Source organism: Molossus molossus, unplaced genomic scaffold, assembly GCF_014108415.1.
Source record: "Molossus molossus isolate mMolMol1 unplaced genomic scaffold, mMolMol1.p scaffold_m16_p_8, whole genome shotgun sequence".
NCBI classification, from domain to species: domain Eukaryota; kingdom Metazoa; phylum Chordata; class Mammalia; order Chiroptera; family Molossidae; genus Molossus; species Molossus molossus.
Genome location: NW_023425402.1, coordinates 90,695,600 through 90,767,688, shown reverse-complemented (window position 1 = coordinate 90,767,688; position 72,089 = coordinate 90,695,600). Strand labels below are relative to the sequence as shown.

General features: G+C 40.7%; 1 protein-coding gene across 1 annotated transcript; it reads left to right on the top strand.

The window, feature by feature from the left end:
* Window positions 1–23,879: 23,879 nt before the first annotated feature.
* Window positions 23,880–67,564, top strand: TXLNB (taxilin beta). Its single transcript, XM_036249443.1, has 10 exons — window positions 23,880–23,989; window positions 26,530–26,981; window positions 35,535–35,626; window positions 42,141–42,311; window positions 49,407–49,601; window positions 51,356–51,475; window positions 55,153–55,227; window positions 61,814–61,906; window positions 65,024–65,119; window positions 66,328–67,564. Exons 2-10 carry the CDS (start codon window positions 26,543–26,545, stop codon window positions 67,105–67,107), a joined length of 2,061 nt encoding a protein of 686 aa, XP_036105336.1. The 5' UTR covers window positions 23,880–23,989; window positions 26,530–26,542; the 3' UTR covers window positions 67,108–67,564.
* Window positions 67,565–72,089: the final 4,525 nt, after the last annotated feature.

The window sequence follows — 72,089 nt, the reverse complement described above, 5'->3', positions numbered from 1 at the left end:
CTGGACCGCAGGCCGACGCTCTAACCCTGATCGGCCAGGGTGGCACTTAAATTCTTACAGCACATTGAAAGTATCATTCCATTATCATCTAGCATTTATTATTTTGTTTTGTCCTCTGCATGCTTTTAAGAGTTTTATTTGTCTTTGATTTTAAGCAATTTCACTAGTATGTGCCCAGATATGTCTTGGGTTTTATAGACTCTTGAATCTTTGGCTTCATGTCTTGAATCAGCTTTAGAAAATTCTCAGCCAGTAACACTTCAATTATTGGTTATCCCCCATTCTCTCCCTCTTCTTCTTCTGGGGCTTCAATTTCACAGATGCAAAAACTTCTTACCATTTGTCACATATATCTTGTTCTCTTTAGTGTTTCTCATGTTTTTAATTTCATACTTTCTACTCAGCAATTTAGCACCTGTTTCTTCTGCTCTGTCTAATCTGCTGTTAACACATTTAATGAGATCTTAATATTTGTGTTCATCAACTCTAAAATTTCCATTGGACCATTTAAAAAAACTTTTTCTTTATTGATTTTAGAGAGAGAGGAAGGGAGAGGGAGAGAGATATAAAAACAGCAATGAGCCCTGGCCAGTTTGGCTCAGTGGTTAGAGCGTTGTCCTGCGGTCCAGAGAGACCCGGGTTTGGTTCCTGCTAAGGGCACATATCTCTGTTGCAGTTTGTCCCCGGCCCTGGTTGGGTCGTGCAGGTGGCAACCACTCAATGTGTTTCTTTCACATCAATGTTTCTCTCTCTCTCTCTCTCCCTCCCTCCCACTCCATCTGAACAAAATATGGAAAAAATGTCCTCAGGTGAGGATTAAAAAAATAAAATAAACATTGATGAGAGAGATCATCAATTGGCCACCTACTGCATGCCCCCCATTGGGGATTTGGCCCACAACCTGGGCATGTGCCCTGACAAATCAGTGACCTCTTGGTGCATGGGTCAATGCTCAACCACTGAGCCACACCGGCTGGGCAATGATGGACCATTTTTTATAGGTTCCAATCCTCTAGTAAAATTCTCTATCATTTTATCTATTTTCTTTTTTGTTTTGTTTTGTTTTATTTTGTTTTGTTTTTTTGTGGTATGTGCCCCTAGCAGGAACCAAACCCGGGACTCTCTGGTCAGCAGGCCAGCACTCAACCACTAAGCCAAACTGGCCAGGGCCATTTTATCTATTTTCTTAAATCTATTAATCATAATTATTTAAAAGCCTCTGTCTGATAACTCCAATATCAAAATCATTCAAGGGTCTGTTTTCATTGCTTTTGCTTTTGCTTTTGTTTTGGGCCCTTTATCCCTGTCCCCTGAAATGCCTGTTGATTTTTTATTAAATGCCAGTTATTGTACATGATGAATTAAAAGGGCTTTTGAAGATACCTTCCTTTAGAGAGGACTTTTCTTTCTTCCCTAAGACAGAGAAGTTTTAGATCACCTTGATCCAATCAAAGATGGAGATGATTAAGATCCAAGAGGTCTTTGGAAATGTCTGAATCTAGTTTTTGTATTTCTCAAACACTGTGAAACTGCCTAAAGTTCTGTTTAGCATCTTAGCTTCTACTTTCTGCCTTGCTGCTTATGTTTCACCCTGTACAGCTTATCAAATACCCCTAGGGAATAAAAAAGTTGAAGGCTACCAGGCTGAGTTTTCTGCAGTTCCCTTTCTGCAGGGTCTTGTTCATGGATGCCTTGGCTACCTCAGTTAGGCCGAACGCCAGTTTTGCCTCCCCAGCTCTGTGAGCCTACCAAACGCTGTGAGCCTCTCACTGTGCCCCTGGCGGATTAGAAAATGGCTTGAGAAGACAATCATTAAAGAATGTCAGGTTTACACTCGCGCGTTGCTATTGTCCAGGATCTTATCCCATTAATCCTACCAGCCTTAGTTCTCTGATACCTCCAAAATCTGCTTTTTTTTTATTATTATTATTACATTTTGCTATCCTTTTTCATTGTTCTTTTCAGAGGAAGGGAATTGATCTGATCCAAGCCAAAACTAGAAATATTCTGTTAAGATTTTTGCACTCTCCTCTATATAGTCTTCCCAAATTTATTTTCTCCCTGCCATTTTCACTTCCTATTTCAGCTGAAAGAGATTTTACTGTTTTCATTACATTATATAATTTGGTTTTCCAACTATTTATTTTGAATTTATTTAAACTTATACCATTTATACACTGTTTCTTTCCATCTCTAACCTTAATCTTATAATTCAAATTCTCTCTGTAAAATTACTGTGTCCAAAATAGCATCCATTGTAATTCTCTTGATTGTTTATTTCTAAAGTTACAAGAAAGGAGCTGTGATTTTATAAAAACTGTCCCACATTTGATTCTGATTCATGTCAGTATAAATTTTTTTCTTTAATCACTTATTTTATTCTCATAAAGAATTTCAAATCCCTGGCTACCAGCTCCATCCTTGCTTTTCACGGTTTTCATAATGTATTCTGCTTAAGGAGAACATGAAACTTGGAATTTTCCTGGGATGCTATAAATATTCTATCTGTATAAAATTTGTATTAAATTGTTGTTTATTATGTCATTCATATGAGTAATAATCTCAACGAGAGGTATGACAAATAATTATATGGAAGCAGATATCATCCAAAGAATACAAAACTCATGAATTTTACTCATAATTTTCTCTCTTTCATGCCAGTAACAAATTCTAAAATAACTATTTAGTATTGTTCCAGACAAAAATATTGTAAAGTTTGCCTTGGCCTGTTGGCGCAGCAGTTAGAGCATCGGCCCATGGATTATAGAGTCTCAGGTTCGGTTCTGGGTCAAGGGCACATACCTCAGTTGCAGGTTTGATCTCCAGTCCCAGTCGGGGTCATGCAGGTGGCAACCAATCTGTGTCTCTCTTACATCGGTATTTCTCCCCCCATCTAACAATCAGTGGAAAAATATCCTCGAGTGAGGATTAAAACACACACACACACACACACACACACACACACACACAGTGAAGTCTGAAATCCCATTATGTGTGGGGAAAATCTAATAAATGAATACTAGAGCTGTCTTAGAAAATAAGGTTGTGGCTCTGTTGATATCCAAAATCTACTTTCCCAGCATGAGCTTTCCCACATCAAACTGCCTGAGTTGTTTCTGGAAGCATCACTGAGCTCTTTCTCACATGTGCTTAACAACAGATCCTGCATGTGGTTCTAGCACAACATCTTGGTCAAAGCATTCTTTCTTTCCCTTTCTTTTCTGCTGATACGTGTTCAGAGATCACCATGATACACGAGCAGCTACATTCCATAAATAGTGGCCATTGCTCGCCGTCAACCAACTAGGGACAGACCTTTTCCTTAACTCTCCATGATGCAGCTAATTTAGGCTGCAGCATTTAACAAAACTATACTCTAGTTTCTCTTATGCAAGGTATCCAGTGGAAAAGTATCTTATAAATGCTACTAGATAGAGGTGGCTAGCTACCCTCACAGTTTAGGCTCAAACTGCCTTCAGGGTCGTTAAAGGGTGCCCCAAGCCAACTTGAACAAAGTAAGGGTCAGGTTATTCCAAGCTTAGGAATGGTCTGAATATAACTGTGCCTAAAAGTCCAGATGACTTAACACACATTGAGAGAGAAAGAGTTTTACTTTCTGCAAGTCTAAGGTCTTAAGATTGTGTCCTCTTGCTCAAAGATGACTGAAGAAGAAACAGCTCCTTCACAGGATAGTCTGGGCCCCGATCACAGGAGTGTGCCCTTGCATCAGACTCCCCCAAAACATAAGGGTGCAGTGTTAGTAAACCTGGATTATGTCTGGATTCATGTGACATATAGGACACAAACAGTCCAGTCCAGATGGAGCTACAACAAACCCAGTCCTGTTCTCTTTGACTGTCTTTCCTCCAGTGTGAAGTCAAGATTCTTTCTGGATGTCCTTCAGTTTATTCCAGCTCAGTGCATCCCACGTAAGAACACAACTAACCACCACAAACTACTTGAGGAGGAGTATTTGCAGCTTCACAAGGTTGTGCAAATGGCATTTCAGCAACAGACTTTAATAACACTAGGCACACCCCAAAATATCACAAAGCAGAGTCTCAAAAGCATGGCCTGGGCTTGAGGACATGGTACAGTGTGCATCACCAGCTGCATTCTGCAACATTGTCCACCTGCTTGCAGATCTGCCCACAGATGCTTGACTTATGTTTATATAACTCAGTTAGTCATTCAAGAGGTGATATGCAAAATTAAAAACACACACACACACACAAGAAAAAACACAGTATGGCTCAAAGATAAGCTGAGCCTCTATTTAAGCAAGCAGAAATTCTTGCTGCCTTTTACAATGCTTCTCCAGCTTCTACTGATGAAGATATCAAAAATGACTAGGACCATATCGTCCACCAGGAGCAAAAGAAATCGCCATTTAATGTGCATCTACAAAGCCCTGTGATGTACACTTCGTGTGATGTACGCTTCAGAAATCTTGTTGCATACAATGGAAACAGATTCTGACATAGTTAAAAAGAGAGGAACTTTATAGCTAGCCTACTGAATCCAAGAAACATGGAGAACCAGGCTTCAGAAATGGAAAGGAATCAAGGAAAGAATCTTGTCTCAGAAATACTCAGAGTAAGATTACGCCGCTGAAACCTCTTGCAGTAATAGTGGAACCGCAGGAAACTTTCCACCTCACTGGACACTTAACCACCACCCAAATAATCTTTGTTCCCTGCATCACCGCATAACTCCCCAGATGCAAAATTTCAGTTAGGAGTGTGTTTGAACAAGGCTAGGTCACGTGCTCCTAGCTGATGAGTAAGAAATGGAATGCATGTCTCCTTTAACTGAACAGGGATAGGAAGAACCCTGCCCCCCAACAAGACTGATTCATTGGTGAATGTGGTTTAAAATAGGAAGAAGATTCAAATGCTGGGCAGCCAACAAAGTGGCAAGTATTCACTGATACTTATGACTTTGCTTCCTAACGTCTATATGCACCCCTTGTTTTTTATGTTAAAATAAACATTTACATGTTAAAATAAATGTTCCTGCCTTATAGAGTAGGAAATGTACTCATTTTTTAAAAAGAAAATGACCCAATGTCTCAATGGTTTCTGCATTCAGCTCAGAATCGAAGCTCTCTTGGCAATATTTATTCTTCCTCCAGTGATAATATAATTCTATCTTTATATAATATCACTATGGACTAAACTGTCAAGTAAACCAACATAATTCACACACAAAAGGGTGGTGGGAAAGAGAGACAGAAAAAACTTACTTGAACTACATGACAAAAACAAAGTAAATACAAGTAGAGGCTATGGTAGTCACATTTGTAACTTTTCACAAGATATTTATGAGATGTGGTCTGCATGACTTCCTCTTCCACTTCCTACTGCATTTTCTCTTTGCTTTCAGACAGCATATTGGTTGATCAGAGTTGGCTTTGGGTGTCCTTCCAATATAGCAACACAATAGTCTTCGTTAATTTTTGCAGCTGTGTAGGTGTATCATTTAGGTTCCATCCATACTTCTTCCTGACCCATTTTATAGTGACAAACTTACATGCCCCTCATAGCCAGAATCCGTGACTCAAAACTACTTCTTAACAACTACCAGTCCCCTGCCCCTGACTGTTTTCCTCTTGGTTCAATGGCATCTAGAGCTCCAAGTAGCCAAGTATCAGCCTCAGCTTTAATTTTCATGGAATCATTACAGCCTGCGGTAGCATAGTTTATTGGGATTCTAAGACCTTGAATGCAACACAGCCCAGAGGTCAATGGGTACCCCCACTTTTACCCTTGGTTCTCAGACCTAAGTGTCATGTTTAATTGGGATCAAGTTTGTCTTAAAGCAAATGTCTGGACAAAATCAATCTATCAAAAACATTTTTAAGACATTTATATAGATAAAATGATATCATTATTTCTTAGGCTTTAATAATTTCTATATTTGAAAAATTGAAAAATTTTAGATGAACTCAATGTTGCCTTTAAAAAGCCCCTTGTTCAGATTCCCGGAGAATAAAAGAATACAGAATCCATTTTATTTAAACTTCTGTGAATAGAGCATTGGGCACAGCAGGGTGAACATTTTGAAATATTCATCATTAAGGCAGTAAGCTAATGGAAAATATTCTTCAAATATTAGCAGATCCTATAAATTCTTCTTAAGCTGGAAATTTAAAATTTTTTTATACTTACCCAATATCCACTTATTGTTCATAAAAGTTCCCTCATAATACTTACTAAGTAAAGTTTTCTAGCAACAGAGATTCTCACTAAAGCTAATTACAAGAAAATATAAATTACAAGGCATGATATACTAAATTCTAAAAGTGTTACAGATCGTTGTGCTTGTGGTCATTGTTACATTAATGTCCCCCCAATAAATCTCACTTCCTGGCATCCATCCTTGGGTCTATCTTTTCTTCACTGACTCTTGGTGTGGTCATGTGACTTGTTTTGACCAATGGGACATCAGCAAACATGATGCAAACAGAGGTTCAATTCATACTTACACATAGGGCTTTCTCCTTCTGAAATGCCACCACTTCCATGTGAAGAAGCTTGAATTTGCCTCCCTGAAGATGAAAGACCACATGGAGGGAGAAACCCAACCATTCAAGGTGTCCTAGCTGAGTCTAGATCCCTGATGATCCATCAGCTGCATGCAAACCTATGAGTGAGTACAGGTGACCCCGGCAGAAGTCTACCCTACAAACAGAACTGTGATAAATACATTGTTGTTGTTTTAGATCCCAAAGTTTTGGGGTGGTTTCTTGTGTTGCATTAGATATCTAATATAGTATGCTACAAATATAATGTGCTATTAATATTGAATCCTCATTCATATTGTTATTAATATTGCACAAGAATAAATGAAAAGGGAAGAGAATGAATAGGAATAATAAGATTGTCCTAGAAACTTTTAGAAAAGTAAGAAAACTATTCCTTGGAAAAGTATGTTTCACTCTTTTATGAGAATAATTGGAAGGGTATAATCTGTCCTGAATATGATTATTCAGGAGAATAGCCATTAGGATTAGAGACAATAACTATATTCAACTCCTTTTCCCTCTGTCAAATTCATGATCTAATTCACATATATTTGTTAAACAGCAGTGTTGTGCTATGGGCTCTTCCCTCAACCTGTACTAGTCAAAACTTGTATCAGTGACTTGGATGAAGATGTGACAGTAGGTTTATCAAAAGTATAGATGGCAAAAGCGTGAAATTTAAAACATTCAATGGTAGAATCATCATTCCAAAATGTCTAAATTAGTAGGAATGAGCCAAGCCTATTCATTTAATAGAGATTCAAGTTAAAGCCTTAGATTCAAAATAGCAACTTAGTTCAAAATACACAAGTACAGTATTGGAGAATCATATTTAAAACATTTTACATTAAAAAAACAACAACAACAACATAAAACAAAACACAGAGACTTGAGTGGGCTGCAAGTATGGTGAGTCAAGAACATGATAAAGCTGCCAAGAAGATGATGGTTGGGCTACAACAGCTGCGTAGTACCCAGAAGGAGAGTAGCCATGGTCCCTGCTCTCTGCTTTGGTCAGGCTACAACCTGTACATTGAGCTCATGTCTGGACTTAAAGACAATAAGTAGGAGAAATGTAGAGAATGAGAAGAGGAAAACCTGGTGGAGGAAAGGTCTGGAGACTGTGTCATAAGAGGAACAACTGAAGAAAGCAGGAATCATTAGAAGAGATACGGTTTTCAAACATTTCAAGGGTTGTCACAGGAAGCGGTTTGAAATTTATTATCTATCTCTCCTGATAACAAATGCTTAGTTGGAGTCTGAAAGGAAAATTGTCTCCATGCTTCAGCCCTGTGACATTTATGTGTAGTTTTTAGCAGTGATATCTTTGTACCGCAAATCTTTTCACAGAGAATGTCAAGGGCTGGGTCCCCAGAGCATCCCTGAAGTTTGACCCTTTTCATCTGTAAACATTCCCTGGACCAAACATCAGAAGAGCCCTGGCCCATGTGGCTCAGTTAGTTGAGCATCATCCCATGCATCACAAGGTCACCAGTTTGATTCCTGGTCAGGGCACATACCTAGGTTTTAGGTTCCATCCTCAGTCAAAGTGTATATGGGAGGCAGCCGATTGATGTCTCTTTCACATTGATATTTCTCTCTCTCTCTCGTCCTTCCTCCCTCTCTAAAAAATCAATAAAAACATATTAAAAAAACAAACAAACAAAAAAACCCAAAGACTTACACCATACACAGGAATAAACTCAAAATGGATAAAAGACTTAAATGTGACTCATGAATCCATAAAAATTCCAGAAGCAACTGTAGGCAACAACATTTCATACGCAGAAGAATTTTCACTGATACATCACCTAAGGCAACAGAAACAAAGGGGAAAATGAACACATGGGACTATATCAAACTAAAAAGCTTCTGCACAGCAAAAGAAACAACCATCAAAATGGAAAGGCAACTCACTATATAGGAGAGTATCATTGCCAATGATACATCAGATAAGGGGTCAATTTCCAATATATATATAGAGTGCTCATACAGCTCTACAAAAGGAAGACAAAGAACCCAATTTAAAAATGGGCGGAGGAGCTAAATAGACACACACCTCTCCAAACAGGACATACAAATGGCCAAGAGACATATGAAGAAATGCTCAACATCACTAACCATCAGAGAGATGCAAATTAAAACAACAATGAGGTATCACCTCACACCTGCCAGAATGGCTGCCATCAACATATCATCAAACAACAAGTGTTGGCCAGGGTGTAGAGAAAAGGGTAATCTATTATACTGCTGGTGGGAATGCAGACTGGTGCAGCCACTATGGAAAACAATATGGTGTCACCTCAAAAAATTAAAAATTGAACTTCCATTTGACCCAGTGATCCCACTTCTAGGAATATACCCTAAGAAGCCTGAAACACCAATCAGAAACAATTTATGTATCCCCATGTTTGTAGCGGCTTTATTTACAATAGCTAAAATCTGGAAACAGCCCAAATGTCCATCAGTAGACGAATGGATCAAAAAGCAGTGGTACATATACCCAATGGAGTACTATGCAGCTGTAAGAAAGAAAGAAAGATCTATTATCCTTTGAGACGACATGGAGGGACCTGGAAAGTATCATCCTAAGCTAAACAAGCCAGACAGAGAAAGGCAAGTATCATATGATCTCACTTATTTGTGGAATATAATGAACATAAGAGTCTGAGGAATGGGGTAGTCCCAGAGACGTGGAAGTGGGGTACAGACTGACAATCCCCAGAAGAGGGGGTGGGGGTGGGTAAACCACAGAACTTATATGCATGTGTGCATGAACAATGGACATGGACAACAAAGCTGGGGACAGGGCAGGGAGGGAGGGGGAGGTGGGTATCAGGAGGGAAAAAGAAGAAACATCTGTAACAAAAATAAATTAATTAATTAAAAAAAAAAATCAGAGGAATCCTTTTCTCTATTTCTACTACATTCTGAATTGCTGTAGGAGGGAGCGTTCAAAATGGCAGCTCACAGTCCTGGAACGAGACAGGCTTTCCCTGGTCTCTTTGGGAGAGATACTGCCGGGAACCGAATCTCACTCCAGCCTTCAGGACCTCATTTATCCATCCATAAAAATTCACTGAGTACTGACTCTGGGCCAGGTGCTGTGTTGAGAGTCCTGAGATAAAAGACATCACCTTTCTCCCAAGGAACTCACTGCCTAGTGGGAATATAGGCAAATAGATCATTGTAATACAACTTGATGAAATGCTGCAATCATGCTATTTTCCTAAGTAGATATTATAGTTTCCTATTTGACACTAATATTAATAAATCATTTTTTTTTAAGGAAAGGTAGTTCCCTTTCTAATTAATTGAGGTTATTTACTGTTAGAGACAGATGGAGGACCTGGATCTTACCAAGACCTGAGGATGCATGCAGAACTCTACTTATAGTGACTTTGTTAATAATTCCACAAATCTGATAGAAGTTCTCATCCAGCCCACTTTCCTGGATTTACATTATACGTAAGATCTAATTCTTCCATATACATATAGAAATATATATCTCCCATCCAAGTTAATCCATGTGATGTGTTTGGGATTTTAAAACTATGTAAATATCTCTTTTACTCTAAAGACTCAAACTGATAATATCAGAAAATATATAGATGCCTTTTCATTTAATTTTTTCAAAATTGAAATTTTTGTTTCATAATCAGTCCATAGATGTCATGAAACTTTGCAAACAATTCTTAATACAAATACTAAACATTTAAAAATGCATGAGTCATAATCCATAGCAATTTTCCAGTGATTTTCTATCATAAAATTTGTAGGCAAATTGTTCTTTAATAGAGGATCTCAAATACCAGTCTTATTAAATATTGATAAGCTGTCAGACCTAATTTCTTTCCAATTTGTAATTTGGTACATACACATCACATGCTGAGATATTTCCAATTTTCGCAGCACATTAACAATATAATCAGGAAAACTGGACTACCACTACCAAAGATGTCACAGTTATAATGGAAGAACTAAGAACAGGGAGCAAGTATTTGGGGGGGAAATTCTACTTTAAAAAAATAGGTTTAAGCCCAGCCAGTGTGGCTCAGTGGTTGAGCATCGACCCATGCACCAAGAGGTCACCGGTTCGATTCCCAGTCAGGGCACATGCCCAGGTTGTAGACCCAATCCCCACTGCGGGGCATGCAGGAGGTGCTTACTCTCATTGATGTTTGTATCTCTCTCTCCCTCTCCCTTCCTCTTTCTCTAAAATCAATAAAGAAAAAATATTTTTTTTAAAAAAATGGCTTAAAAATGTTAGTGATTTAAAATATTTGTCATGCGGAATGCATGATTATTACTTCAAGTTTGTAGGCTATTAGAACTGCCCTTCAGCAGCCCATGGTAGGTTACCCTGACACACAAGACCGTCTTCACTTTTTAAAAAAACATTTGCACTGAAGGAAAAAGGCACCCACCTAAACACGTAAAAAAAAAAAAAAAAAAAAAAACAGAATGAAGAGTAGGGTTATTTCCTTTATTTTTTTTTTTTATCCTCACCCGAGGATATTTTTCCATTTTTTGTACAGATAGAGTGGGAGGGAGAGAGAGGAAGGGAGAGAGAGAGAGAAACATCGATGTGAAGGGACACATCGAGTGGCTGCCACCCACACGACCAACCAGGGCCGGGGACAAACTGCAACCGAAGTACGTGCCCTTAGCGGGAACCGAACCCGGGTCTCTCCGGACCGCAGGCCGATGCTCTAACCGCTGAGCCAAACCGGCCAGGGCAGGGTTATTTCCTTTAAAATGTTCCCCTGGAGCTACCAACAATTTGCATTTATAAAAGAATTGGCACCAATACCTCCGAGTTAGCTAGAAGAGGCATGGGGGGACCACTCATGAGACTTGGTCGGAACCCTAACTGAACTTGACTTCTTTCTCACTTGCTTCATCAGAGGCTGGACTCTCTTCAGCTTTGGTTTCTCTCATTCTTCTAGTTTCTTAGTTAGCTCCTTGGTCTTCGCTCTTTTGTTTGCACTTCTTTTGGTCTGAAGATGTCCTCTCCTGCGGCCTTTTGTGGCTTTGCTTCAATATGCACGAGTGGGCTTGACTGACAGCCTGCCATCACCTCTTGAACTCTTGTTTTCCGTCACTTGAGTTGGCCTCCTTCTGTGCCTTGTCATCGTGTTTCCCCTTTTCATTTACCTTTAAGGACATTTGTACGTGATGCGTGTTTCCCCATTCTTGGCATCATTTAAAACTGATACAGATGAACTTTGGATACTTCCCTTGACTTGTGTCTGACTTGTAGTCACACGTTATGGAGTTTTTCTACTGACATTCCCACCTTGTGTCAGAAAATGCCTTCTAACTGATATATTTCGCATTACCTAATTTCTGTATTCTTTATAGGCACAATAAATGAGCCAGTAATGCCAAATAAATAACAAGGCTCAGCAGTAATAAATTCTAGTCCCTTCATCTTCTTTTCAAATACTTCATGTAATTTATTTTTTGTTCATCTTTAGGGAATCATGGCTTTTTTAAAAATTTGAATTTATTGGGGTGACGTTGGTTAATAAAATTATATAGGTTTCAGGTGTACAGTTCCATAATACATCATCTGTATATTGTATTGCGTGTTCACCACCCCAGGCCAAGTCTCCTCCCATCATCATTTGTCCCCCTTTACCCTCTCCCACCTCTCGCCACCCCCTTCCCTCTGTTGATCACCATATTGTTATCTGTCTATGAGGTTTGTTTTTTTGTTTTTCTTAATCCCTTCACCCTTTTTAATAGATTAAATGCATTTCAGTTAACTGGAGGATTTATTATAATTTTTAATGTCACAACTTTGGCCAGTGGTATCTTTTTAAATGCAGGTTCCTATGTCTTTTTCTCATAGGATTTTATTAATCTTTGAAAGCTTTCTTACTTTCAGGCACAAAATGATCCAAGCTATCATATATATTTCTGGGCCAAGAATAGACTGAGATGTTTCTCCAAGAATCCAAGTTTCTTTTAGTGTAAAAACAGAGAGAACAAGAACTGGGTAACAGGGTGTCACATGGGGTAACATTGTTCTTAGGTTATTTCAGTATCAAATTCATAAAGGTTTTCTTTCAAAGTTTACACTGATATTTCTAATTCTGTTCTAAAATCACAATGTTCCCACTTAATTTGAGAAATTCTAGAAGTGCAGCACTTGTCTCTTACACAAGCAAGAATAATCTCTTATTTTCTGTATTTGACTCGGAGTTCCAAAATGCCCACCCTAATATCACCATGTGCAACAAAGGACAGAATGAAACTCAATCTTTCCTGCGTAGCTGCTTTTGTTTAGGAAGGGATCCTAGAAAAGGATGTGGATTCCAGCTACTTGGTTCCGGGTTCGATCTTCAGCCTCATCCTTTGTGACTGTGCTGGTGATCGTTTAACAGATGGTTTGTTTCACGATTTTTACTGGTTTTGAGTCTGAGGACTTGGTCACAGCTGCCAGTGCTGCATTCTCAGAAGTGGAAGCTTTGGGCCACTCCCCCTTCCTTGGTGCTAATCTTCAGTTTTGGAAGAGAGGCCAAGGGCTAGGCAAGTCCACGCTTAAGGGGATGGAAAGAGTTTCAGTTCGTGTCTACGAAGGCTCACTACACAATGCAAAGTACAAATTCATTTATCCAGCTGGATGCTGGTCAAATTGATTCTGCCCACTCCTCTTTCATTTCTCTATCACACATTCCATTTAATGTTAGTGCTCCTAAATTTTGACCTTATCTTAAAACTCTTTAAATGTCTCTCCCTTTCCTGACCCACAAGCACTGTCTTGTAAATACCATTCAACATTTCCTTAGCAACCTAATATATCATGAAATGTTTTATTTGCATTTTATAAACCCAAGTGGTTGCCCAGTTAGTATCACTTCCATCCAAGCACCAGTCCAGTTCAAAGTGTTTCATTTTCTACAGAAAGATCAAAGAAAAACTTTGTATGCAAATAACATATAGGCAAATTCAGGCTTTTGAGATTTGGACTAAAAGTCTCTCCTTTGACCCATGATTGAAAATTCAGCCCTGGCCAGGTGGCTCAGTCAGTTAGAGCATTTTACCATGCACCAAAAGGTCATGGGTTCGATTCTGGTCAGGACACATACCTAGGTTGCAGGTTGGTTCCCCGGTTGGGGCTTGTACAGGAAGCAACTGATTGATGTTTCTCTCTCTCTCCCTCTCCCTCCTCTCTCTCTAAAATATCAATTTAAAAAAATCCTTGGGTGAGGATTAATATAAACAAAACAGTAAAGAGGATATTGAATGCATATTTCATAGATTTTGCCCTGGTCAATTTGTCTTAGTGGTTAGGGCATTGGCCCGTGGACCAAAGAGTCCTGGGTTTGATTCTGGCCAAGGGCACGGCATGTACCTTGGTTGTGGTTTGTCCCCAGTCCTGGTCAGGTTCACGTGGGAGGCAATCAATTAATGTGTCTCTCTCATATCAATGTTTCTCTCTCTCTCTCTCTCTCTCTCTCTCTCTCTCTCTCTCTCTCTTTCTCTTCCTCCTGCTCTATCTGAGGATAAATGAAAACATCCTCAGGTGAGGATTAAAAATAAATTAATTAAAGAAATAAAAATTTATATATTTTGATTATATCATGACAAATGCTCATTTTTCAAGATACATATGTCTTTAATTTAATTACAGATAACACCAGTATAGGACTCCAATTTCTCAGGGGTCTTGGACAAATAAAAATATCCATTACTTAATACTTTATGAATTCATCATTTCAGAAAATAAGCAGAATGTATCAAAATAAGATAGACCAGTATAAATATTATGTACAGTTACATAAGATAATTGCATATTTTCATGTTTGTTTTTATGCAGAAATCTAAACTTGTCACTTATCCTTACAGAGAAAAACACAAAATTACATGAAAGTTCCCAGTTTCATTGTACAATAGAGGTGTGGTTAGTTTCTCTTTGAAATTTAATAAGTTTTTAATACAAAATTAGTTAATTAAAAAAAATATATTATTGAAAATCCACCGAAGTAATTTGGTTGCTGCTGTCGTTCAGCTGCTGTCTTTCCAGCCCTGGGTTTGTTACTGGGACAGATTTCACGTGGCCACTTCTTATCCTGTGTGACTTTTACTCAGGCCCTCGCTTACTCTCTCTTCCTTGGTCTTACTTTTTTTTCTTATTAACACAAAGTTAAATTTCTCTTTTCGAGCTCAAATATTTCATCTAAAAATACTCATTTAAAACAGCTTAATTCATATATTTAACTCTATACAGACATTTGTATTGACATCCTATTATTTTAGCTACATATACATCAATCCTTTCCAGCAAACTATTCAAAGACAAATTTTTCACATATGCTTTTAACCAATTAAACTTTATGGTATCAACCGAGTGTGTTATTTTGTAATTGTTTGCTTGTTGTTACCTCCCCTCAAAAAGACCCGTATTCTTTAGCTTCTAAGATCTCTGATTTTCAATATGTTAGAAACTGCCAAGGGCTTTTCTGTTTTGCTTTGCTTCTTTGATTGTTTTAAGGGATAGGACAACGTGTTTGTGTTAATGCACACAGAGTTTCTGTGATTATACATATGTATTTAAATACGTACTCTGCGGGAAACCAGTTCATCATCCAAAGACTTGAAAGCAAAGTTCAGACGGTGGAAGCACCGATTTCTGTGAACAGGCTTCTGGTGAGGGCCCTTCTCCCCATTCCGTGTGGGACGCTGCAGGACCGCGCATCCCGGAGTGAGAGCCCCGCGCATCCCGGAGTGAGAGCCCAGGCCTATCACTCCTCGGCTGCGTCTTCTAGTCCGTAGAGATGCAGCGATCACGTCTCATGGGCTTAACCATACTTCCAGACAAACTATAGAAGATGTCTTGGCATCACTAGAGAAGGAATGGATGGTAGTCTGTGGGGACCTCTTAGGACGGTGGATTTGGGGTTAACAGCAACAGCAGAGGTGCAGGGGTGTGTTGGGCACTCATGTCCCCCACAGCCAGGCTACCATTACTTTTTAATAACAGTTACATTTTCTCACAACCAAGTCCTTGAGGTTTCATCTTTTGCACTTGGCACTGTACAGATACCTGAGAGGATTTTTCTGTATTTTTCCTTCATGTTTTTAATGATTTTGAAACTTCTCTTGTGTATCTTTGACGAAGGCAATCAGACATTTGTCCTCCTCACAGATATCATAATTCCACAGTTACAGGTGGAGTCCAAGACAACGTAGGCAACACAGTATCTCCGTCAAGATTCAACTACAATTTGGGATCATAACCGATTAACAAGATGGACTAGAAAGATACATTTGGTACAATTACAAATTGATACAAAATGGGGTCCATTCAATGGTCTAAAGATGAATAGAATTGATGAGGTGCTTCTTTCCCAGTTCTTGAACTTAAATTACGGAGCACACGTGGTAAATTAATCTAGTCTAGAGACAACCAGTCACATAAGAGACATTCAGAGCAGGAAAAGCTCTTAGAGCCTAGACAGCCAGATAGACAAATTCAGTGAGTGGTTTCTCTCCAAAACAACAAGGCCCAGGCATCTGTGCACCGCAGAAGAGAGGTGAGGAGGGAACAGAAGGAGAGTTTAAAAAATAAAGTATCAGACGTCCAACCATTTACTCACTAAGTCCTCACCTGCTGACCACCTCAGCCATTCTCAGGGTCTGTCTTGTTCCAGATCCTAGCAAACTCACATCAAACTACTGTGGGGGGAAAGGCCACACACTTAGAATTTAAAAATAGGTCTACACTCCGATAAGAACTCATCACAAAGAGGAAGGAGAAGAGTATTCATCAGATTGTAACTAGGTGACCACCACAGCCCTGTTTTTTAACACATCAAAATGACAGGCTTTCTTTTAAACATAAATTCAACCTTTGACCCCTTCTGAGAACTGTTTTGTGATCAGCAGGGAAATGGGTTTCACGACACTCAGGCAGGGGATAGACGAACCCATGACCCTTAGGGAGGAGAACTTATAATAATAATCAGAAAAGGGAAAGATGATTCTTGTAGTCATTGTTTAGCAAACCTCAGAAAGCCTCTTGAAAAAAAGTGCCTTTGTCAAAACTTTGAAAGGAGGCACAGTGTTTGTGTAGGAAAACAATGGATCTATCATTTTGGTAGACAATTTTTTTTTTATTTCACTCTTAGCAAGTAGTGCTAGCTTATTAGGAAGCGCTGATGATTTGTGCTTCCAATGTCATCTACTTGAAGACAGGTCAGGGTGGGTCTGGACAGGACCTCTGAGTGCAAGGAGGTCCTTCCCTCACCAAGATTCTTCTAATCTCACTGTATCCATCAAGCAAGGAGGAATGAGAAGAGAAGAAGGAGGAAAAAATATATATATCCGGCAGGGGGTCCCGGTCCAAAGCTTTGGGTGGCCTGACAATCTTAAAGTTGGGAACATCAGCAAGTGACATTTTAGTCATTGTCTTGTTTGTCATTAATTTTGGTATCTTGTGATCAGATTTCTTTCAAATGAGACATATTTCCCAAGTTTTCTGTAGGGAACATGAGCCAGAGGAAGTGGGACACCACAAAGTGACTGTACCCCTGCAGTTGAGGAGCTTCTGCCCCAAGGTTATGTTATGATTATTCAAATGCCAGCAGGGTTTTCCTGCCCATCTGCAGTGACAAGCAGACCCTTACCAGAAACAACACCCTGGAACTCCACTGGGTAAACCACCGATGACGCAAGTTTTAGACAGGACCGAGGGGAGAAACACCTCCATGCTTCAACTGTGGCCGTCAAGCCCGCTTGCTGGCACTCAGAGGTGGAACCGTGAAACCTGTTCCCGGGGAATGTCCTTGCTGAAGGCCTTGTCATCCATTAGAACTCAGCTCTATCCTCAGTGGACACGTTCTAGATAAACAAGGCAGCACAATCCCATGGTTGTGGATCTCAACGACATTCAGCAATGCAGTACGAAGGGGGTTTTCCAAGATAAGGGGTCCAATGTTATATAATATGATGGACTTCATTCTGCTCTTCCTTAAACAAAATATTGCCATGAACTAAATCTCCCTTGTAGAATGCGTGTGGCCAGATCTCATTAATTCAGATGAAACAGAGAATCGGTGTAAAGGAGCACACCCTAAAATCTATCTGCGTTATTCATAAGAAGAAATTCATGATTCTGCTGGGATCACGCACAGTGTATTTATGTGTAATTAAATAAGGCCACTTCAGAAGAGAAGACCTTTTCGCCCTGGCCGGTTTGGCTCAGCGGTTAGAGTGTCGGCCTGAGGTCCAGGGAGACCCGGGTTCGGTTCCCGCTAAGGGCATGTATCTTGGTTGCAGTTTGTCCCTGGCCCTGGTTGGTCGTGCGGGTGGCGACCACTCGATGTGTCCCTTTCACGTCGATATTTCTCTCTCTCTCTCTCTTCCTGTCTCTCCCTCCCACTCTATCTGTACAAAAAACGAAAAAATGTCCTCGGGTGAGGATAAAAACAAAAACGAAGTGAAGACCTTTTCAAGCTCAAGTGTAGCACCCAATATTTGTGTAAATTTCAAGCGATTTTGTGACAGAAAGCTGGTTCATGTTGCCCTTTCCTGGAGACCATCTTTGTTCGCCTAATTCTTGCTTAAAAGGAATAAAACCAAATTCTTTTCATAGCATCGTACTTTTCACTCTGGAGACCAACTGCACGCAACTGGGAGACATTAAAGAGATGCCAGTTAGGAATCAACCAGTGTAACGTACTGCCTGGTTTTGTCTTTAGACTGATTGAAAATAATCCCTGCCTGGCCACAAACCCACATTTTCCTCTATTCTAGAAACACAGAGGTGATTGCTGAGTAGAAACAGAGTGTGCAAAGATTTCCTCCTCGCCCCAAGCCAGATCTATCTAACTCAGATCAAGTGTATGTATACCACAAGCAGATGCTACAACAGATTCTCAGACTTGAACTTGTTTCTAGACAACAATAATTTCAAAATGTTATTGGTGTAAAAAACATTAATTCCTATTTCACAGGCTTCACACAAACACATTATTGGAGTTGTAACATAGATTATGTGTCCATTATTGAGACCATATTTACTGTCTTAGTCTCATAACAACCATGTGAAACAGGTAGTTCCCATTTTACAGAGTAGGAAATCGAGGCTGATGAAATTAAAATATAGTGTAAGTAAAAGACAGATCTGGAATTCATATGGAAGCTGCCTGATTTTTCAGGCATATCATCTTAATTATGATATGATTTCTGTTTCCATCCACGGGCAGTATAAGGCCCATGATATCTATAAGCTAACATCACACACCTTACCAAATTAGCCTGACAAATATAGCACGCTCATTTTTAAGTTGTAATTTTGTATGGACCTTGAATGATGTTATAAATACCCAAAGGGCCCTTGTCAGAAAAAAGTTTCCCTACACCCCGCCCCCCCCCTCCACCCCCATTGCATGAGTAAACCCACAGTAGAAAAGTGTAGAATTTGTAAATGTTTGCATTTGAAAGAGATCTTAAGTGAGTCACTTAATCTGGTTCTCCCCACCCCAACCCCACCATGCAGAAATTTCTTCTTCATATCTCTACCAGAAAGAGCAACAGGCTCTATTTAGCATTTCTTATTTGGGGAACAGTTCCTTTCAGCACTGGACTGCTATGGTGGTTAAATAGAACTTCCTGACTCCAAGACAGCATAGTAAAGACCCTTCTGACCTCGTTTCCCTCTAAAATTCACTAGCAAACAAGAGAATGAGAAACAGAAATAGAAACTCTAAAATCAGTGAAACCATAAGATTTGAATCCATAAACCCCAAACCACAGTGAATGAGGACGAGAACACAAGATGTAATAAAAACGATCCAACAGAAAAAGTGTGCTTGACAGAAACAGGGCTGGGTAGCGGCAGGAAATTGAGAAGCTGACTAATTTGCCTGGTAGATTCTGAAAAGACTAAGAAATTTGAGGTTAGCACTCAGCAAGTGGAGATAATATCAAAAGTAGCAGGAAGGCTGGGGACTATAGTAGGATCATTTGAGGGCTAGTTTTTTGGTTCCTAATTAGGAGAACGAACAGTTAGTCCCAAAGTTCCCAAATTCTACTCCCAAAGTTAAGTAACTTTTCCCTCTTTCAGGATACCTGGGATTGTTCTCTGGAGAAGCTGAACCAGAAAGGCTCTGGACTCAGAGATGTGAGGTCCAAAAGCGGGCAAGGGTAAGAAACAATGATAAAGGGAGAAGGAAGTTCACGACTTGAATCTCCAGATTAAAAGCCCATTAAGCATCCAACAAAACAAATGAAAAAAAATGTACATCAAAGTTTGTCATTGTGAAACTTCATAATATCGGGGATAAAAAGAAGATCCTAAAAGGTTCCAGAGAAGAGGAAAGAAATATAGATCATATGGAGGATCAGGATTATGAATGATCTTGCACTTTTAAGGAGAAAAAGGTGAAAACTAAAAGACAAGGGAATAATGTCTTAACATTTTTGATAGAAATGTTAAAAAGTTTTATTGAAAAAAAATATTTTTTTACATTTTGTAAAAGTTTCCATTGAGCCAAACTATTAACCAAGTAAATACAAGAGCGGCAAAAAGGCATTTGAGACATACAGAGTGTTCCATGAATGCTCTTTCAGGAAGCCAGAGGACAATATGTTTCCCTAAATGAGGAAGTAAACAGAAAAAGGGGAAGAATGGGAACCAGGAAACAGGAGAGAGAAAGGGAATTCCCAGGATGACAGCTGGGAAGGGCTAGGAGCACAACTGTGCAACAGGCTGAGAAAGTTACCGGGTCAGACTGCACCAGGAAGGTGCTGAGAATAATTATATGTGAGGTGCTACCACCAGGAAAATACCATAATGTGTAAATTGTCTAATAGATTTGATCTTGGAGAAAATTGCATGGAGAGGCATTTTATAGAGCTCTTATAGCTAGGGAAGATAAAGTATTCTTAATAATTAGCAAGTTAAAAAAAAAAAAGGTAATTATTAACTCCAAGAAAAAACAAAAAGTTTTAAAAGAAGGGAACTATAGTTACAGTGTTCTACCTGATTTAGCAGTAAAACTTTTTTTTTTTTTATTCTCACCCGAGGACATTTTTCCATTTTTTGTTCAGATAGAGTGGGAGGGAGAGAGGAAGAGAAAGAGAGAGAGAGAAACATCGATGTGAAAGGGACACATCGAGTGGCTGCCACCCGCACGACCAACCAGGGCCGGGGACAAACTGAAACCAAGGTACGCGTCCTTAGCGGGAACCGAACCCGGGTCTCTCTGGACCGCAAGCCAACACTCTAACCACTGAACCAAATCGGCCAGGGCGTAGCAGTAAACTTTATTTCAATCATAAAAACAGAGAATATGAATAAAAAAATAATATATCATTTTATTGAGAAATGAGGAGAAAAAATGGGTGTCAATATTTTAAATCTTTATCTATCGTTATGGGAAGGCAATAGGTAATGTTAAAATTGATGAGTTGGCAGACAGCAAGATAGGTGTTTTATTTATAAATGAGAAAGTAAATCACAGAAGAAACATCTACAACAGTTTAATATATTATTTCTGGGGAGCATGACAAGGGGAGGACAGGGATTATTATTCCCTGTGGTGAGCTTTTTAGCATCATTTGATTTTTAAACTAATTTTTGTAATATTTGCATAAAAATTAAAATGCTATTGTAAAAAATATGTATCCCTTACTGTAATTTAAAGATTGACTTTATAATAAGCACTGAGCTCTATTCATTTATCTTTTTAATTTCTTTACTCCAGATCTTTAGGCCTCTAGCAGACTATAGATGGATTCATGGGAGCCACAGTTCGTGTGTTAGTATTAATTTCATTTATAATTAAAAATGTATAAGCCCACTCTGGAGCATCTGGGTAGCTGTCATTTGGTGTCACTATGTATAATCTGTCATGTTGGTGCCTTCACTGTCATGTATATTATATAATCAAGTTAGCAAGCACCAAGTGACACTATTTTAATACTTGCAGGAAAATGAGAAAGAGCAGTAAATAATTCATTAGTATCAAAGGGAGTCCAATTCAAATTATAGCAGGTCATATAAATGAAACTTATGTAATAATCTGAATGGACCGAGTGCTAAAGGAACTGAATCATTTCACGAAAAACATTGAAGAAGAGGCCCATAAACTCAGAAGGACCAACAGTCAGCACCATATTTGTGTTTTAACTTGTAGTTGGAGTTCAGCAAAATACTCTGTCACATAAGAGTATTGTTGTAATTTGAATTGAATCTATGGATTTTTAGTATTTTGTTTTTAAATATTTTTTCTTTTTTTTGAGAGAGAGAGGAAGGGGAAGGGAGAGAGAAACAGAAACATTGATGAGAGAGAACATCGACTGGCCACTTCCTACATGCCCCCCACTGGGGGTTCAGCCCACAACCTGGGCATGTGTCCTGACTGGGAATCAAACCGGTGACCTCTTGGTACATGGGTCAACACTCAACCACTGAGCCACACCAGCTGGGCTAGTGTTTTTAATATATTTTTGAAGTTTATACTATATAATAGCAATAAGCATCAGAAGTTTATATTTATTTTTATTGTAGTACATATCGGTACAAATAATGATATAATAATTCAGTTCAACCATGGTGAGTTCTTTTTTTCCCTTTAAATGAATTTCAACATTAAGTTATTCTGTTAAAGGACTCTGTATATTACTTAAATATGAGAATTATTCATTTATTGTTTGTATTTACTGAGAGATCTGAATGGTTCGGTTTGCTACAATTCAGTATGGAATACCACCCACTCGTGGCCCTCACTGGGTACTCATTACTTCGCAGGAAGTACTTTTTCTCTCTCACCCATTTTAATTCACCATTATTATCAAACGATACCACGAACAGCTTCATTATCTTCATCACTAGAATTTCTTCATCCTGACCTCTACTTGTTGGGTACACTCATCTATATATAATTGATGCCTCTCCTGAATTGGGAGAAAGGGGTGGGGGGAAGTAGAGAGGTTAGGATATTTTACTTTTCCCTTGCCATGATACCAATGTACCACACATCTAGTGGCTTAAAAACCACACAAACTTATTAGCTTATAGTTCTGGAGGTTAGAAATCCAAAATGAGTTTCACAGTTAAAATCAGGTGTCAGCAAAATCACATTCCTTTTGAGGGATCTAGAGAAAAATTAATTTCCTTGCTTGCCCAAGCTTCCAAAGACTTCCCACACTCCCTGGTTTGTGCCCCCCACCCCGCCCCCATCACTCTGACCTCTATTTGAGCCATGAAATCTGCTTTTCTGACTCTGAACCTCCTACTTCTTCCTATAAGGACTCTTGTAGAGAGTCACATTGGACCCATCTAGACAATTATGGATAATGTCCACATCTCAAAATCCCTAATGTAATCACATCTGTAAGGTCCCTTTCACCATGTGCAGTAAGTAATATAGTCACAGGTTCCTGGGATTAGGATTTGGATGTTAATCAGGGGCATTATTCCGCCTACTACAGGCAGTGTCCCTAAACCCCCCAGCCCCAAGAGCAGAAACTGATGGAGGAATCCACTTTAGAGAAGTGTGGGGACACATTCTCCAGAAACAGGACGTCAAGGGGAATGGATGTAGGGTTAAGAGATGCATTTTATGGTAAATGAGGAGGAGGTAGTGTTTTTTTCAAAGAAATTAAAGAGCAGGTTGAGGGTTTCGAAAGAGTGGAAAAGACCTGGAAACGCTGCTTCAGAAGGTGGGGACGCCTGGAGTATGGGAGAAAAAGCAACTGCTTCCCCAAGGGCTCATCTGAGATGTGGAGGCAGTGACCCAAGTCAGACCCAGGATCTGGGGTCACGCCAGTCACCAAGCACATGACGACAACACTAAACTCACTGCCAAGATAGCTGTCTAAACTTTTATTTCATATTTTTCACACAAACCAAACAATGACATCAGAATGAAAGTAGCTGTACCACCTCCTTTTCTTATGCCATTGTCTTTCTTTTTCCATGATTCCTTCCCATGAGAAACCTGATACTAATTAGGCTAGCTAAGAGGAGGAAAAAAAGGAGATGAATCATAGACCGCACTGGAAATAAACCAAGAAATAAGAAAAGCTCATCTCTGCCCAAAAGAACAACAATGGTGCAAACGTGTGCTAGCGAAGGGGCTATATACTAAGAGTTTACATTTTTTAAAGGATAAAACTGTCTGATAACAACTACCAGCTGCTTCTCCTTTCTAAGACATTTGCCCATGAGACAGCTACAGAAGCTGGGGTGCATTTCTCTCTCGCTATGTCACACGGTGTTCCTTTCCCCTCCCCCGCCTGCTCTTCTGCTGCCTCAGTGCCTGGGGTGTGAGTGTGTGTGTGTGTGTGTGCGTGTGTGTGCGTGTGTGTGTGCGCATTTGGTTTCTCTCTCCCTTGCAAGAACCCAGCCGCCTGCCTGTCTCCTGCTGTTACTGCTGTTCTGACTAGCTTTTCGCTGCCTCTTTGCCTCTCCTTTACTCTTTCTGCTTAGCTCCTTGCTTTCTGGTAAGTATGACCAACACTTCCCCAAGCCGTGTGAGAAGATGTGGGGTGCGGTTTGCAGTGTTTGAAACGCAGCATCGAGATTGCCAGTGAGCTGTCGCAGAACTTTCCATTGTTTTATTTATAATTAAAATGTGTTGCTCAGGAAAGGCGGTGTGTGTGATAATCTGCTGGTACAGTGAAAACCTTTTTCTCGCAGGAGGAAAAAGTTGGGCAATCAAGTGTATAGAAGCTAAAACTTAGAAATAATTTTTTTGCTGTAAAATTGGTTAACCTAGAAAGAGACGATTTAAAAGTAACAGTTCTTTGACCTTGTTTTTTATCCTCTTGTTGATTTACCTTGAGGCCACTTTTAGGAATTGAGTTGTCCTGTGGTTTACAATGACTAAGTTATTCCATTTTAAAGTCAATGTGGTACATGGGTTTAAAGGCTACCCATGGGAGTAATATGAAAACACCAATGATTATGGCCCCTGATGAATGAAGAATAAAGCTAATTCAAACAAAACGCTTGCATTTAGACTAGCCACACGAAACTTCCTATGGAGAGTCCGTTTTAAATGCATTGCTTTGAAGTTTGGTTTACTCTAGTTTTACTACATCCTAACACTTTAAAACCTACGTATGGATTTAAGCCAGTAAATGTTTACTGTTTTCAATTTGTATTAAAAGTACTCTCTCCCCTTGGTTTTCGGGGATGAAGTGCTAAATACCATGCCTCCTTTTAGAAGAGCTCAAAATAGCTTCTGGCTGGACAGCAGGTGCCACGTGTCTTTCTCTGAGTTCAGGGGAGGCACAGTTATATATAGATGAGTGTGCCCAACAAGTAGGCGTTGGGATAAAGAAATCTCAGTGATGAAGACAAGGAAACTGTTTACTGTATCATTAGGTAATAAAGTTGGTGGATTAAAATGGGTGAGTGGCAGTTGTGGGGCTGGGTGAAAAAGGTGAAGGAATTAAGCAAAAAAAAAAAAACCCAAAAAACTCATAGACACAGACAACAGCATGTGATCACCAGAGGGAAAGGGGGTGGGGAGGTAGAAGAGGGAATATGGGGGGATAAATGGTGATGGAAGGAGACCTGACTTAGGATGGTGAACACACAGTAAAATATATGCATGACCTATTATAGAATAGTACACCTGAACCCTATATGATTTTATTAACCAATGTCACACCAATAAATTCAATAAAAAGAAAAAATATAGAATAAAATGGGTGAGAGAAGAAAGTACTTCCTTCTCAGTTAATGAGTATTTGGTGAGGGGCACAAGTGGGTGGCCAGGGCTGTACGTTGAATTTTCCGTTCTTGCCGGCGTTTGAGCATTTGACACCTACTGGCCCCAGAAGGGGGCAGGAAGCCATGCAATGCGTAGGGCAGGACGCTCTGTTTTGCTTTCAGGCCACCACAAAACCTGTGCAGTATGAGGACACGGCGATATTTTTATCCTGCTAGTTAGTGGCATCACCATTAAATATCATTTGCAAATAAAATGTGCTAGAACCTAAAGGCCTAAGCCAGCTGTATTGCAAGCCTAGAAAAGGTGACAGCCAGAAACCATGAATCCGTGACTCAGCTCCCTCCTTGCCCCTTATTTTCAAAGAGCCCATGTTATATCTGGATTATTTCTCTGGTTCACTCCCTCCCTGTTCACTAAACACCGATGTTTCTTAGAAATCATTAAGTTATCCTAGAGCGTCTTGACTGAGAAAGTTGCAATATGTTCTTTTCTTCCACAAGATAGTCCATTTTTATATTAGAACAAAAAAAGTATTATAGTAATTCAAAGAATTATTGTTATGAGCATCACCATATTTCCATACTAGTTTGTTCGTTCATTTATACCTTCTCTCATTCTCTGTCTTATTCCCAAAATAATGCTAGTTTGAACCTCAAAAAAAGTATTTTCATCATTGATAATTATATGTTGCTCATCTGGAAAAGGAAAATACCAGAAAAGCTAGAAAATATCTCCTGTATCAGTTCATTTATATCAATAATTCATTTATATCAATGTACTCATATTAATCAAATCTTAATTTATATACTAAAATAGAATTAAGAAACATTATTATTATTAAGGATTTTAGTAAGTTCAGTGGCTCTTGTACTAAAATTTTATATTTGAAAAATATAACACCATTTAAAATGTAAATATTTTAAATGTATACGTCCATGTACTTCCAGTAATTGTAAATGTACATAGAATTATTTAAGACAATGGTAACACAAATTGGCTATTCTAAGCAAAAAGACAAATATGGCCATGAAAAACAACATCTTGAATTACTCTGTTATTGTCAATAATAAGAAATACTTCTGGAATTTAAAGACCAAAATCAAAAATATGCTACTAGTATAAATTGATTTGGAACAATGGCTTCCTACTGTTCCTACCTACCTAGTCGCAATATTGATGGTTTGTGAAAGTACATCCATTCTGTGTTAGAAACTGTAATTAGTAGGTGCTCATTTGAGGATATCCTTATCATTTACATGTAACTGGGTTAATTACATAAAAGCTGACTGTGCTTGCCACTAGGTACCACTCCGGTATGGAGGCCAATCACTCTGTACAGCTCTCGGGGGAACCACAATCAACACCTCCAGGGGACAATTCTTCATTACCCAGTCAGAATGGGCTGGAGAAGCAAAATGATCAGGATCCCGCCAGCCCACTCCAAGCACCATCGAAGGAGGCAGATGTGAAGCCTGAAACAGGAGCTCACGACATCTCTGAAGAGTTGAACAGACAACTGGAAGACATCATTAACACGTACGGGTCTGCTGCCTGCACGGCAGGGAAGGAGCGCTCCACCAAGGCCAAGGAGCAGCCCGAGCACCCAGAACCAGCTGACAGCGAGGACAGGGACTGCGAGGAAGCCGCTGACGAGACGGAGAGAGAACCCGCGCCTCCTGGAGAGCCACCCACAGCCAAAGAGCCTGTCACCAATAAAGAGCAAAAACTGGAAAAGAAAATCCTAAAAGGATTAGGCAAGTAGTTATATTCTGTATTATGATTTCTCTTTGAATTATTTCCAAAAAGGGCCCTTCCTCCAACCTTTACTGAAGGATGCATCTCACATCTGGATTACTACACTAGCTTCCTTCAGGGTCTCCCTACGCCTTCTCTCGCTGCTTTTCTCCAGTAGAGCTGCAGTGAACTTTCAACACCTCCCCCCTCTGTCCTCGGGGGCTTCTCATTGTTCTCAGAACAAAGAACAGAATTCGTAACATAGTCTTTGAGGCTCAATGGGCTAACCCAAACCATTCTTTCCAGCTTTATCTCACGTCATTCTACCCCACAACATCCCCTTCCTGAACACTCTGCCCCTATCACCACCACTGCTACTGCTGCCCAGTGACTAGTCATTCTGGTCTTCTCTCTCAGTTCAGAATAGGCCTGCCTACCTCTTATTTTCTCTACATAGAAATCTCTCCCCATTCCCCAAGTCAGCCATTAGGACACTTACCTCATTATTTCACTTACAACTCAAATAGCATTTTCTTAGCCTCACTACAGATGAAGTCTGTTTCCTGTTTCTGTTATACTATGTATCTTTCCTTCCTAGTATATATCAGCATTTAAGGGTGTACATTTATTTTGTGATTATTTGGTGAATGGGTATCTCCCCCACTAGCCCTTTTTCAAGGGCAAAGACTGTGTATATACTTGGACTTCATCAGAGGCCTAGTGACTAGGACAATGGCTGCCATATGCTAGGTGGTCAATAAATATTTGTAGTAAGGATGAGTGGATGAATAAAAGGGGAATTGTTTATAGCATCGTTATGGAATTTGGATTTAAACAAAATGAAATGTAGGGATTGTCAGTTAGATTACTTAGTAGTATGTCCCATTACTATATAAAATATTTTTATTTAACAAAGTTCTTCAGAAATGTGTCAATTTCAGAATGTCAACAATTGCAGAAAATATTCTTACTCTCATTATTTCAGCAAATACTTAATAAAGTCTCATCTTTATGAGGCACTGTGCTAAGTGCACAAAGATAAGTTGTCCTTTTAATCAAGGAGCTCTAGGTATGAAGAGAAAAACAAACATGAAAACCAATTATTACATAGGGTGAGCGTTAGGTGCAGGAAAGTGGTTAGGAGAGCCATGAGGGATTGGTAACATCAGAAATGGCTGTGAAAGAAGGCTGAGAGAATTCATGTTTTAGCTAGGAATGAAAAAGTATGTTACTTTGCATATGAATGTCCCTCTACCTGTCTTCCTTAGTGAATTGTACTGACACACTCACTACAAAGACCACCTCCTATGCGATACATTCCCTAACATGCCCGGGTAGGGTTAGCATCACTTTCCTTTTTTCTTTATTAAATTGTCTGCAGCAACCATTTGTTTATGTTGCTGCCTCCCAAGCTGCATGGAGAATCTCTCAAGGGCAATGATCACATCTTATTCATTTCTGAAAGACAATGTGGCAAAGTGAAAGATCATGGGTGTTGGAGTTAGACCTGGGTTCAGACTCCAGGAGCAGGTTATCTGTAAACCCCAAAGTACGTCTATACTAGCAGAGGACATCACTATGATGCTTAAAACCCACTTCTGGGAATGCTTTCAAAAAGGGCTAAAAAATATATTCAAATAGCATACTTGACCCACCCAGCAAAAGATTAACCCAGATAATACCAGGTCCCAACATGCAAGATTGGAATCACGCTAGTGTTTTAGAACTTTGAGAAGGAGAATAAAATTGCTCTGTGTTACAGCTCTTTTTCCTTCTCTATCCAAGGCAACTTTAGAAAGTTCCTTTGCATTAGTCACTGGCAAACTTTCCACAAGGCAATACAGCATCACATGCAGAGGCGAATGATTTCAAGTGTTCCTAACCAGGGAAGTTCTTCGGCCTCTACATAGGAGTGTGTGTGTTGCACTGAGGGGATGGATCGGAAGAAAGTAGGAGTAAAGCTACAGATGGCCAATCTTTTTTTTCTATTCTGTTCATGAATTATTTGAAAATCTGCATTAACCTCATAATTACCAAATAATTTTAAAAATTAGAGGGAAAAATTCCACAACTCAAATTCTGTCACTCTCCACAAGTTACCAAATTTCAATTGGATCTGTTTGATCGAAAGCAATGTTTGGGAGGCCCAGTTGGGTCCACTCTAATCGCATGTGTCTACACTACTGACCCTTCCACGCCATTCCTCTGAACACTATCAACATAGTCTTCTACCCACTGTACTATTTCAGCTACAATATCAGTTAAAACAACATTTTAAGGCTGATCTAAATATGTAATCGCCATTTTAAATATTAGTTCAGTTATCTACAAGTGATTTTAATAAGCTTTTTGGCCATTTAATAATTAAATGGCCCTGTACTATCATCTAGACTAATGGTTTTTCAACTTAACTGTGCATTAGAATCGAATACAGAATTTGTTACAAATGCCACTCTTTAGCACAGGGACTGGAATTGGTTGGTCTGAATTAGGGCCAAGGCACCCTGGGTAAGCCTGACGCAGACTGTGGAAGCAATGGTTCTGATGCTTCTAAAAGTGCTTTCTCCACCCTTTGGAGAAAATACAATGTGCCAGGTGTGGTCTTCGTTTAGAATTTATCTGGACCTTTTGTAAAATTTTATTAAGTCATTCTACCCATATCTACCCATACATTTACTTATGTATTTGAACGAAGATGAGTTTCTAATTATTGCAAGTTTATCAGACAATATTTGCCTTATTGGTATTTTTAAGATGATGACATGTTCTGACTCTCTAATTCAAAACTTTCCAATTTTGGGATATTTGAGATTTCAGACCAAGTTAAAATTTTCCTATTGCCAGAATTCTCTAACCTTAAATACATACAACAATGAAAATCTCCAACAGTGATGAGCATAGTTTACAACATTTCCTGAATCACTGGACCACCATTCCCTTCTTTCACAGAGCACCTCTGAATGCTGGAAATGTCTCTACAACCCAAGCACTCAGGGATTATTTTTCCTTTAGAGGCTGCATACCCCACCCCACCAACAACACACGATACAACAGAGCAGTTGGGGAACACTTTAAGATCTCTTTAGTTAATAGAGTCACTTTCTCTTTGGCATTTGTACTGAAAGAAACAAAAAAACAGATTCCCCATTAGAGGGCAACATGACATGTCCTGTTAGCATCTAAAGTATCCCCCTTGCTTCCCCCACGCCATCCTCCAGGCTCACAGGTGTCTTAATCATGTCTCTGTTAACATTATGTGGCTGCAGAAGCACTACATAGTAACAGGCACACAGAAATTATAAAGTATAATATACCTTCTGATATTTAGGTTGATAGCTGCTTGAGTAGGAAATCGGTTTGAAGCATAAGTCCAAGAGAAAAACAGCTGATCCACAGGTCCATTCTGAGCTCAGAATCTATCTAGTCAACCCACTGATTTTAGAGACAGAGAAATTGAAGTCTAGAGAGTTTTAAAGACTGACCAAAAAAAAAAAGGTATTCAACCAATTGATGTGATTGTGAGATCACTCATAATGAAAGCAAAGGGGAAGACCTGAAATCTTTAATATGGCAGAACCAAATCTACATAAAAATAGGTAATAATTGGTATATTGGTTGAGGACCTTTTACTTAGCTCACTTACTGTGTTTCATCTTTCTAGTTACAGGCGAGTTTCAATTCTACCTTCTGAAAGGAACCTTGTCCAGGACATAGGTGTTCTGAAATGTCTTCAGCCATTTACTTACCATGCCTTAGAATGGTCACTTTCCCAGATGGACTGTTTCATCCATTTTAGCTTGATTTCTAGTTTCATTATGAGAGGGAAATAAATTGCTGCTTTGAAAACAAATGCTACATTTTCTGGAAGAGATGGTAGGAGACCAGATGCATTCACGGGGAAGAAGAATCAGCAGAGACTGAAAGATTCACTGTAGATCACAGGGAAGCTAAAACTTGGGCCAGATCCTGAAAGGAGAGAAGGTTTTAGAAATAGGTGGAAGGAGAGAGAAGAATATGTCTTGAGCAGAATAATTAGTACTCTCTTCTGAGCCAAGTTGAGAAAGGATGTATTCATTTCTTACTGCTCTTTCTAATAAGTTCCTTTTTTATTATAAGGTTTGCTTTATTTTATTTTCCCTGGAATAATCTCCTCATTATTAGATTTAAGATTTTGTTCTTTCTTTTTAAGAAGTTTTTCATCATGGTTATAGCTAAGAAATTGCCAGTAGTTTAAACACATCACCAACACCTAAAAAGTCCAGGTCCACTCTCCAAATCGTGAGAAGCCAAAGTTCCAATTACATATGATAAGGTCACTAAAATACAACAGAAATAAAATGTCAGCTGAGTGGAAAATGATGTGACTAGAAAATACAGGGAAGGTAGTATTTTCAAAACTGGTGTAGTTAATAAAACCAAGTACAACAAACAAAACCATGACCATGAGAGGTGGCAGTGAGGGGTAAGAGAGTCATCTTTATACATTTTAAAAGTGGATCAAAACATTTGAGGTAAGCAAATATGCCAACCAAACAATGTTATTTTTTGTTGTTCTCTAAATCAAGCTAAACACAGTTAAAGCTATTTCAGTCATGGAATCATCAAATCTTAGAGGCTAAACTCAGAATCCAGTTAGTCAACCCACCAATTTCAGGAAAAATGAGGCCAGCCCAGCCAGTGTGGCTCAGTGGACCGAGTGGTTCTGGTTTGATTCCCAGACAGGACACATGCCTGGGTTGTGGGCTCGATCCCCTAGGGAGTGTGCAGGAGGCAGCTAATCTATGTTTCTCTCTCTCATGGGTGTTTCTCTCTCTCACCCTTCCTCTCTCTAAAAAATTAATAAAAATATGTATATTTTTTAAAAGGAAAATGAGGTCCAGAGAGTTTAAGAGTCTGTAAATTTTTTAAAAAGTTACTGAACTGGTTGACTATGCAGAGCTAGTCCTAGCACCCAGGTCCCCCAACCTGAGTCCTTGTGAATTTAACTACACTATCCTTCCTGTCTACATCTATCCATTCTTATTTCCCTTATAAGATATCTATAGGTGCTCAGGAATTATTGGTATTGAATTCACTATCTTTAAGTTATGTTAGCAGGAAAACAAAGTTAATACTGTAATATGATTCTGGGTCTAACATTTGAAAAGAACATTCCGTCTTTTTCCTGCTTAAATCTTCATCCACCACTCTTGGACATTGGGAAGAGAGAGGAGAGGCGCACATGTGCATCTAAGGCCACATTTTAGCCCCAAAGTTCTAAAAGATAATTTTGCAAGAGAAAAAGCATAGTTTTGAGCACTCGTTAAATCTACATAATTTGTCACCAAACATTGCATAAATACTCATCACTCTGCTAAAAGTTTAAGAAAAATCTCCGTTCACATTTCTATAGCTAAATTCATCCTCTTAGTTTAAGGCTTTGGGTTTCATTGATGTGGAAATCATTCTGTCATATGCCAGTATTCCCTCCATGTACAACGGTGCCAGTGGCCACAGCCGGAGTCACAGGTTGTTCTTGGCGCACGGGTCGTTCTACCTTAGTGGAGACTTATAATCAATCTGAGCGTTCTGTGGGCTGGTGGCCATGTGCCACCATATACCTTGCCCAGCTTTAATGAGGACTTCAGGTCCACCCCTTGTTTTCTTTGTGACTAATCTCACAATCGCATCGCTTTAGATTAGAATGACAGACACATTTGGGGAGAAGGCAGATCATCCATCATCTCCCAATACACGTCACTGAATGAAGTAATTTTTCCTCCTGTGTCCAGCACCATTCCCAAATGAGCCCTGTCCGTGGAACTGTAACTACAGCCTTTCTTAGAAGATAAGCAAATCTCTCTGTCCATCCCCCTCTTCTAACCCCACATACTACTCCCGTCCGGCAAAATCAATGAACGTTTAAAAACTACGTTCTCTGATGTCACAAATTTATGGATTCTTCACATGCCTGGTTCTAATTTCTTGGATTTTTTTTTTGTTGTTGTTGTTGAAGGGGAAAAAATCACTTTTGAAAGGTAGATCGATGTTTCTGAAGGTTAATCTTCTATACAAAATAACAGCATATGAGATGAGGCCTCAGTGAGGGTGATAACAGAAAACGATAAAAGAAAACAAGCCTCTTCTCATAGTTAAAGAAAACAAAAAGGAGAAAAGTCAGGGTGGGGAGGAAGAGAGCCACTGAACTCACTGAAGTGTCTCTATCTCCCCCAAAGGAGACACGTATGGTTTTCGGTGTCATTCCTCACGCTGCGTTAAATGTCACAGTCCACAGTAAGACCCGTCCTTCCTCTAGTCCAGTGGTTCTCAACCTTCCCAGTGCCCCGGCCCTTTAATACAGTTCCTCACGTTGCGGTCACCCCCAACCATCACATTATTTTCGTTGCTACTTTATAACTGTAATTTTGCTACTGTTATGTCTTAGGTGACCCCTGTGAAAGGGTCCTTCGACCCCCACAGGGGTTGCGACCCACAGGTGGAGAACCGCGGCTCTCGTCAATCACACAGCTGCCTTCCAGACAGTGTTCCTGTGATTGACACGACGCCAGTGCGCACTGACTGGCTTTGTTTTGTTCTTTTATTACCGACATTTACTGAGCTCTTGTCTCGGACCACTGCGCTGGATCCTGCACCAGATCTGATCAACAGCACAGGGTCCCGCCGTTCACAAACGACACTAAGTCAAGACAGCAGTCTTCATGTGGGCACCTTCCACAGACTGAAGACAAGAGTGGAGGTTCGGCCAGACCCGCACCCTACAAATACGACTCTTCAGCCAGAGAAATGGCTGAAGCGCAGGCCTGGGCAGGGTGGGGAGGCAGCAGCACTATCCGTCTGAAGGCGCACGTTGCGCCCGGCCAGCACCGCGGAGCTGCTGGGGCGCCTCTCGCACCCACCTTCTCCCTCCTCTAATCTGAACTGACTCACTGGGCAAAGAGAGATGAACCCAGCTGTTAGGGATGAGGTCATTTTTTTTTTTCAAAAATAGTTTCCTTTTATTTCTCTCGGTTTCCCTGGCATCAAAATTCCACAAGGGAGTGAAGTGATTTAGAGCAAGAAGACAAACTTTGGATCCAGGCCTTGGCCCTGCCAGTACTAATCATGTAACTCTGGGCTCTCTGGGCCTTAGCCTCTTGTCTGCAAATTTAACCAGTTGTCTGTGCTCTTTGAAGTTCTTTCTCGACCTAAAGTTCTTTGAGGCCATTTGAGTTAGCAGACTTAGCAAATGAAAACAAAGAGTGCCCAGGGAAATTTTAATTTCTGTTAAACGATAGATAAATTTTTCAAGACGACTGTATTCCACGTCCTGTGTTTCATCCAGAAGCCCCAATTCCACGATTTATATGCCTATCCAGGATGAAAGCAAAAATTGCAGCAAATGGGAAATGACTTTTCTTGAGGAAAAGGTTGTCAAAGTTGTTCCTATTCCTGAGCAGATTTATATCAGGAAACATGGGCTCTACTGTGTGGCTTGACCACCCAGCTCTGATCAGACAGAGTGATTGTCACTCTGTTCCACCCTGATGGGACTTTGAGAAGATACTCGGCTCAGGGAGGCCTAGGGTCCCTCTCCTCCCGATGGTTACTTAAAGGCAAGACTTCCAGGTCCCACCGAAAGGCAAACTGTGCAGTTGGAGCTGAAGAAGACAGAAGGAAGAACAATGAGGGGAAAAGAAAGAATCCAAGGCTTCCCATCAAATAATCATGAACAGATGAGTTTTTAAATGTAGTATAAACTCCAACTGGGAACAGAAAATGAAACTGCCAACATAGATTAAGGCCTGGGGTGGAGACGCGAAGGCCCAGGATGGCTAAACCTGTAACCAGAGAAACACAAAGGCCTGGAAGACCCTGCGTGTCATGGGTCCATTTTTTCTATCTACTGATTTTACTCTCTGCTTTGTAGGAAATATGATCAGTTATTCCTACCGAAAACTCATGGAATAGGCTCATGCACAGAAACAGGAAATTGGATTCCCCCAAAAGAGAGGAAAGAGGTACTAAAAGAACAGCAACACCCCCCTAAAAAGACAGATAAAACTGTCAAATTTCTCTGCTTTGAGCTGGAATTATAGCAACTCCATGTATCAATGATGGCTGTTTCACAGTAGTCAGAAATTTTGATGGACTGTTTTGTTTCTTTTTAAAAAATGAATTAATGTGGGGAAAAGGCTGGTTTGTTCTTTTATATAGTCAGTGGTTTTTTTGTTGTTGTTGTTCTTTTGAATAATTTTAAAGTATTTAAAATTCTTTTGAGCATTTAGAATATGGGGGAGCGTAATAAGAATGGACTCTTGGGGACTACTATTATATTGAGAATCTATCATGAGCCTGATACTATGCACACACTTTCACCACCTTCTCAACTAGTCCTCACTTACTCTGTACGGTAGGTGTCATCCTTCTTATAGGAGAAGAAAATTATATCTGAGGCTCAGATAGGTTAAGTGGCTTGGTCAGGGGCAGGTAGCAACAAGCAAATAGACGATCTGAGATTCTAGCCCGTATCATCTGACTTCAAGCTCAACACTTGCTTTTAAATATGTCTTCATGTTTTTTTATTTTCTTTTAAGGCAAAGAAGCCAACCTGCTAATGCAAAATCTGAACAAGCTGCAAACACCGGAAGAAAAGCTTGACTTTTTACTCAAAAAGTATGCTGAACTGGTAAGATTCACTCCTTTTGTCAGAAAGTTGAAGGCCCTGATTAGAGCTGAGAAGACATGGCCGCTTGTGTTGGGGGTACATCAGTACTGTCCATGACTGGTTAGCTCAGGCCAGCCAAAGCTAGCATTCATGAAAGCAGAATACTTGGAAAGGAAAAAAGAAACAGAAAGACTGGGAAATGATAGCAGAAAGGGGGAAGAGGATACTGTTGGGAGTCTACTCCATCTTCGAATATTGTGTGATTTGGGGGATGGAACAGAGAACTACAGATAATTGACAATTCTGAATATTTTGAGGTTCTTTTTGGGTTTGCAATAAGACAGAAACACACTCAACATAAAAAACTTTCATTCCGTTTTGTGCCCAGGTTTTTGGAGAGAGTCCCCTCAGGAAGGCAGAGGGTTGAATTAATCCCACCCCATCAGTTTGTGACACATTTTCATTAAGTCTTGATGACTTTTAGGTAGGTAGGTAGTTATTCATTTATTCTCTTTGATCTACATTCTCTTCCCCTCCCCCACACGGCAAAGTGTTTGATGTGGACTATATTGTGCCCAGTTCTAGGTCCTCCCCATTCAGGCTCCCTCTCAGTAAGTCAGGGCTACTGGGAGGAAGGGAGGCTGCTCCCAGACATCAGAGAAGCCGTGATGTGCGTTGCTGCCTCACCAGCACTCCTTCAACAGGCAAGATGGAAAAGGGGAGCATTCAGTGAAGCCAGCATGTCTGGTTTCAAGGAACCCTCACCACACTCGCTGAAGGAGTGACATCAGAGGTCTGTGTCCCACGCGGTGTGGAAGCCCACAGCTAAGAGGTGGGGCATCCTCTCAAGTGAAGTGAGGCAATGTGCTTCTCTCTCATTTCTGCTTCTTTTGCTCAGAATATATTTAACTTACGTATTCCTTTTAGAGAAGACGTGACAGAAGGGAACTTCTGTCCCCACACAGACAGCTCCCCCGCAGCCCTGCCCCGGGGCACACTCAACAGCGGCCAGAGCAGCGGGAGTCAGGGCCCCTCTCTGGCACGGGCTCTCTGAAGCCTCGGAAATACTTCTCTTTCCTTAGTTATGTTTTTGTTTGTTTGGGGTTTGTGGTTTTTAAAAGTGGGCTTCTAGCACTGGATAAGCTTCAGGCCCACAAACCCCTCAGGTCCCTGTGCACATTGTCTCCCCACTGATGGAGTAGAATTTAATGAGTGGCCTGGTTTTTCTCCCTTTTCACTCTAACTTTAGTCCTATAATCCCTGTTTGTTCCGTCCTTTCTTCCGTTTATCTCGAGGCATCCTGTTATGCTGAGCTGTCTCTGCAGTAGACCCGCAGAAATTCTGAAACCCCGAGTGGCTGGCTGACTGCCTAACTTTGCCAACAGTACTTTTCAATTATTTTTTCATTACATAACCTACATCATCATGATATAAGAAAAAGGTTGAATATACAATTCAAGTAAAAGTATCTCTAATCCCATAATTAAAAACGCAAACTTTGATTTACCCATCTTCCTTTCCAGTTCTGTTATATAAGCAGAGACACCTTTAATTTAATGACCATCACGAGTTCCATCTACAGTTGACCCTAGAACAACACAGGACTTAGGGCGCTGACCCCCTGCACAGTTAAAAATCCGAGTATAAGTTTCAACCCCCCGAAAACTTAATTGCTAATAGCCTACTGTGGACCGGAAGCTTTACTGATGACAGTCAATTAGCACATATTTTGATATGTTATATATATTATATATTGTATTCTTACCATAATATAAGCTAGAGAAAAGAAAATGTTATTAAGAAAATCATAAGAGCAAGAAAAATAGAATTCCCTGGCCTGTAAGCTCAGTTGGTTAGAACATCATGCCGATACACCAAGGTTGCTGGTTCGATCTTTGGTCAGGGCACATACAAAAGCAACCAATGGCCCGGCCGGTGGGGCTCAATGGTTGAGCATCAACCCAGGCACCAAGAGGTTGCAGGTTCAATTCCTGGTCAGGGCAGATGCCCATGTTGTGGGCCCGATCCCCACTGAGGGGCATACAGGAGGCAGGCAATTGATGTTCTCTCTCATTGATGTTTCTATCTCTCTCTTCCTCTCCCTTCCTCTCTCTCTAAAATCAATAAAGAAAAAATAATTTTAAAAAAACAACCAATGAATACATAAATAAGGGGTACCACAAATTGATGTTTCTTTTTCTCTCTCAAATCACTTAAAAAATACATTTACAGTACTATATATATTTATTTTTAAAATTCCACATATTAGTGGACCCATGCAATTCACACCCGTGTTGTTCAAGGGTCAACTATAATTTGGAATCTGGTATTTTTGGCTCAGACGACAGATATTTTCCCATATAATTTATAGTCTCCATAGTTATATTTTGTAACAGCGTAGTCATTTTCCACGAAGGGCCATATCTACTGGTTCTCTAATTTGGGGACATTGATGATTCCATCCACTATTTGCTGCAGTGGACATCATCACGCATTTGATTTGGTCCTCTCTTTCTTTTTTATGAGATTAGAACAATTTTCCAGAATTGGAATGACTGAACCGAACAGTATGAATGCCTTTTTTGTTTTTGTTTTTGGGGTGTTTATGGCCATGTTGCTTCCCAAAAGAATGGCAGAAATTTACAAAGCAAGCATCAGTGTATCAATTTCATTGCAACTTATTTAATATGGGCTGTTGACCACCTATGAACAATCTCAGTGCCATAAAATAACCGAGGTGTCAAAAATAACATTTTTCAAAAAAAAATATGGCTCCAATTCTCATCTGTTCATCCTGCTCTTTTCCATATTTTCCACATTGTTTTCCCTTTGCCGCTTCAGCATTCATGTTTGGTTTCTAGCACCATGCTCCATTCTTGACTGGACTGGATGGCATTCTAGACTCGCACAGCAAGCCGTGCGTGGTGCCGCGGCCCCACAGCAGTATGTTGGAGAAGAAGCACTTCCTACTCTGCCCGAGATTTTCTTCCAAAGCCAGGGCTGCTCACCCTGGTCTCAGGGGATTCCCGGCAGCTGCCCACCCATCTAGCCAAGCAGCCATCCACACAGAGGTTATTTTTCCAGGGATCCTCCTCAAGTCAAGCCTTACTTACTATACTTTGGCATTTGTATCATGTCTAATAAACATTAAAACCCCAAAGATCATTCCAGAAAAAATGAATAGGAGAACATTGACCCCCAAACCCCATTACATTTCCTTTCCAGAGAGAAAAAATTATGAGAAATTTTAATCTTTTACTTGGAGACCAAAACCTATTTCCCTGCTCACTGATTTGAATATTAATATAGAAAGTGTCTGAAATATAAGTGTTAACATAGAATAAGTCATCAGATGAAAAGTTGTGAATCAAACTACCACTGCAGCTCGCTCATCCTCACAGGTTTGGAATTCTGTAATATTTTTTACTGCGGTGTTCATTAATAAATAAGGACACGTTTATTAATAAAGAAGAACACCTTATGACTAAATTAAAAAAAAAAAAAACGAGCTGGAGGAAATGTTTTTTGCAAATTTTCTCAATTCTAATGTAATTACAACAACATCACTAATACTATTCTGATTTAGTCCTTGGCACTAATTTTACTTTTTAAATTTAATAACACAAAAGATAGCACAAGAGACCTTGCAGATCAAAATCCTATGTGCCTGTTACAATCGTGCAGAACTGTCGAACTGTGTTATTAGATCACAAAGCCAGTGTCTGACTGCAGTTGACTCAGTTACAATGTGTTTGCTTCCATTCATCAATAAACTTCATGCACATTCATGTAAGTCGGAAGTAATTACACAAAATTAGCCATACTCTAAAATAAAATACTGTCAAAGCGCTAAGGGTTTTTATTTAGAGCAAAGCAAGATAGACCTTGCTAAATTTCAGATGTGTATGATCTTGCATAAACTACAACATTAAATGTTTATGAACAGCCCTGGCCGGTTTGGCTCAGCGGTTAGAGCGTCCGCCTGCGGTCCGGAGAGACCCGGGTTTGGTTCCCGCTAAGGGCATGTACCTCGGTTGCAGTTTGTCCCCGGCCCTGGTTGGTCGTGCGGGTGGCAGCCACTCGAAGTGTCCCTTTCACATCGATGTTTCCCTCTCTCTCTCTTCCTCTCTCTCCCTCCCACACTGTCTGTACAAAAAATGGAAAAATGTCCTCGGATGAGGATTAAAAAAAAAAAAAAATGTTTATGAACAGGCACAGATCTCTTCCAGCTTATGAAACACATATCTTCCTCCTGATGCTCAGACAAATCACAGAGGGCAGTGTTCCCCCAAAAGGGGCAGTTTTGCCCACCATGGATGATAGGCAGTATCTGATGGAGATATTTTGGATGTCCAGTGGGGAGGGGGGTGAGGAAGTGCTGCCTGGATCTAGTGGGCAGGGGTCAGGAATTTGACCCCTCAGTGCACAGGACAGCCCCACAGCAGAAAATTATCTGGCTCCAAATGTCAGTAGTGCTAAGGCTGAGAAACCCTGACATGTGGTTTAATCTTCAAAAGGTAAAGTCTACACCATAAAGGCAATAACAATATATAAATTTCAACAAAGGACAATAGGTCATTTCAAGTTTAAACATATGTAGGAGACATTTTACCCCTGCCTAATAAACATGTACAAAATGAAAGGACCTCACGTATCCTATGAACAGGTGAGCATGAAAAATATATAATAAAATATCATTGATTTTCCAACTGAACATGAAGGATATCCATTTTAATCAATATTTATAGTAGTATGAGCCTAGTTCTCCCCGATGCTAATTCTCACTAATAATTAAAAACTGCCCGCAAGTATGAAGATAGAATATCATGTATGAATATCTCCCGTTTAATGTGGCAAGGATTTATCATGAACATTTCAGTGTGGCAGGAGTAAGATACCTTGTGAACTGAAGAAAGTGTGACGGTCTGTTCATGCAGTTCACGAAGAACAAATGCTTCTTCGAGATAGGCTAACGGAGACACATCAGGGTCACACCGCGTGTGTGTCCATTTGCCCCCGGCTCTGTGAGGCTCCAGGAACAGCTGTGGTCCTGAAGCACAGAGGGCCTGCCCAGGGCTTCTCCTCTTCCCTGGCCAGTCGGTCATTATTACACAGGTATGGACCTGGCTTCACCAGGCAGTCGGACTGAGTCTGGCAGGACATGGCTCTGTACGGAAGACTGCACTGCACGTGGTCCCACTGTCTGTCAGTCTGGGAGACCCACACTCCTGGAGTATGACAATCCCTGGGTGCTGAGGGTGATCTGCAAACTGCCCCAACCTGACTAGCATTCCATAGAAACATTGCCAAATTTGCCCTGGCTCAGTAGCTCAGTCTGATGGAGCATCGATCCGTATACCAAAAGGTTGCGGGTCCTATTCCGGTCAGGGCGCATACCTGGCTGGGGTACACAGGGAAGGCAACCAACTGATGTTCCTCTCTCGCGCTCTTTCTCCCTTCCTCTCTCTCTCAAATCAAGAAAAAACATATCCTTGGGTGAGGATTAAAAAAAAAAATGTTGCCAAATTTAGCAAATAAAAATACAGAATGTCCAGTTAACTTTTCATTTCAGGTAAACAAACAACAAATCTATTTAGTAAAAGTATGTTCCATGCAATATTTTGGATATACTTTTACAAAAAAAAAAAAAAGATTCCTTATTTATTTGAAATTCAAATTGAACTGGTCCTATGTTTTATCTGGCAACCCTACCCCATAACTTGAGCATCCTGAGCTGGAAAGTCCAGGGGTTCCATATTCCACGCTGTCTCTGATACTCAGTTATGGGCCGGGGGGTGGGGGGAGGCCCCACCTATGCTCAGCAGAAACAACTGTCATGACGTATTCAGCCAAAGCATGAAGGGCAGGTGGGTGGACGGAGAGCAGGGCATGTTACAGACAGAGTCATTCGTGCTGTTAAGTGGTGCAGTGGTTTTTTCCGAAGCGTTGGTGACAAGTCGTCAGTGCTTAGAACGTCAAGGTGGACTTTCTCTTCTCCCCCCGTCTCACAACTCACAGGCTTCATCTTCTATTTACTGCTTTTCTCTTTCCTAATTTTTAAAATAGTTGCTATAAGCTTATTTTGAGAAAAAAATATTGGAAACTAAAGGTAAACCAAGCAGACACACATTGACCACTGCCCCGAAGCAAGGCACTGATTACTATGACTTCTGGCAGTTGACGGGTTCCGAGACATGCCTTTCTAACATTGACGGGCATCATTAGAAAGACTCAAGAAAGCTAAGGCTCTTTCTAGACCATGAAAAAGAGGATAAAAGTAAGAAGAGATCAATGATACTAGTGATGATAAGGGAAAACCTGGAAATGTTATGTTGTGAAAACCATATCTACAAGTACCAAAAGGTAACATTGGTGAGGTCCATTTGATTCCAGAGGGACAGTAATAATAGCAAAGAAAAGATTTCCAAACAGCCACAGAGTGATGATCTCTAGGCATTTTCCTCTCTGGCTCCTTTTTTATCAACTCCAAAGAGACCGCTGCCATTTTCTTTCACATTTGCACGCCCCTGTCTAGCTGGACGAACATCGCACTGAACAAAAGACGCTGAGGCTCCTACAAAAGAAACAAGTGCAAATCCAGAAAGAAAAGGACCAGTTACAAAGTGAACACAGCAGAGCTGTCCTGGCGCGAAGCAAACTGGAGAGTCTGTGTCGGGAGCTGCAGAGACACAACAAGACACTGAAGGTACGTGTCACCCAGGGCCCGCATGACACGCAGTCGCGTGCTGCACAGACACAGGCCTCCGCTCCTCGTGGAAAGAGCGTGAGACTCAGAATCAGAGAGACGGGTTTAAATACTAACCCTGCCACTTGCTCACTTGTAACCTTCAATAAATTATTTTCCCTCCTCAAGCCTGTTTCCTCATCCAGAGAATGGGGGGTATAGCAACTTCACTGTGCAGTTGGGGTGGCATTAAATTAGGACACATAACGTAAGGTGCCCACATAGTACCCGACAGCACAGGCCTTTCGGAAGGTGTGTGCCATTCCCCTTACCTTTTGCTTATGTTGAGCTTGTTTAACTTTGTTTTCTAAGGCAGGCCTTCGTTCTGCTCTTTAAAACACAAGCATGTCAAAATGCAACATTTTTTTTATCAATAATGAAATCTGCATGACGTGAATTAAATTGACACATAGCTAATACACACGGGAAAGCAAAATTAAGAGCCCAAACGTCAATAGTCATCTGAAAACAGAAGTTACTTGAGGAGACACTTGAAGCTCTCCGGATTTAATTATTCAATCTAAAAATAACAGACTGACCACTTCATTCAGCCTGCACGGGTTTCATTAATTACCGCGTAAGCCTCTAACAGTGTGGTTAATTTGATTACACACAGACACTAGCTCCATTCAACGGAGCAAGATGCAGGGCTCTCTTAAGATAATGCTACATGCATCCACAATCCCCTTTGCAGCTGAAGATCCTAAAGTTTTTGACAAACAAAAATTAACTAGATGCCAACGTTCCTGGGAGAGAATTATTAATACATGTGTTTAAAAGAAAATACTTAAAGAAACAGAGAAATTAAGATCATTGCTGAGTTTGTACATGAAGGGGGGGGGGGGGAGGTAGAAGGGAATAATGTCTCCTCGTATTTGAAAATTGCTTGTTTTGATATCTGGGAAATGGGAGGCGAGTGTGATGAACTCGAACTCTTAGATTTTGAGTTGTAAGGGAAGGCTTCTGGCCTCTCCCCAATTGCTGCTCCTAGGACAGTCAAAGCTGACGTTAGATGAGTCCTGGGAAGAGCAGCATCACCCTCAACTCAGGGGATGTGTTCAAGTAATAGAGCTCCATGCTTCCCTACGTCTCCTGGCTTTCAGCAGTGCTCCACGGAGGGGAGATTAAATCAGAAACAGGGGGAAGATTGGTCAACAAAGAGATTTATATAATGGGCTGTGTTCTGTTCGGGTGGCATTCAAAGACAGAATGATGGAAGGGGCAGGGGACCCTGTGGGAACACCCACACACCCTCAATAATGGCTTCCAGTTACGGGCAATGAAGTTTAGTGTCATTATTATGTACTAAATACTCTATATGTTATTTTATTCATTCTTCACCACAACCTTATGAAGGTTACATCTCCCTTTTATTGAAAATACTGAGACTCAGCAATTTAAATTAGTTGGTCAAGGTCATGCATATTTTAAGTGACAAAATCAGGATTAAAATTTAAAATATTTCTTAATTTCCCTTCTGATTTTTTCTTTGATCCATGCATTATTCAGAAGGGTTCGTTTTTATAGCCCATCATATACGGTCTATCTTGATGAACATACTATATGTTCTGAAAAAAAATGTTCAGCTAGTAGGTGTATGTTGCATAAGTAACAATTGGCTCTAGATCATTTATATACATACTGAATTTTTGTCTAGTTGTTCTATTAATTTTTGAGGGGTGGATAGTAAAAATCTCCTAATGGTGGAATTGCCTACTTCTTTTAATTATGTCAATTTTTACTTTGTGTATTTTGAAGTGTGAATATAATGTATATACATACTTATGATTATGTCACCTTGATGACTTAACTGTTTTTTCACTATGGAGTGTCTTTCAGCAATGATCTTTATCCTGATGTTTACATTACAGGATATCGATATTACCACTTGAGTTTTCTTCTTATTGTTTACCTGGTATATCTCTTTCCATCTACTTATTTTCAACCTGGGTCTATGTTTAAAGGGCATCTATTATAGATAGTGTATGTTGGACTTTGTTTCTTTTAATTCTTATAGTATCTGCCACTTAATTAGCACACTAATTCATTAACATATAATGTAATTATTGGAATGCTTAGATACACATCTACAGTTTTCTTATTTATTCACTATTTGTCACCTCTGTGTTCTGTTCTGTTCTTTTCCTGCTTTCCTTAGAATTATTTGAATATTTTTATTCCTTTTTAATTTATCTCTTGGTTCTTTAATTATATCTTTTTGCATTTTTAGTGGTTTCTCTATGATTACAATACACATTAATTTTTCACAGTCTACCTAGAGTTAAGACTGTATTTATTGTTTCATATACTATGTAGAAACATTGCAACTAAAAAGGTCCATTTATTGCCCCTGCCTTTAAGCTGTAATTGTTATAAGTATTACGTTTTCATACATTTATGAAGCCTGTGAGGCAATTTTATAATTTTTATTTTGAATATTATGTATGTATATTTCTTTAAAAATTAAAAACAAACTGTCTTTTTTATTTACCCAGATAATTACCTTTCTGGTGCTTTTTATTCCTTCCAAAGCTTTACATTTCCGTCTGGTGTCATTCCCTTAAGCCTGAAAACTTCCTTCAGTATTTCTTAAAATACAGGTGTTCCGATAATCAGTTCTCTTACTAGTTTTTTTAATCTATAAAATGTCTTTATTTTGCTTTTATTATTGAAGGCTATATTAATTAGATATAGGATTTGGGGTTGAAAAGTGTTTGTTTGTTTTCCTTCTCTTTCTTTATCTCAGCCTTTTAAAGTTTCTGTCTTCTGGCCTCCATAATTTAGTTATGGAAATCAACAATAATTTGAATTCTTGTCCTCCCTTATATAATATGTCATTTACCTCTGGATACTTTTAAGGTTTTTCTATTGATTTCTGGGTTTTAGAATATGAATCCTTTATGCCTAAGTGTGGTTTTCTTCATATTTATCCTACTTGGGATGTACTGAGTTTCTTGAATCTCTAGTTTATATCTTTCACCAAATTTGGGGGAGTTTCAACCATTATTTCTTCAAAATTTTGTCCCTTTGTCTCTCTAGCCTTCCCTTCTGAGAGTCTAATTCCACGTGTGTTAGACCTTTTGATAAGTGTCTTTAAGTTTCTCTTTATGTTTTTCACCAATCCTTTTTTCCCTTTTGTCTTCAGATTAGATCATTTATATTTGCCTATCTTCATATTCATTGACTCTTACCTCTCTAATATCTATTCTTTTCTAAGTCTACCCAGTGATATTAAAATTTCATATTTTGTAACTTTAACTTCAGAATTTCCATTTGCTTCTTTCTTATAGATAATATTTCTTTCCTGAGACTTCCTATTTTTTCATTCCTTGAGATAATATTTTCCTTTATATCAATGAGCACAGTTATAACAACTGTTTTAAAATTCTCGTCTGAAGATTCCACATCTGGGCTATTATGGAATAGGCCTCCTCTGAATATTTTTTTCTTTTTAGAATAGGTCACATTTTCTTGGTTCTTCAAGTCATTGTAGATTATATGCTGGATGTTGTGGCTGTTATGTTGTGGAGAACATGGTTTCTAGGATACTCCTTGAAGAATGCTGAATTTTTTGAAGCAGGCAATTAACTTGGTGAGAGTCAAACTACCAGTTCCCTCTCTTGAGCAGCAACTCAAATCTCCGTTTTTCCCTCAGCTAGACTGCTTTGCGTCTACCATGCATATTTGTGGGGCAGGGTCAGCCCAAGATTTGGACAGCGGTTCCTTAAGGAATGTATGGCTCCCTCACTCTGACTCTCTCCTTCCTAAGACTCTCCCCTCACCTTCCAGGAGCTGCAGTCGCCCAATACTCTGTGCTCTTATTCTTCAGACCAGAAATTCAGGTTTTTCTATGAGAATTTTACCCACTCCACAGCTGCCAACGCAGTCTTCCCTCGGGCTAACGGTGTGGAAATGGGAAACTTACAGTGTACTATTCCATGTTCACAGGTGTAGACCTCCCTCCAGAACCCACCTGGTTTGTTTACTCTCCAGAGTCTGTAGGTGGTTGTTTCTGACACTTTGCCCAGCGTTCATAGTTGTCATCTACAGAAGGGTCAGCACGGCATAAGCTTCCTTGGCCATAGTAGTGAAACAGCCTAAGTATATCTAAATTGAAAATGCTAGAAACTTGGGAAGATACAGAAAGAGAACACGTAGCAGGATCTTTCCACCACCATAAAATTTCATGCTTATTCATCCTTATTAAAATGGATTCTTCAATGAGTCAAAAGCTCCACAAAACCTCACAATTTAAAATAATTTAGAAAAAGACCAGTGAAAGTCTGAAATGTGGACTCATTTCAATAAAATACTATTCAAAGCAATATTCAAAGCAATAAATCTGAGCCTCAAATTATGCTGAGAAAGAACTGCCCTATGAGGAATGGGTGTCTCCGGCAACATTATTTTAGTAAAGGTATAAGTACAATTTGTTATGACAGAATTTCACAGAATTTTAAGGTGGAAAGGACTATAAGAATCATCTAGTTCAAGCTACTCATATATCTACATATAAATTAATGATTCATTAAGAAAACACTTACTGAGCACCTGTGGATCACATGCTGGGAACAGTGCCGGTTCTAAGGGGGACAATGATGCTCACAGAGTTTATTTTCTGAAGTATTCAAACTTTGTCCCTCAATCCTCTCTGCAATAATTTTCACTTTGAATAATGTGTTTGAAAAGAAAATTTCATCTCAGATACCATTCAAATGATTGCATTTTTCTCAATTAACTCAGATTTTGTAAGATTAGATTTATTTTTCTTTTATTAAAAAACAAATTACAGCCCTGGCCGGTTCGGCTCAGTGGTTAGAGTGTAGGCCTGCGGTCCAGTGAGACCCGGGTTCGGTTCCCGCTAAGGGCATATACCTCGGTTGCAGTTTGTCCCCGGCCCTGGTTGGTCGTGTGGGTGGCAGCCAGTCGATGTGTCCCTTTCATGTCGATGTTTCTCTCTCTCTCTCCCTCTCCTCCCCACCCCCCACTCTATCTGAATAAAAAATAGAAAAATGTCCTCGGGTGAGGATAAAAAAAAAAAATTACATGTCAAATACAAGATGCCATTTTGTAGGCCAGGAATGGATGTCATGATGATTTAATATGTGTTTTATTTTTTTAACCTTTACCTGAGGATATTTTTCCATTGATTAAAAAAAAAAAAAGAGTGAGAGGGAAGGAGGGAGAGAGAGAAAGAGAGAGAAACATTGATGTGAGATAGACACATCAATTGGTTGCCTCCCACACAACCCTAACCAGGCTGGAGATCGAACCTGCGACTCTTTGGTCCTCAGGCCAATGCTCTAAGTGCTGGGCCAAACCAGCCACAGCTGACATGTGTTCAACAGCCTCACAACATGCATACCTTCTTTCTGTATGCAGTTGCCAGTGAAAAGCTCAGATTTACTGAGTAGCATGGGATATTTCTTCCATTGACTTACTCATTTGTGGATGGAATTGTTACAAATGCAGATGTCATTCAGATCATGGCCTGTAATGCTACGACTAGGAACCTGTTGACTTCTAAGCTAATTAGGAGCAATGAGGAAACAAGCACTACCATATTTATAGCCAATTGTTCTTAACAAATGGCTGTATCATTTTTAGTGAAATATGTATAGTAAGTGGTAGCATACTGAGTTCAGAGACATAACATCTCTGACCACTAATTTCTCCAGATTAGGAAGTACACCTGTCTTCTACAATATCCTTAAGATACTGTCTCCCAAGAAGTGTTTATGTCATGAATAAAATATGATTCTCATACCAGGAGTCATATTAAAGTTAGGAACTATGTTAGTATTGTAAAGAAAAGAGGACAGCTAATGATAAATTAAAATATTTCCAGAACATACGCTTTCAGCATCAATTTTTATTTGGATCACATTATTCTACTATCATAATAAAGATTCGCACAATTATTTGTTTAAATCATCGTGTTTTTTTTAAATCTTGTTACATAATTTGATCCTGGTAGGCAACTACATGCAGTATAATTTTACTTGCCAACAATGAAGCAAGTTTTCATAATAACAATTAACCAGAACTGAAAGGAATCCTAAAATGTCTGTATCACTTGTCATCAATGTCTCTATCTTTGGTATGATGGAGCAAGATTACACCCCTTTATTTTAAAAGAATGAGAGGAATAATCACAAAGCAAACAATTCCCAATATAGATATAGAGAAAATATGGGTACATTGTTAGTAGTTAGCAATGAAGGGAGAGTTTTGATTAAGAGAAAAGAGAACAGAAATGACATAAAAGTTAACTTTCAATTCCTGAATGTTAGCAAAGTGGAAGATGGGGAATTAGGTGTTTTGTTTTAGAGTTAAAGATTTGAAATTTAATATTGTTTTCAGATTCAAAATTTACATTGACTATTTCAATTCCTCTACATGGCAGGTGGGATGATCGTTCTTCAGAAATAAAATATCCAGCATATGTTCTAAGATTTCCTCTCATATTTTTTATTGCTGTACTTGATCTCTAGCTATCTTAGTTTCCTTTTCAAGTTATTTGATGAACGTTCTTTCCTTACCAAGTCGAAGTTTATATTGTGATCACTTATATTTACAAAACTTGGGTAATACAATTATGTGTTTCCCATGTCATAATTTTATAGAGGAATAAAAGATCTATTCTTTCTGTACCAACCAAAGGAACACATGATCTGTCTCATCTATCAGTAAAACCGAGTGGCCTTTTGTCCCAGGCAACAGCCAAGAGATCAAACCCGGGCGACGGCATGTTTGTTGGAAATCACTGCAGTTTATTTACTCCGCAGGAGACCCGTCATCTTCAAAACAAGCCTGTTCATCACCAGCTATCACATTCAAGGCTCTCCCTGCACCTGCTCCGAGTGACTGTGTGTTCGCAACGGAAACCTTTGCTCATACATTTATTCTGAGGCCGAGTGACATAGCTCTAGAGAACTGAAAAACCATCCTGTTTCCCCTGCACTCGAATCTCCTGTTATTGACCTAACCCTGAGTTCTATGAACCCGAGGTGTGTGTAAACCAGTATTACAAGAGATTTTGCTGTTTATGCACAGGAGGAAACCCTTCAGCGGGCACGGGAGGAGGAAGAGAAAAGAAAGGAGATCACGAATCATTTCCAGAGTACCCTGACAGATATCCAGGCCCAGATTGAGCAGCAGAGTGAGCGGAATATGAAGCTGTGTCAGGAGAACACAGAGCTCGCAGAGAAACTGAAAAGCATCATTGATCAGTATGAGCTCAGGGAGGAGGTAAGAACCACATCAAACAACTTCGAAGTGCTGGAGACAGATCCTGATCTGGGTTGTGAAGGTGGGGAACACGCTTAATAAGAAAGTTATGGCCAGCCTTCTCAATTGATTAATATTTAGGATTGGATGCCTTCTGCTAGCCAAATAAAAACAGATGGTATTGCAAAATACCTGGCTGAAAGTCATATGGAATTTCTTCAAAACTGGAGAGCAAAGGCAGAGCAAGGCAGTAAATAGAAAGTGGTGGGCTGGGAGCTCAGTTATCCTCAGCCTTTTTTAAATGCTCTCTACAGAGGCAAGAAATATTGCACACACCCCCTCTTAAGCATCACCATGTCATTAATGATCAGTATTCTATATACCCCACAAGCCAATACTAGTATTAATAATGTGATAATTAGAATTATTCTGGTATTATTTATTCAGAGCTTAGTTTTAGCCATGTGCTAAGAACTATACATACAATACGTCATTTAATTGTCTCAACAATCTTATGCACTAGGTAATAACATATTATCAACTTTCTATAGATGGGAGGCAAAGGCTATGAGATTATATCTCCCACAGTCACAAAAGTCAGAGGAGTTTTGCTTTAATAGTTAACCTAAAGGAGACTATTGGGATCTTTCATTATTCCAAAATTATATTTTAATATTTCATATGTTTTTAAGATACCTGAAGTCCCATCGGGATTTTAATCTATCATATCAGTTTTCTCATCTCACCCAAATTTTAGATCTGTGTTTTAAAATGTAACATGACTTAGTCCAAGTGGTTCTATTGGCAGCATGCTAAGGAAACAGCTGGGCCAATGGCGTGTGGCAGCACCACGTAGGTAGATCAAGAAACTCCCCATAAGAAGTCAGAGTGCCACGCGGCCATTTCAGCTTGCCACAGAGATCAACCCTGCTCCAGAGTGGAGGTCAGGCAAAAGCAAAAAAGAAGGAGCTAAAAAGAAAATAGCCGTATCTTCAGAAAGATCTCAAATGGGAATGGCCTGGTAGGCTGGTCGTATACTTCTGGAACTGGTTCTCGTAAGGGCCACAGGTAGAACTCCATATGTCCTCTTGCCAATGGGACCTCCTGATGACCAAGGAACTCTCCATGCTGGCGTAGAGTTGGAAGCCTCTCTTCACCAAGCTAGCAGAGATGTCAAAAGGTGTGGGTGGAGTCACACAGCAGCATGTTTGCATATCAACTCATGTGACCCTTGGCCTTGTGCTGCCCACCAGAGCAACAGACTTGGAGTCAGGGGGCTTCTGCCTTAGCCACTGATCCAGGGCCACACGCTGGTATCCCAGAACTTCCTCCCGACCTGAAGCAAGAACATGGGGGATGTGGAGGACAATTCACCCTGATAAACTATATTATTGTTGTGCTTAAAAGTGGTTTTAATATTCATGGAAAGAGTCCGAATACCGAGTGATGGTGCTGTTATGATATACATCACTGTCTGTGCTGCCTGGCATGATAGTCACCAAATTTAGATGAATAATGTTGGGAACTTTGGAGTTATGACTGCTGAACTCTGGCACCCCCACCTTTTGCTAGCATATTTGCGTATGCAAAATGCAGGGGACTTCACCAATCTATTGCTCTTCTACAGAGCCGTAAGGATGCCAAAGCACGTAGTCCCTCTTTTTTAAAACCTTAAAACCTGGAGAATGTGTGTTTATATGAATATTACTTTATTTGACACGTTTCAGCACCAATAACAAGTCAAACTTGATATGTGCACTTTGTTTTTTCTTTAGCATTTGGACAAAATATTTAAACACAGAGAACTGCAGCAGAAGCTGGTCGATGCAAAACTCGAGCAGGCGCAAGAAATGATGAAGGAAGCAGAGGAGCAACACAAACGTGAAAAGGAATATGTACTTATCACCTGAGTCAATGTCTGGTCTTGTCTGCCTCTGGTCAGGGAATCCCCGAGAAAGTTGTTTTTGAGAATGGTCACAGAGCTGTAGACTGATAGAGAGAGAGCCTGAGCTCCCCTGGACACTGCAAAGTCCCTGAACTACTTTCTACACAAAGTAGTCCTGCATCCATTCAACACATCTGTTCCCAGGGCCTGTCATATGCTAAGCACCATCCTGGGTGCTGGGGTTTAGTGGTGAACAAGACCGAGAAGGTTATGACCCATGGTGGGGACTAGAGTCTAATTGGAAAGAGACCAGTGATTAACAAGCAAACAAACAAGAAGGGTAATTTCAGATAATAGTAAGTGCTACTAGGTAAATGAGGAGGAACTGAAAAGGGGTAGAAGGAGGGGACCTACTTTAGCCCGGGTGACCAGAAGGCCTTCCACAACGGACATGCTCTGAGCTGAGCCCACCAGATGAGAAGGATGTCTCCAGCAGCAATCCTGGAGCAATGACAAGGGCCCTGATGCTGGAAGCAGCTTGGCATCCTCTAGAAATAGCCGAAGGTTAAGGTAGCAAGAACATGTTGACCCAGTGGGAGAAAGTTTCACAGTGAGGATGGGAAGGGCAGCAGGGGCCAAGTTGTATAGCTCAGAAAGTAGTTTGGATTTTATTCTAACAACAGTGGGAAAGGACTGGGTAGCTTTAGCAAAGGAAATGATACGCTCTCTCGGCATCTGGTTTCTGGGTGGAAAATGAACTAAAGAGGGACAAGAAAGCAAGAAGACGACTGGGATTTTGTGCAGCCACCTGGATGAGCTCTGCCAGTGTGGATTAGGGGGGTGGTGGTGGTGAGGGGAGCTGCACATGGATCAAGCTGTGTTTTTAGTGTAAAACCAGCAGGCAATGCAGTGAACTAAGGTGGTGATTGAGAAAAGAGAGGAGTCAGGGATGACTCCTGAGTTTCTGGGTCAAGAAACTGATCGTGGCTTCTACTGACATCTCACTAATCCCAAACATTCCAAGATAGCTATAAGGCCGTTCTACAGATGGAGGCTCAAACAGGATACCCAACTTGTCTAATTAAGGCCACACACTTCCGAGTGACCAAGAGGTATAGTTTACCAAGTGGATCTGCCCCCAAGCCCAAGCTCTGAGATAGTACAGCACACACGGAGGCATGTATCAGAGGCCAAAGCTGAAGTTTGTGTCTAATCCTGAAGAAAGAGAGAGATTTAAGACACAGTCAATGGGCCAGTCATTGGGATTTGGCCATTTAATAATTGATCACAAGCTTTGCCTTTACTGAAAATCAGATCAGAATCACTTCAAGTTGTTAGAATAGTAATTTAAAAATAACTGGTTTTCAAATGTAGCAACAAAAGGACAAATTCTGGAATATATATAACCAAGTGGACACTGAATAATTTCAAATCAGAAGTCCATGTGCTCTTAATAAAAAGATTAATTTATTTGCCCATCTACAACCTAGCTCTCAAGGTAAGAAATAAAACATTTATATTCATATAAGGAAACTGATACTCCACTGTTGGCATAATTACTCTATTAGGTAAAATATGCTTCCTATAGGATCAGTATCTGTGGTTATCACATATGAGACATGACAGAGGGGACTAGGGGCCATTAGTGGGGTGACCCAGCCTTAGCAAGAAAGTCCATGTTACCTATTTTCCTACCCTGGTTTAGTAAAACATAGCAGGTTTTGAGTAGCCCCCCTCAGTTCTTCAATGCTGGTTGGCCACCTACCCAGTTTCTAGCTCCAATGTTTCTTTCTGAAAGTGATGAAATAACATTAGACCTTGGGGGCTCCTTCACTCCAAGGAGAACAGGTAGCCACCTGCCCCCTCTCCGTCAGAGACCACCCAGCACAGCAGGGCTCCTCAACCCACTTAGGAAACAGGGTCCATGCACACAGCCACCATGCGCTCAGATGGCCAGAGGGGACCCTGCAGGTCTTCTGCCCCCCAGCTGCCCCAGTCCACTCAAATTATTTCACTTCTATAATAATTCAACTTCACTGCCCGCTGGGAGGTACAGAGGAACATGTGTCACCCATCTTACAAACGGAGAGGTCAAGCCATGGGAACAAGGACAAACTTGGATAAGAAAAAAAAGATGTCTTCAAGTTAAAAAAAAACAATGACATCATTGTTTTTTGTTGTTACTGTTGTTTTTCTGATTACAAAAGTAATACATGTACCTCATGGACACTTTTTTATAGTAGAGACAAATGTAAATCAATCTATCTTCAAATACGTTAGAATCTCCTTAACCAACAGCCACCTGACTGACTAGCCAGAGTAACCCATGACTTGCACCACTGTCTCGGCACGCACGCTGCTGGAAGGTGCCCACAGCAGGTGCCCACAGCAGGTGCCCAGAGCAGGTGCCCAGAGCAGGTGCTCACAGCAGGTGCCTATAGCAAGCGGAATCCTGTGGCGGAGCCGCTCTGGACTGTCCACCTGTGGTTGCCCCCGTTGAGCAAGATGGAGTCAACCAAGAATCAGCCCTTTGCTCCCAAACCTTGTCTTTCCAGTTAGCCTTGTGTTTGTATCGCATGAATCCACAGAATCACACGTTATCTGAAGAAATGGAAGCGTGAGAAAAAAGTTGTTTCTATGAAAATTATGCTTGAAGGACTAGATGTAAGCAAAGAGCAAGAAACAACTGTCCAACCAGGTGTTAGTAGCTACAAAAGACTGGGAGAAAGTTGTAAAACTAGGTTCTGGCACTTTTGCTTAAAATAGAAAAAAGTTCTAAAGCTTATATGGCACATTATGGATATCATTTATGTAAAAACAGAACAAACCCTCTGAATCCATTATGAAGGTCCACACCTAAACAAAGACCAGAGCCCTACACCAAATGGATTAATACATGAATATACCTCTTACCTAAAGTAACATTTGTGTCATGTTTATGTCTGAAACAGCTTTTTCAACATAACCCGTCAGCTCCAAATTCTGACCCTGTTTAATGTGAGGGCCTTGACTGTATTTGAGAAGCTACCTTATGGAAGAGGGACGTTTTGTAAACTTATACAAGACTTATTTTATAAACCTTACACAGAATTTGCTACAATAGGTCATATTTCTAACCCAGTGTTTCTCAAAATGTAATCCATGGACCACCAATATCCAAACCATCTTGGGTATTTGTTATAAGAATAAATTCCAATCACAAACCCTAAACTTCCTGTTGATGTTCTGTGAGAGGGATCAGGGTTTGCGCGTGCTCCCTAGGAGATTCTGACGCATGCTAGGGTGGAGAACACTGGTTAGTTAGGAGACTAACTTTGCATTTGATACAAAGAAACAGGTGCTCACAACCAGTGGCCCAGGTGGACATGTTCAAGTTGAGGCCAAATGACGGCTGGGCAGGACTGCTAGAGAAAGTTCCAGAATTTGGTAGGAGGTCACATTTTGTGGGATTCATGTTTGACTTAAAAATGATTTCCCTTTTTTCCCCCCAATAAAACCACTAGCTTTTAGTTGAGACTCTAACTGTTGAAACTAGTTGTTTTCTTAGATTTCTTAAAGTCCTTCCAAAGTTCACCCCAAATCACTTGAGTGGGTTAATAAACAAGTTATTCGGTTTTATACACAAATTACAGCCAAACGGTCATTGAAAAGACAATGTGATAGTCTTTCCCTGCATTCTCTCTTCAGTTGCTGAACCAGGCCGCAGAGTGGAAACTTCAGGCCAAAGTGCTGAAGGAACAAGAGACAGTCCTGCAGGCTCAGGTGAAGTTGAGGGGGAGGGAGGGACCGTGCATGGGGTGCGCTCTCCTGTTCCCAGGGAAGAGGCTGTGAACCAAGGTGGTGTGCAGAACAAATGCATGTGGCAGGGGGAGGGGTCAGGAGTTGCAAATAAAGTATAACTTCAGCCCTGGCTGGTTTGGCTCAGCGGATGCAGCTTTGGCCTGTGGACCAAAGAGTTGCGGGTTTGATTCCAGTCAAGAGCACCTACCTGAGTTGTGGCTCGGTCCCCAGCCCTGGTCGATGTGTCTCTCTTATGTCAATGTTTCTCTCTCTCTCTTTCCCCCTCCCTCCTTCCCTCCCACTCTATCTGAAGATAAATAAAAAATATATATATCTTCTGGTGAGGATTTTAAAAAAAGAAGACGACGACCTTCATATTTATTATTAAGTAAAACTAAAATCCCAGTGTTATATCTGAGAAAAATAAACGCTCTTCAGCAACAACATCCAGTAGAAGGTTTATTGACACACAAATAAGGGCAGCAGCCCTGGCTGGTTTGGCTCAGTAGTTAGAGCATCGGCCCTCAGACTAAAGAGTCGCGGGTTCGATTCCAGTCCAAGGGCATGTACCATGGTTGCGGTTCATCCCCGGCCCTGGCTGGAGTCGTGTGGGAGGCAACCAGTCGATGTGTCTCTCTCACATCGATGTTTCTCTCTCTCTTCCCCCCCCCCCCCCACTCTATCTGAAATGGAAAAATGTTCTCGGGTGAGGATTAAAAAAAACAAAAGGGCAGCCAAACGGTCAATGAGCACACACTGGTGTCCAGGTTCCTACCTGTCTGTTCCTACACAGGTCCCCTCTCTCCTCCCCATTACCCTCTTAAGGTAAGAAGTAAATGTAAGCTCTTCAGATGTACCATCTATAACTGTCAATGCTGAAAATGTCCTTGCTTGTTTGATATTATTCGTAATAAAAGACAAGTAGAAAAGTAGAGTCAGCGCCCAGGGTTTTGTGCTCTCTGAGGCTGGCTTAGTCCGTGGCAAATGATTCAGTGGCAGACCAGTCAGGAACCGTTCTCAACTGCCTTTGTGATATCATGTGTGTGTTCTCACTAGATTGTGAGAATTCATAGTTCAGACTCAAAAATAAAGCCTCATGCAACATCGGACCCTGGGGGAAAGGCAGGCCTACCCATCTTTCCTGGGTCCCGGGGCTCTGGCCCTCCTGGCAAACCGTCCCCATCGGGTTCCTGGAGCCATCCTGCCAGGGGCGCAGAGAGGCACTGGTTCCCCCGCTGGGAGAAATGTCTGAGCCCTGAAGGGCCTGTGAAATCACACAGAACGACTTCACACAAGGTGCTGAAATCGGAAGCCTTCCAGACTGGGCAGCATTACTTTAAGATTTGAGCAATTCACTTGTAAATGTTTACGCACTGACTGCTGAATACTTGCTTGTTGTAAAAGAAAAGAAAAATAAGGAAGTTAACATCACGAATTATACCACTGCATAGACAAAAGCACAGAGAGTGTTTGGACAGCTAACCTTCCTCAAGCACGCATTTCCAATGTGTGCACTGAATGCAACAATGAATTGTTTCCCCCCCCCCCCCGGAATATATCAAAATAGTTTGAAAATACTAATTACATAGACCTTGGAGCCATAAAGCCTTTGATTACTAATAGAATGAAGGGACCAGAGTTGAAAGACTAACGTCTAGAGTTCTACACTCAGGACTGTCCTTTAGACAGTCACAAGCCCACCACCTCACTGTGGGGGTAGGCGGCAGGCAGTGATGGCTTTCTAACCAGGGACAGGCAGGGGAAGGGAGGTGTGACCTCACCGATTTAGGACATCAGGGCTTCTGGCCCCGTCTCTGCCCCGTTCACAACACATAGCCCTGAGGATATGATAGACTGTACTTGGAGCTATTCATTGTTCACATCATGTTATAAGCAATCTCTACTGTTCTTTGCCAAACAAAGATAATGAACTTGAGAAAGTATATTAATATCATCAGACTCTGGGCTACAGAGTGATTCATTCAGCTGCCAGGAGAATCCAGGCCTGCGATGACCTATAAAATAAAAATATAAAGGTGTGCTCTACTTTTCCACCTAGTTCCCCTCAAACTTGAAAAAGCATCTACCAGGGGTTCTAAACTTGCCAATGTTTCTCACTCGTCCCTCAACACTGGACTGAGTCCAGGGGCTAGGGCCAGAGTCCTGGCTCTTCTGCTGAAAAGCTGTGTGATCCTGTGTAGTGCACCTAAGCCTCTCTGGGTCTAAATTTCATGGTCTGTAAAATAAAGATGATGTAATGGATTCATGAGCCCGAGCTGGAGTCCTCTGACCTCTGGGAGGCCCGTTAATTTTCCAAAATATCACAGCACATAAGGCAGCAACTGCTATCTAAAATCTAGTTGTTTCTGACATTATATCAGCTCTCAATCAGCAAGTATGGCTATGACTGGTCATTATTCCTATATTTTATTAAGTTTTTAAAAGGAAAAGGAGTTCAGGAATAGTAATACATGCAGTTTGTTTTCAAATTAAGCGTGCAAGGCACTTAGCTCAGGGCCTAGATCATAATAAACATAGTTAATTCAACTTATATTTATTGAGCACCTACTAAGTGCTAGGCATACTTTTAGGTGTTGGAGATATAGTAATCAATGAGACAAAAATCCCTGCCTAATTAAATGTATAATCTAGTTATAACAATAATGTTTATAAAATGCTAACAATGAGTATATGCGCTATTAGTATTATTTCATAGATGAGGACCCACTTAGGAATATATGAGTCTAAGGGAGTCTCTATTTGCAAAAAACAAAGTTTAAGAACCACTGGAAAAGATGATCTCAAGAACCTAGTTCATGAATGGGAAGAACTTACAGAGCTAAAGGAGTGTAGCTGTAAACTGAGTCAACCCAGCCTTCTCCTCTTTTGCCCTATTTTCCGCGGCACGTGGCTCTCTCTACAAGGACCCACCTTTGTCTGTCTTGTTTTCTTCATGGCACTTTCAAAACTTCAATAACTACTTAATCATCAAGAAGTATATAGAGGCCCTGCATCCTTAGGTGTAATAATATTTAGACAAGGTCCTCTTGAAAAGTATCAACATTATATTTTTAAAACCTTTCAACCTTGAAAAACAAAGTCTCCCACAGAGCATTTTGCATAGCACTCAAACACTTCCTTTGCTTTTACAATGTCTTTACAGGGGTGGGGGATAGGAAGGGGAGGCCTTAGTCTGCCTCTCTGCCATCTGAACAAAGGAAATGTCAACGATGGATTGTGTTTTCCTCCATGGAAGTCACTTTTCAAACTGCTTGCCCGTGTAGGGCATGATTCTCACTTAAGGAAGAGATGTCTGGCTTTCAATTATACAAACCAAGGCAATAGACTAAATGTCAGAGATGATCAATGGGATGCAATCATCACTACAAATAGAGTGTTCATTGGATCGATAAGGATGAAGATGGTAGTAGATGTGGAAAGTCAGCAATCCCTGACAACCCAGACACGAAATACTGCCCAAGGGGAAAGACCAGTGAGTAAATTGCTAAAGATGGGTAATCATCGTCTTTCAATCCCAAAGTCCTCACCTTATCAATATAAGATGAGAGGAGCATCCTCTGCAACTATAATTGGGATTGTTCCCAAACCAAATCTCACAAGTTTGCTAAGAAAATTCCTGAGCACAATTCTGTTTCCTGTACGCTGTGTTTGTAATTAAATCTGGTACTTGGTTAAAAGATGTGTGTGTCAGCCCATTTAAAATAGAAATGTTGAGGCAATGGCTGTTATTACTAACCCTAGAACAGTTTGTTTCGATTGCTGCTTCTGGCAGGAGAGGTACTGTGGATGACCTTGGGATGTCCCTTCCACACTTCCTGAAATACCAAAGTGAGTGCAAGACTATGACACATCAAGACAAACATGCATCATTGGTAGTGAGAGGGAAAATACTCCCAAGCAAACATCCATATAGGAAACAGAAAGTGTACACCTGTGGGTAGTATAAGTGGAGGGTTAGGGTTAGTTAACTGAGAAAAATATAATTCATACACGTTTTGCCACACGTGGCAATGGGGTCAAATAGGAAGAAAAGCAGACTATTAAAAACAGTCCCCAGAAGGGGCAAATGGGGAGTTGTTGTTTAATGGGTATGGAGTTTGTTTTGCAAGATGAGAAAGTCCTGGAGATTAGTTCCACAACAATATGAATATACTTCACACTACTGACAGATAGACTTAAAAATGGTTAAGATGGTCAACTTTATGTTATGTATTATTTTACCAAAATTTAAAAATTTTTTGAAGAAAAAAGTTGAGGAAAAAAAACAATCATTAGAAAGGACCAGAAGAGGTGGTCACGGAGCAAGATATCACTTCTTGGCACTCTGGGTGTGTTTGTCATCGCGGTCAGCCCAGTTGACCAAAAGAATATTTTGCCCAAATAAAGGGGTGGATGTGGTTCTTCTCCTTAGAGCCGGCAAGGTTGCCTCTGTGAGATGGACCACGCGTGTGCACCCTCCTGCCCTCTGTCTGCAACCTACAAGTACAGGGCTGCAAGAGGGCTTGGGAGGGCCCGCTCAGGAGACCATGGTGTCTGAGACTCCCAGGCAACTCTGCTGGAATTACTGAAATGGTAGGGGGGCGGGAAGAACAGGAAATTAAGAGGAGCACTTGGCCAAGAATGCAAATGAACAGATTTTGTGATAGAAGGTGAAGAGGATCAGTTGGGGGTAGTTACTCCCAACCTAGGCCACCAGATCACATGTAGTATTAGTAGCCAGTCCCACAAGAACATACACTAGGGCAGAACCTCTCAAATTGAGAGGCTTGACCTATGCATGGGCCCCGAAATCAATTCACTGGATCCCAGTCAGGACTTTGAAAAAAAATAAAACAGAATTAAAATACATTGTATTGAAAATACATTGCATGTAATAAAATTATTGTCTTATACAATGTGTATGTGTGTGAGGAGAGACGGGGTGGGGGGGGGTTAATGAGGGAGAGAGAGAGAGAGAGAGAGAAACCCTCCGGACCATGAATTCCATGGTGCCCTTTACCCAGTCTTCTCTAATCTGTATGCCATGGAATCAAACAGTAGACCACTGGAGTTGCCCCAAACTGTCACATACTCACAGTGCTAATGAGTGATTTCAAAACGGTCAGCTGTTGTTTGACTTTTCTTTGTGTAGCCAATGAAATTTTGTATCCAGTGAAAAGGTTTCATGTAATCATTTTGTTGTTCTGTCCTGCATTAAAACCTCTGCTGTTCCGAATCATTTCAGAACGAGCCATTCTAGATAAGAGAATTTTCTGAGTTCTAGGGGTTGATTCCCACACACTTCCTCTAACTCCCACCTTCAAGACTAAGAATTCTACATTCTGCTGGCTTTCAGTTGGTGTATTCTTCTCTGCTTTCAATGGGACAGTCTCACAAGCACCACCGGCTGGTTAGCTGGTGCCTGCCCTCTGGCTGATACGCCACCATCCCAGCCTAAGGGCAGTCTCAGGTTCTTGTTTGTTGCTGGATGTTGCAAGCTTACTTCTTCACACAAAAGACATTTCTATGCCCATTGAAGACTTGGGGCTATTCCAGGCACTCGAGGGTACCAAAGACTCATTGCAAAATGCAGGCTTTACTCATTGAATCACCCATATTAAACCACTCACTCAAAACATGTTATCCTAAAACGATTTCAAAATTTTATATTGTGTTACTGTCGCTAGCAATCAAGTATTTACACCCTTTCCTTTCCTGTCCTGCCCTATCCCCACCCAAAGGCCAGCTTTGGAATTTAGGACGTGGCGACACAAAGGCTCTTCTCCGTATCCCACGGTGAGCTACACACTTGCCAGCGCTAACCCGCACAGTGCTGTTTTGTGCAAACTGGGAAAAGGCATTCCTTCCTCAAGACTCATTGTTTCCATCTGGAGAAAACTGGTATAAGAAACTGATTTTGATGAAAAGGGACATTTAACAGCTATTGGCTAGAACACTGTATTCCTAAATATACAAAACCACAATGTCTAAAATGGAAATAGCAATTGCTTAGAGAAGTACAACCTGTATTAAGGGCACCAGCTCTCGTCCGCGTCGGGCCCACATTTCCTTGATCACTTCTTTTCATTTGTCTACATTCTCACTTCCTCCAAGACCAAGTTCAAGGCTCACCTTCTCCACAGAAACATGGCTCGTTCTCAGCGTTGGCACTTGATCTTCACTGAACGGCAGTCAAGTTGTCTTTGGGTTGTCTTCCCATCAAGAACACAGGTCCCTCAAAAGCAGGAGCCACATGTCGAATACTTTTCTACACACAGTCCATGCATATGTTCAGAGGTCTATAGATGTTTGTTGGTAAAAGTTATGATACACTAAAGTGGTAATGACATATTTTATGACTTCATTTTTCTTTAAAGAAGTACTTCAATCATAGTAATTGACCCTGGTTGATGTCGAAGTAAATAAGAGAACTGAGCATATTACTAACACTGCATTGAGAATTCCCTTAAATCATTTTTCTTAACAAATAATGAACAATGACATGTTGTTTTGTTCTGGAAGCATTCTGAAAGCAGCCCTAAAATAGATCGGCTCTTTCCGTTTACAGCTCACCCTCTACTCGGGAAGGTTTGAGGAGTTCCAGAGCACACTGACAAAAAGCAACGAGGTGTTTGCCACTTTCAAACAGGAAATGGATAAAGTGAGTAGTGCTTATCCCACACAAACTATTGACATTTTCTATTTTGACAGGCGATTCTCCTTTGGGTTCATTTTTTTCCTTGCTAAGGTATTCCAGTGCGTTTTCATAAAGTAATGAAACATTTGTAAGTGCCAATGAGATTTGGGCTACATTTTTTTATTGGTAAGTATTTAGTGAATTAATCTTAAAGAGAACCCCCAAAACATTAGGACATATTTTCATGCTGAGGAAGACTTTTTTTTTTTTCTAGCCCATGGATAGCTTTTTTAAAAAGACAAGAGCTAGCCCTGGCCAGTGTGGTTCAGTGGTTAGAACGTTGGCCCAGCTACCGCATACCTGGGTTACAGGTTCAATTCCCGGTCAGGGCAACGTGCAGGAGGCAACCAATCAGCATGTCTCTCTCATATAGATGTTTCTCCCCCCCCATCTCTCTCTCTGTCTCTCTCTCTCTCTTCTTCCACCCCCCTAAAAACGTCAATGGAAAAAATATACCTGGGTGAGGATTAACAAAAAAAATTTTAAATAAAAAAAGACAAGAAGGCAAGAGCTAGCAGTTTAACATTATGTTGTTTATACTGAAATTTAAAAAAATCTAATCTTCTAAAGATTAAAAAAAAAAAAGCTTTCGTACAAATATGCAAGAGTAGAATTTTACGGCAGAAATGCCACTTCATAGGACCCTTCCCAGAAGAAAAGATAAGCAGTATGATGTAAGAGTCTTCAAACAAGGCGGACGTCTAGATTGAAATTCTGGCTGCGTTCTCACTCATCAAGTAGCATTGGACAATTCACTCAACTTCCCTCAATGTTATTTTTAATATAATTCAAGCCAATATTTCCCTTGCTTACTTCATAAAAGTAAGGAGTTCAAATAAGTTTACATACTTCAAAAGGGTTTTCAACTTTTAAAAAGTATTTTACAAATATAAGATGCTCACGTTATTGTGGGCTATAATGTTTAAATCTTATTCAATTCAGTGTTTTCCCAAAACAAAATCAGCATCAGAATTGTGTTTCTAAAGCATTGACATTAACCATTTTTCAAGTGTAGAGAGCCTCCTCTTCAAAACATTTTCATAAAATGATAAAATAAATTTCACAATTCAGTGAGCAAACGGAAGTAGACCGACACTTGTTAACAGTTTCGGCTTTTCCATTCCTGGAGGGATCTATCCATTTTTTAAAAATTAATTATAGAGTTTTAAGATTATAATAAATATTAAAGCAGAAAACATGTTTTTATTTATTTATTTTTCTCTATTGATTTGAGAGAGAGAAGAAGAAGAAAGAGATAGAAACATCAATAAGAGAGAACATGGATCAGCTGCCTCCTGCATGATCCCCACGGGGAATTGGGCCCCCAACCTTGGCATGTGCCCTGACTGGGACCTCTTGGTACATGGGTCAATGCTCAACCAGTGAGCCACACTGGCTGGACAGCAAACATGTTTTTAATTCAAAATTGCATAGTTCTAAGATTGGAATAAATCTTAAAGAGAAATCTCAACCTTGAAGATTAAGAGTAGGAGTTCTTAATCTGGAGTTCATTTATAGCAACAACAAAAAAAGTGTTGTGCATATTTGCATTTCTCTGAGTGTGGTCCCATAGACTTCATCAAATTCTTAAAGGGGTGAATGACCTTAAAAATTTCATAAACTACTAACTTGGTTAAAAAATAATCAAAATTAAAAACCCACTCAAGGCTCACCTAGGTTCTCTATAGAGCCCAGGGGCCAAGAGCTGGGCCTGGCCTCTGACCTCCGAGGGTACCCAGCCTCAGGCAGATTGGCACCAACAACAAGTGCCAACTGCGCTAAATCCAGGGACACTGCTCCTGGGTTTTGTGTCTTGTCTTTACTTCATCCAAACAGAGAGGAGATCCTACAACCAGGAATGTGAGCAGCTTCAGGTTTGAAAAGACAGGCTGAATTTTTTTTTTTTTTCCTCACCCGAGGACATTTTTCCATTTTTTTGTACAGATAGAGTGGGAGGGAGAGAGAGAGAGAGAGAAACATCGACGTGAAGGAGACACATCGAGTGGCTGCCACCCGCACAACCAACCAGGGCTGGGGACAAACTGCAACCGAGGTACATGCCCTTAGCGGGAACCGAACCCGGGTCTCTCTGGACTGCAGGCCGATGCTCTAACCGCTGAGCCAAACCGGCCAGGGCGACAGGCTGAATTTTATTTGGTCTGCACGCTACCAAGTGCAGCCACAGCCTAGCAACTAGCAGAGACACCTGCACACATCCCAGCAAATGGGGTGAAATAACTCCGCCCACCTTGGGCTCCGCCTCTCTCAGCCTCGGTTCCCCCATTTACAAACTGGAGGGAGAGCAGATCCTTCCTTGTGGGGCTGTTTCAAGGATGAAATGAATGACGTGTGTGAGCATGTTCTGTGGACCCTACTGCACTCTACGGACGTAAAGACTGCGGAAGCTGCCTCTGGGTGGCTACTTCTCCAACGCCCCAGATGCTATCAACATTTTTTTTTATCCTCACCCGAGGACAGTTTTCCATTTTCTGTTAAGATAGAGTGGGAGGGAGAGAGAGGAAGAGAGAGAGAGAGAGAAACATCAACATGAAAGGGACACATCGAGTGGCCGCCACCCGCACGACCCACCAGGGCCGGGGACAAACTGCAACTGAGGGAACCGAACCTGGGTCTCTGTGGACTGCAGGCCGATACTCTAACCGCTGAGCCAAACCGGCCAGGACCTATCAACATTTTAATGGCTAAAGAGCCAGGCCAACTTTTTCACTGATAGTCTCTATTCAATAAAGTAAATGATCTAAATTGCAAGCTTCCTGGGGGGACTCAATTAAGCTATTTTTTTTTTTTTACTTTAAAAGAGAGACAAACCAATGACAAAAGAGTGAGGCCCTAAGCAGTTTCCTTTTCCCTGAACTGGTGCAAACACATTTGCTGAGCACCGACAGACATGAGGCGGGAACACAGGGACCTACCCCTCTCACTCTTCATTCCCTCATGCAGAGCCTGTTTGCGGCAGCAGCTGCTAACACAGGACTTTTCTTGACATCACATATGGAACTAGTAGCTTCTTTGGTAGATTGCCTCTTCAGGATTCATGTTAAAACACTCTGATTTCTGCAGACGACTAAGAAGATGAAGAAGCTGGAAAAGGACACGGCCACGTGGAAGGCCAGGTTCGAGAACTGTAACAAAGCTCTGTTGGACATGATTGAAGAGGTGAGGACGCTTTTCCCTTAGCTTATTGTCCCCTGGCTACTCAAAGTATTCACACTTGGAAAACTGTATCCTAATAGTACAAATGATGCCTTTGAAAAAGGGCTGAAGTTTTCTGGGGTGTGAGATTTGAAATTGCAGTAAAGGTCATTACAACAAAGCAGTTTAGAATCGGGTCCTGACCCCTCAAGAGCTTGTGTCCCTTAAGTCCCATGCCTACTTGTGGATCCCCGAGCGGCAGCAGGCCTGCGGGACTGTGAATTCCTTAAAGGCCCGGCGAGTATCTTCGAATTTCCCTAGTGCCTGGCATATAACAGGTACAGAGTGAATTAATTCATTGATTTGAACATACTGAGAGAAGACATCAGTCCAAGGACCCAGAGTATGTGCTATTTTACAGACAGATATGGAGATAAATTATTTAATTCCTCTAAGAGGTATTTAAATACTGATACTATGTCAGGCTCTGAAAAGGTTTTGAAACTATAAAGGCAAAAATACATGGTCTTTGACCTGAGAGGCAGGACTTACAGGTGAAGGTCTCTCTATGTTAATAAGTAAAAAAATCTTAAAGGGTCCAGAGTAGCCAAAGGTGGAGGGAAGGGATGAGAGGATTAGGAATAATTTCATGCACAAGCACACTGATTTCTACAGAAAAGTAAAATTGAACAGCCAGCATCACGAATTAGTGTGCGGTGAGTTTCTCTGGTTATAATTACTGTTCTAACAATTCATCCCAAATTGCAACCAATTCCAAAGACATGAGCTTATTATCCGTCAACATAAATCAAGCAATTGCTGGATTAGCGCAGAGCAGTTTATCTATAGAGCAGATAAGGCGTTGCTGGCTGCCAAGTCCAGTCCAACGCATTCATTTTGCCGCACGCACTTCCTTACACCCTCTCTAAGTCTTGCAGGCAGAAAACTCTGTGTGATTTTAGAGGCCCTGGACTGAAGCAGAGAGAAGCTTTGCCATCTTTTTTCCCTAAATTCTATCAGAGTGACTAAAATTCTACCAGAGTCTAGAATATAGTGAAGAAAAAAAGGGACTGCGGTCTCCGACCAAGGGTCTGTCCAGCCCCCACTCTGTGGTCAAACCCCAGGGCCTGGTGGGCAGATTCCTGTACAAACGGTTTTGCTGGTCTCCAGAGAACATCCTGGCAATTTTGCTTTTTGACAGTTCTATGCTTGTGTGTATTTTCAAATCACAGAAAGCATTGAGAGCCAAAGAATATGAGTGCTTTGTGATGAAAATTGGGAGGCTAGAGAATCTCTGCCGAGCTTTACAAGAAGAGAGAAACGAACTTTACAAAAAAATCAGAGAAGCGAAAATGCCTGAGGATGACCAAGGTCAGCACACCTCCGACGAAGAGCCAGAGTCAAGGCTGGGTGAAGAGGCGGACGCAGAGAGCAGCAATAGTGTTCACAGCGCTGTGAGAAATCTGGCCACGGCCTTCATGGTTACTCATCATTCAGAGCCGACCCTTGACCAGTCCAAAGAGTTGCAACCGGCACTCAGCGGTCCTCAAGGGGGCGGTGACATGGCCCTCGAGGGGCCAGAGCACCCTTCTCTGCTCCCTCCATGCCTTTCAGAGGGTCCCCTGCCTCCCCCAGCTCCTCAGGCTGAGGCTGAAGGGGGCAATGAGGCAGAACCTCGCCCCAGGGCCACTAATCTCCCTGTGGGGTCCGGAGCAGAGCCCCAAGACCAGGGTCTCTCCACTGGAGGACTGGCTGATCAGCACCCCCTTCCGGAGGCAGAAGCTTCCGGTCAGGCCCCACAGGCCCCAGCAGAGGCCTCCTTCTGGGGGAGGGAGGCAAACGGTCCTGCCCCACCACCCCCAGCAGGAGAGCAAGTTCCAGCTGGGGTGCCTGGGTGTGAGCCCAGTAGGCCGCCACCACCAACGGCAGCAGCAGAGGGCCTGCCAGGAGGGGCCTCGGCTGGACCCCAGGTGCCCAACGTGGCCGACACCAACCTGGAGGAAGTAGACTAAGCCTCACGGTGCCTCCAGAGGCTGCTCTTCCTGACTTCACATCTTCAGCATGACAGACTCTTCTGAAAGAGGCATTAGGGCCAGGGATGTCTAATGGAAGAGACTTAATTAGAATCAAAACATTTTGAAATGTTATGCGGAGCACATTCAGCTTTTGCTGTTTGTTCTCAATTTATAACTGATTTGGAGCTTTTGATTTAACACTGGTTGATAGTATAATTTTCCCAAATGGCAACAAAACGTGCTAACAGGAAATTTGTATTAATTTGCCATTAAGATGGTACTTAATTCAATTTGTTAATCAACAGTAAGATTTAGTATTTAAAGACATCCAGTGCAATATATAAATACTGAAAATGTGATGTTATATTTATTTCCATATATAGTTTAACAAGTTCCATAGTATGTAATAGATGTCCAGGTTCCATTTAAACATTATATTCATAATATATGCAAATGTGTGCATGTATACATATGTATATATGTGTAAATATATACAATGTATATATGTGTGGACATATACATATATGTGCCTATGCATGCGTATATCCTATATATGTGTATATTTACACACATTTCTTGCATCCTTTTTTGAATTTCCCTCGTGCAAAATATTTAGATGCTAATCAAAAAGTTATCTCTTACTTGCACTTGGGACTAATGCTCTATGAATAGGCAGTAGGTTCAGAACACAAGTATTTAGGCCATGTGATGTTGAACAAAAATAAGTAACCCAATGGAAGGTCAATAAATTCAACCAATTGATCGAGTGACAGAACAGCAGTGTGTTAGACTGCAAGTCTGTGTAAGTGCACAGAACAAAGATGGCCACACCAAGCCCTAAACGGAAAGGGAACCACCACAGATGTAGACTGCTCACTTTTCCCAGCTGCTTCCTTCACTCAGTCCGCTGCCTTGCCACCCAGCCTGCTCGAGACTCCTGCAAAGAAAGGGCTGGAAGAGGCAAAGGGAGCGAAAGCGCAGAGGGATTGAGGGTCCTCAGACTAAAAAGAGGCCATGCTCATCCCTTGCCTCTTGTGCTACAGAGGTCTTGAGACAGAATATTCACCTGGCCCTGCCAACTCCTCAGTCCCCTCCCTGTCACCTAGCGCTCTCTCCAGAGGGTTCCCCATCACCTCTTGCTGTCACCGCCTCAGTCTATATTCTCAAGGCATCTGCTCCTTCTTTCCAGCAGGAAAGTACACGCAGCCCTCATTTCAAGTATTGCTAAGTAAAAGCTATTATATTTGCAAGCCAGGGTTTCAATATGAGTGATGCGGCTTACAAGCCAACGTGGTTTCTACCCTGAGAATTTTCCACTGCCAGGGGTACAAAGCAAAGGACAAATGGGTTCCTACTCAAAATGACTTGAAAAATAAGTAAGGATTCAGTAGAAGGCAAACCTAGAAACACCTGGGGTTGTCTACATGAGTATTACATTATCATCGCTTGACAAGAACCTCTAATAATACTGGCAGCATAAATTATTCTATTTAGGGCAAAGGGAGACTTCAACAACAAAAAAAAAAAAAAAAGGAAGAGAGGGAGGGGGAAAGGAGAGAGGAAGAAGCAGAGGGGAGAAGAAAGAAAAATAAGATCTAATCCAGCCCTACCCTAAAAGTTGAACTCAAGTAGAAAAATGAATAAAAGCAAGAATCCCTGTTATTCATGCAGGAAATCATTCTTCAGTGTCACATGTGGCTGTCTGCCAAGGCACACAAAGTGCTTGTAGGCAGCAACCATGTGCTACAAGAATTGTAAACTGCATAAAATTGGTTTGAAGTAGACAGTGAGGGTAATAACACAAGGCTAGTCAGGGATGGGGAAAGCATATCGCTATTTGAGAACCCATGTTATTTTAAAGACTTAAGATAGAACCACACGGTATCCAGCCAAATTCAACATTACTTGAAGTCTTACACATTTAAACATCCATTTCATGCAGAAACCAAATATTCACCATAACAATTCAAGAGGGTCTCCTTTTCCACTATTTACAGAGGCTAAACTTCCAAAAATGGAGAAAGATTAGATAGTCATAGTCAAGTCTCAGTCTCAATGTTTAGCAAGAGAAACAGGCAAAAGAGGCGCTAACATTTAGTAAATCAAATATTCTAATACCTAAAGTTTGTGGGTTTTATTTTTTTCATCCAAAAAGCTTTTATAGCAAGCAACAGATTACTCACTATGTATCTTGGGCAGAGTTTCAGATATAGTAACTTGCCTGAAATTTGCAAAACTTTAGGCTTTGGAGAATTATTTTAATATCCAAAGAACATTTTATTAGACTCCTCTGTTAGAACTTGGCCTTACTAATTAGAACAATAACTCATACGACTTGAAAGAATAAAGTCTTTATCAAGGTCATGTAACTATTTCTAGAGATGCCAAGCCTACTTTCCAGAAACACGACTGGTTTGATGTTTTCTAAATGAAATAACTATAATTTATGTATCTATTAAAAAGGTACTTCTCACCCCAGTGCTCTGGCAGTGGTTTTATTTTTTTAATTTTCATCTATATTTAACTTTTGTTACTTCTACGTTTCAACATTACCTAACAAAAATCAATAGTTGGTTGAATATTTTTTGGTCTCTGAGTAGAATGTAATGCAGTTAAACTGAAAATCTTGGTGTGAGTGTGTGTGTGTGTGTGTGTGTGTGTGTGTGTGTGTGTAGAAACAGAAGGAGAAAAGAAGGAAGACAGAGCGTGATGCCCAGGGCTAACAGAAGAGAACCCCCTGCTGGAGGACAGATGTCGCGCGGCTGATGTTTCTCTCCAGGACCAGTCTTCCATGAGATTATGTTTCCACAGGTTGCTGGGCCATGTGTCCTGCGGCAATACTCTGAGGAGCAAGGGAGGGAGTGTGGAAGATGTCAGCTCATATTGCCTCTAACTAGTCCAGTGGTTCTCAACCTTCCTAATGCTACGACCCTTTAACAGAGTTCCCCATGTTGTATGTGGGCCTATCTGCCTGTAGGCGGACCCCCCTGGAGACAGATAGAGGAGCAGTGTCTCGGTTCCTAGGACCATCAGAAATATGTGTTTTCTGAGAAATATGTGTTTTCTGATGGTCTTAGGCGACCCCTATGAAAGGGTCGTTCAACCCCCAAAGGGGTCGCGACCCATAGGTTGAGAACTGCTGAACTAGTCCTTTGAACTGTGCCAAGAATTTTCTCTAGCGAGACCCCAAAAGGCCCCGCTATTCTGCCTTTGCGTAATCTCTCACCCCAGACCACACTGATCTGGGAGGGGCTTCTTGAACGTGCCATTTCCCAGCATGCTTGGAGAACAGGCTTGCTTGGTGAGAACGGGGAGAAAGGGTCAACCCACCCTCAAGGCTGTTTTTTCCCCTTTTTGCCTGGTATAGACACACATTTTTAAATAGCTCTCTTTTTTGAGATAATAAAAGTGTTATGTATTCATGGCAAAACTGAGGCTACTCTTCTTTCTTTTTTTCAGTTTTGATTAATTTATTTTTGTTACAGATGTTTCTTCTTTTTTCTCTCTAGACACCCTCCAAGAGGTCATTACAAGATAAATTATTTTAGAAAAATTTCCTCAGCCCCTCCAACTCTAACTAGTAATTAAATCCAGTATTTAGGAAAAATTCACATTATTTAAAATGTAAAAAATTCACTAAAAAATAAAATAATCTTGGTCTCTAAAATGTGTTCTCATCATAAACTTGCAAGTCAGATTTAGGATGTAAGTTGGGTTAAATTTACACAAGATTTAAATCATTTCTTTTTCTGTACTTTAGAATCTGAAATTTTAAGTTATTATTAGATCAACCATAAGGGCACTCCATTAGAAAAGAAGAATTCGTCAATGATAGTAATAGAGTTTTCTCGACCCTGGTAAGTTGTGTCCCCAGCACCGAAGTTAAAACTTGGTGGTAGTGTCTCCTGACAGAAGTTCCACAAGTGTTCGTTGCGGTTATACATGTGTGTGTGAATGTACACACACGCTCATCACACATGCACATAAACACACATGTATAAAATTTGACCTAGATTTAATGCTGCTGTGGTAGGTCAGTCTTTATACCTGTATTTTCAAAGGATGCTTGGTATACTCTTTCCTGACAAGAACTACAAAAAGAAATTGTTTCCTGTGTGAATAAGGATATTTGATAGGAACATTTAACTAGCAAAATAAACCTACAAATTCACTGATCCATGGCACAAAAGTTATTTGCAAACGCTGTTTCACTTGACCAGGAAATTACATCAACAGCACAATCGAGCTTGGCTAGATCCAGGTGCAAGTCCTTCTTCCTGCTGGCTTTGACAGCCTCTGCTTTCCTTCTTCTGTTTTTAAATCTTTATTGTTGAAAGTATTACAGATGTCTCCCCTATTTCTCCCCCATTGACACCCTTGGCTCCCCTCCCCCCACCCAAGCCTTCACCACACTACTGTCCGTGGGTTATGCATGTAAGTTCTTTGGTTAATCTCTCCCCTACCTTCCTAGAGCCTCAGCTTTCTATTAACACCAATGTCCACCCCATTTTAATTTTAAATTTATTTAAAAGTGATATAACATTTAGTTACCACATGTCATAATTAAAATATACCTAGGTGTAAAATCCATTATTTCAGAACTGACAGTTGATTGATGACATTTTATGTCAAATAACACAGAACCACCATCGAAGACAAGCAAGAAGACATTGTGAGAGGGAAGGAAGGAAGAGAGAAAAAAGGACTTTCACTCTGATAGCTGTTATATAAAAGGGAAAATTAAAAACACAACGTCGAGGCTGGCAGAGCCACGAAAGGAAGAGGCACGCAAATTGGCAGACCCTGCTGTGAAAGCAGGATGGCAATGGAAGGCAGAGCATTCTGCACATCTGCAGCCTGGGCAGTTTTTAGAAACATTTCCCAGCATTGTTGTTGTATTGTCTTTGTTCTTGTTTTCTCTTACAGTAATGAATGCATTTTCTTCCATATAAAAATAATAAAATACATGATAAAACATT

Bases quoted from the DNA above. Each gene is read 5' to 3' on its own strand.
- TXLNB (XM_036249443.1), top strand. From the start codon at position 26,543: ATGGAGGCCAATCACTCTGTACAGCTCTCGGGGGAACCACAATCAACA. The intron at 51,476-55,152 runs GTACTTATCACC...TTCTCTCTTCAG, and splicing joins ACAAACGTGAAAAGGAATAT to TTGCTGAACCAGGCCGCAGA. The intron at 61,907-65,023 runs GTGAGTAGTGCT...TGATTTCTGCAG, and splicing joins TCAAACAGGAAATGGATAAA to ACGACTAAGAAGATGAAGAA.